Source organism: Eurytemora carolleeae, unplaced genomic scaffold, assembly GCF_000591075.1.
Source record: "Eurytemora carolleeae unplaced genomic scaffold, Eaff_2.0 scaffold154, whole genome shotgun sequence".
NCBI classification, from domain to species: domain Eukaryota; kingdom Metazoa; phylum Arthropoda; class Copepoda; order Calanoida; family Temoridae; genus Eurytemora; species Eurytemora carolleeae.
The window spans coordinates 121,941-194,029 of record NW_019396344.1 but is presented as its reverse complement, the minus strand read 5'-3'; the positions used below and the strand labels follow the sequence as shown (position 1 = coordinate 194,029).

Sequence of the window (72,089 nt, the reverse complement as noted above, 5' to 3'; positions counted from 1 at the left end):
CACATCCTCTGTTTATCTGGTTCTATAGCAAATGTACCTTACAGTATCCAAGTATCCTCTATATGTGGTTCTATGAGCATGTACCCAAAGTATCCCTGTACCCTCTGTATCTGATTCTATGAACGTGTACTCCAAATTATCCTTGTATCCTCTGTTTCTGGTTCTATGAGCATGTACCCGAAGTATCCCTGTACCCTCTGTATGTAATTCTATGAGCGTGTACTCCAAAGTATCCCTGCATCCTCTGTATCTGGTTCTATGAGCATGTCCACCGAAGTATCCCTGTATCCTCTGTATCTGGTTCTATGATCATTGACCATGTATCCCTTAGTATCCCTGTATCCTCTGTATCTGGTTCTATGAGCATTGACCATGTATCCCTTAGTATCCCTGTACCCTCTGTATCTAATTCTATGAGCATGTACCCCGAAGTATCCCTGTATCCCCTGTATCTAGTTCTATGAGCATGTACTCCAAAGTATCCCTGTATCCTCTGTATCTAGTTCTATGAGCATGTACCCCGAAGTATACCTGTATCCTCTGTATCTAGTTCTATGAACATGTTCACCGAAGTATCCCTGTATCCTCTGTATCTAGTTCTATGAGCATGTACTCCGAAGGATCCCTGTATCCTCTGTATCTAGTTCTATGAGCATGTACTCCAAAGTATCCCTGTATCCTCTGTATCTAGCTCTATGAGCATGCACCCTGAAGTATCCCTGTATCCTCTGTATCTGGTTCTATGAGTATGTCCACCGAAGTATCCTTGTATCCTCTGTATCTAGCTCTATGAGTGGAACTTGTTCTCCGTAAATTCAGTTCGTTAGAGACCAGAGACAGAGAAGGGTATCAGGATTGTTAGATAGATAGATAAATACAGTTCTTACTATAATAGATATACAGCGCTCATGCAGACTTTATCTATTGTCCGAGATACAGTGATACCCAATAAATATAAAACATTTACAATGGCCTTTGAATCTTACTTCGGGCGACAGGGGGGAATAACCCATTTTCTCATTTAATTACCGAATATACCGCTTTATTTAGTAGAGTGTTTTTAAATGTGATTTGGAATCCACTTTTAAGCACTCTGCGCATTGAACACTTTCAGCTGAACAACTATTTGAAAAAATAGATGTTTGTATGGATATTTCTAAACTAGCTAGGTAGGCTTCTAGTTTTCCATTCAATGATCTAACTTTTAAAACTATTCCCAAAATGTCTGTTTTGTTTAAAGGGATTGTACGTTAAACGTAATTTTAAGTAACCCTGTCAAATTCACAACGGTTCACAGACAAGATATTTTTCTTATAAGTTTGCTTTTATTAAATTTATTATTTCCTTTGTAGTTTTACTACAAAAGTGAAAAAAAGGCTAAATTGTTAGAATTCAACAGTTTTCGAGTTAGAAACACGACGTTATCTTTTATGTTATTGAGTAGATTAAGGAGTTAAATTGTTATTATGAAACTATTGTGTACTTTATCATTCTTCCTCACTTCATCGTAAATTTTATAATGAACGTGCTATGAAATAATCATCGTGCTATAAAGTTAAATTAGCTGTTCATTATAGCACGTGTGCTTTAAAGTTTTCATTGGTTCCCGGATTTTCTCCAAAAAATTTAGGATATTTCCAAAATATCTTTTTTTGCAATTGAAATGAAAATAAAATTGAAATCAACATTATATTTTTTTACTTCTGCTTTGTTTTAAAGCTTTTTGATCTAGAAATAGCCATTGAAATAAGACAAGTACACAAATTAAAAATATACCTATAACAATATTATTTTGGCACGACGTTTTTGGACAGAAATTTTATAACACTGCGAACCAAAATAACAGTGTCATAAATAGTTAAAAAAAGGGTAGCATTGAAAATTTTTTTAAATGGAATTAATGTCACTTTAGACAAAAACTCTTTTCTTTTAATTTTTTATAATGATAAATTGAACATTAAATTAGATAAATAGGTTTTTTTGGTGTAACATCCAGCTTAAAGAGGTAGCCCTCATCATATCTAAGTTTTATTATATGAACCATAATCAGATTTTGAACCTACAATAGGTCCTTTTTTCAAAAACCGTTCCAAAAATTCATCAAAAAGTAAATAAAATCAATTTAAATGCAAGTTTAAGACTTTTCGCATACCATACCACTTGCTGAACGACGACTGAACCGATCAAACCACATTTTTTTTGGGACCTCACATGATCTCTGGGAAGGTTCTTGGATGGTTAAAATTGAAAAACTGTTCTTAAAAAAATTTTAATTTTGCGAAACCTACGAGAAAAAAATCGTTAAAAGAGCAACACTAAAAATTTAATTTAAAATTTAAGATGAGCGCCCTTGGAAGTATTGCCTTCTTTTCCGTCATGCTTAATTGGACTCACTGTACTTTTTGAATGCTCCAAGTGTGTTATTCTTATAAGTTTAGGTTTATTTTATATCAACAGGAGTGTTAGGAAAAGTTATAAACTTGTCAAATCAAAACTTTTAATTTCTAAAACTTTGTACTTCTTCTAAATTAAATTACTTGTATGATTTTAATGGTTTTCTTTGTGTTTTCTTCAATTAAATAACTTAATATATTTCCTAAGTTTAATTAAAAATAAGTTCTAAAAGTTTTGAGTTTTGGTATTATTTTCTTAAATTGACAATGTTCGTCTCACTGAATAACTCCCAACAGACGGAAGATCTGTATGCCACTAATACACTGTTTATTTAATATTAGCGTTGGATATATATACTATATAGGTTTTCCAATGTTAATCGTTACTTCATAATAATTACATCAAATATCATAATCCATGAGTTTCCAATGGTTTGTGCTGGTTTTACAGAAGATTTAGTAAAGTAGATTTAGCCCTGGAAGGATAATGTATGTACTATGTTTGATGTAAATCTTTGGTAAATAATCTCCGATAGTTAAATTTTTTTCAAATATTTCTGCAACGACCGCTATGTGTAAGGGAAGTTAAAATTAGCAAATTTAGTTGTCAACTTTGACTTTAATTAAACAATTCTTATACAAAAAGTTTTCACGAAAATTAAAAAATTCTCAATATTTTATCAAAATGTTTAAATTTCGCGAAAACGGTTTTTTGAAAATTTTTGTGAAGCAAAAAATACGATTTTGAACGAAAGGTTGAGCGATTTTTTGCTAATAAATTGTATTGAAAATTTTCGCGAAAATGATTGAACGGAAATTCGGAAACCCTTTTCGAAATTAATGGTATTTTAGCAAAGTCGAGAGACGGTTCAACCAAATATTTAAATAGTTAATTTAGGATTTGTAAACTTCATGTCAGCACTACAGATTAAAAGTTAAATTAGAAAATTCAATCCAAAAAATAATAAAGAGTGTAGTTTATTAAGAAACATAAAAAAATAAAAAGTAAGATAGTATATATTCTCCAATAAAAAGCTTCCCGTGTAGAAAATGGTGAATAATTTAGTTTCCTGGCTAATAGATGTATTTAGATAAATGTATCTACTCAGTTTCTTTATATCTAATTAACCGACCAGAATATGTCCAATCAGTCAGGAAAAATAGATAGGAGGGTTTACTTATATCTGCATATAAAGTTTTTTTTGTCTGTCAGTTTGTTTGTTTGTGTCCATTAGATGTTAAAACGGCAGCATGCACCATGTCGTGCGCCAATTTTGCTGGCATCTCACGTGATCCTAAAGAAAAATTATAAAGATAAAATGGCAGCTTGTAAAATGTTTGTGACTAGAAGAGGGGCACGGAGCGCCCGAAAAACTCTGTTATAATTAAAATAATAAAATGGCAGCTTGTAAAGCAACAATTAAGCGATGTTTTGTGACGGAGCACCCGAAAAACTTTGTTATCATAAAAGATATTATACAGTATCCACGACACTTTTTTTCATTTTGAGAACAAGATAATCAAATTTTTATCAGAAAACGATCATGATGCGTTTAGAAAACGACATCTGTTAAAGATATTTTGTAGACACCCCCCTAAAAATGAGGAAAAACTCGCAAGTTGAAGTCCAAATTTTCACCCCCCTCCCCCCCCCCCCGCTGGTAAATTTCATGATAAGCTTTTTCAGTTGTTTGTCTTCGATAAATATCGACAGTTAGCTGTTAGTTTTATGATAAAAAACTAGAAAACAAATTTTTCTGGTAAATAAAAATGCCAATTTACAACTCTGAAAATTATTTATAAAATGCGCTAAATGTTTTGGTATTTTGGGATTTACTTGTGAAATCAAAAAGAGAGAAATGAATACATTTATTATTCATTAACAAATTATTTACATTAATATGTATTACGTATTAGTTGGGTTTCAAATAAAATACACATTTGTGACAGATATTTTACAGTTTAAACACCAGCACTTCGGAGATGTCGAAAAAAAATTAAATGTCGTTTTCTAAACCTACTGTTTTCGTATATTTTATGCTTATTTTTACAATAATAGTTTAAAATCCATAAAAAAAAATTGTTAAGACTTCATTTTTCCATTCTTTTGATGTCTCAGAGGATCTGGGTTAAACTATATCAAACATTTTGGAACGCATTATAAGCCCCCCCCCCCCCGGCTTCCCCCTTCTGTTTTTCTTGTAAATTATGAATATTACCTAAAGCAAGTCTTTCTTTGAAAATTGTTGTTGGTCATGATACTCTTTTTTTTGAAGGCTTACATTATTTTGGAAACTTTATTACAGTGGTAGGCGATTATATCAATACAATGAAGACGATTTCGATTTGAATTAATACAACATTTTTAAATTTAGTATAAGCTAAAACCGAAAAATTATTAATTAAACCGTTGATAGTAATATCACTTCTTTGGGATTCGAAATTTCACATATCTAGCTCTTAGAATGTGTTATTTTTTAGAGGTTTATCATTCTCTCTTGAATCTACACTTTTCTCTGTTTACAATTTACATAAACTTTATTAAGGTTAAAATCTAATCAGGGATCTTTTCAATATAAACTTATTAAAAAGATCGCTTGATGATTCAATAAAACCTTATTAATCCTATAAAGGCTGGGGGTCTGAATTTATGTTTAGAAAACGGCCTTAGAGAATAGGTATAGGGTTGAAATGCATGGTTATAGCCCGAATACTCAAGGCCAGCTCATAGAAAAATAATTAGACAGATCTTTACTAGCTTGGGTGCAAGGGAGGTTTGAAAAAATCCCTAAGAAAGGGTCAAAAAAGTAAAAAAATAGTTTTTTTTGTCGTAAACAAATCTCGAAAGTGTGACGCATGTTTCTACATGCATTTTCAAGGGCTTCTTAAAAATATAGTTTTTATGGGCTATTTTAGATTTTTTTTCATAGACCAGACTTTTTTCCGACCTGAACCCTACCTCATTAACAAAAATCCTTTTAATTAATATTCATTAAAAGTCAAAAAATTTCACGGCGATAGTATCAAAAATGAGAGTAATAGGACAAAAAACCTACAGAGGGGGGGGGGCGCCAAACACCCCCCCCCCCCCAGCCTGTTTAGGGTTAATATAATTATTTCAATTATGCATACAGTGTACAGGGTACAATGAGTGCGATGTTAATTGTACAGAAAAAATAAGATTTTACAGATGCACATATCAATTCTGAGAACAGTTTTAGTTCTTGGTTATGTTCGAACTTGCGAGATCAAATATCAGCTTTCTAATTTAGATATTTGACTCCTAATTTTTAAGAAATAAATCTCTTTAATGTGAGACAGAAAATTCGATACGTTTTATTTTGATTGTTTTCAGAAGTGGAATACAACATTGATTATTAACGTTTATTAATAGCCAATATTTAATATGATATTAACAAAACCAACCAGGGGGGGGAGGTTCTATACAGATTTTTCAAGAAGAATCGTTTCAAACATAAAAAAAATTTAAAAACAATGGCCGATTTCCTGAATATTTTTATCAGGCAGGAAAGCAATGATTTTGATTAAATAAATCTGAAAAACATTGTTTTCTTGTTTTTGTTTTTCCAAATAATCGGTTTTCCCATGATTTGATTATTGAAAATAGATTATGTTAAATATACTCTTCTAAACAATTTTAACATTTGATTGTTGCTTTTTAATCTGCCATCTTTTTCTTTGTAATTGCAATTAAACACCAAAATTCGCGGATTTTTCTGGTAACTTTGATAGATTTATCACAATAATTATCTTTGCTTTCCTAATTTCATGAAATTTTTACAAGCTTTTCAATTTTGTTTAACAATATGTAGGAAGAAAAGGGGGCATTTTTAGGGTAATGTTTGCGAGGTGACATTATTATTTTATTGCATGCAAATATAACACACAAACGCATTGTTACGATTGCAATGCAGTTATTGCGTGCAAATTTAACACACAAACATATTGTTGCGATTGCAATGCAGTTTTTGCGACTGGTTGTCTAATGTTTATTCTTGAACCCTGGTTTAGAAAGCTTTTGCATGGAATTGTAACACAAAGATAATTAAGTTAACTTTATAGTTCTGTAAATAAATAAAAGATAATTATCCCTCCTAATATTGACTGTACTGTGTAAATAATGACAATTGAACCAAAATTGTTTCTAATTTCCAAACTTGTCTTATTTGAAAAACTTGTATATTTTCTAAAGAAAGCAGGGTAGCTGGCAAACCATAACATAAAGGAACAATACAATGCTCTTCCTGCCACATTCTCCAATCTCTTTGCAATTTTAGACACAAAATAAGAGATACACTGACAAAAGTTGGACATTTAAAGGGAATATTCATAGAAATAGAGCGGAACTGTAATTACATTTATTTGTATTTGATATTTATCGACACTGTTTCTTAATTGATCGATAGTTATATTACTATCAAATAACCGCAACAAAACCTAAAAACCAGGCGAAAATTTAAGTAAAAGAACTAATTATCAAAACAGAGGCCAAATTTAAAGAATTTGAGACGTGGATCAAATATGGCTGGTTCGACTTAAAATCGTATTAAGAGTTTTGAGATTTGAGTCGGCGCTCAATTGGAACCGGTTTTTGGCGTTTCAGCGACAAGGTTTAAATTCCTTTATATTGGACCTAAGAAAAATACACGAAATTAAGGATATCAGTAATTAAACAGAAGAAAAGAAGTAAACCAAAAGAACAAAAGCTAAAACAAGTTATTATGAAATACAGTTTTATAACGTTTGTAACGTCCGGTGGAATTTGTTTAACGCTTGAAAAAAAAGTAATAAAAAAATCTATTTTTATTCGGAGTGAAAGAAATTTAGGGAACAAATCTTAATCGAATCCCAAATATCGGATTTAGAGGGGGNTATTTATATCAAAGATATTGTATATTTATATCAAAGATATTAGATATTTATATCAAAGATATGGTATACTTATATCAAAGATATTAGATATTTATATCAAAGATACTGTATACAGTGAGAACCAAAAAACTCTGGAATAGTTTAGAATTAAGATAAGGCTATAAATAGTCCAATGAACATGAGGCACAGCAATTGAGCAATGTAAAAAGACCCATATCACTTAATAAGTGATTTAATAAGTTATTAGCAAAGCTATTTGCATTGTAACAACATTAAATGCACTTCAGTATTGATTAAATATCGTCTTCCCATTCTACAGTTTTCTGGTAATCACTGTATTTACTTCAAAGATAATCCTTCTTCATTTTTTATCATAATGTTTTTCTGGAACATCTACATTTAGAATTTAATTATGCATTTTAATATTTTAAACTATTTTTGTAAATTAATTGGTTTAAAATTGGTTGAACAGAAAATGAATGAAAACAAATTTATGTCTAACCTTTTAACCATCTTTAAATATATCTTTAGATCATTAACATTTTTAATATAGATGAGCGGTGAGACCAATTAGGGTATTTAGATTCTAGATACATTTTTTTCAACTTTTCAAAAAGTTTAAGGATTAGCAAATTTGTTCCTTGTTATCTCTTAGTAACTTCCTTTTAATTTTGCAAAGATCTGTTCGGATTTACACCGACATATATCGTTTTATTTTGCAAAGATCTGCTCGGATTTACACCGACATTTATCGTTTAATTTTGCAAAGATCTGTACGGATTTACTCCGACATATATGGTTTAATTTTGCAAAGATCTGCTCGGATTTACACCGACATATATCGTTTAATTTTGCAAAGATCTGTTCGGATTTACACCGACATATATTGTTTAATTTTGCAAAGTTCTGCTCGGATTTACACCGACATGTATCCTTTAATTTTGCAAAGATCTGCTCGGATTTACACCGACATATATCGTTTAATTTTGCAAAGATCATCTCGGATTTACACCGACATATATCGTTTCGGGCTATAAATCACCAATTTTTTACATAGAAATTAAAATAAAATGATTTTAAAAAAAATCTATTTTTTTCCGCCATAAGTTTCATATTTGCCAGAAGAAAACCAAGTTTCACGTGTCATAACTCGCGTTGATTATTCTGAGAAAACTGAAGTTTAAGTTGCAGGAAATTGAGAGAAATTTGGAATGAAGTAAATAAATTGAATTTGGTTGAACTTACAGAAGAACTAATCAAGGATTTGAAATCTTAGAATAATGATTGTTCAGATNTATAGTTGGGAAAACAACCCCCCCCCAGAAAAGGCTAAATCAATTAAGTTCACTGAACCCATAGATTAATAACAGAAGTCCAAACGCGTTGAATTACTAGACAGAGAGAGAGCTTAACTGCTTTTGGGTTTCTGCCTCAGGGTTATTGTGAACGAAAAACCCCTAAATCTAATGGGTTTAATAAAAAATTTCTTCGAAATCAAAATTCGATCGCTCATTAGAAAAAATCCTTAACAAAATTGTTTTTTTTTCGAAATCAACAAAAAAAAATTTTTTTTTCATACATATTTGTCTTTTTGAATTAAAATATTGGATGAAGAGGTTCCCTAGTACATTTACACCGACATATATCGTTTAATTTTGCAAAGATCTGCTCGGATTTACACCGACATATATCTTTTAATTTTGCAAAGATCTTTATATCTTCCTTGATGTAAATGAAATGTTTTAGGTTTTGGAATAAATAAAAAGAGGCTCGGCACCTTTTGGCAATTCTAGGAGGCTCGGTACAAATCTATGAGGCTCAGGCGGCCTAGATATCACTCCTTCAGGGTTAAGATATGGAGACATAATTCACATGTTCTACATTATCACATATATAATTCCTTAACCCTATTCCTNTTTGATTGAAATAAAAATAGTTCACTCTTTGAAACGTAAAGTAAAATAGTTTTCAATCAAAATTAAAGTTAGCAGTACATTCCTGTTAATTATTTATGACAAACTTTCAGCAAGTTCATTGTATTTCAGTCAATTATTCTTCAGATACATACTTAACCCTAAAAGAATTGGAGGGGGGGGGGGCGCTAGACACCCCCCTATATTTCTTTTTGTCCTATCACTCTTATTTTTAACACAATCACCTTTAATCTTTAGGAATAGTAATTTAATGGATTTCTTTGGTAAACAGATTTTTTGTTTAACGCATAGGATACAGGAATTTAAAAAGGCCAGTTCATGGTAAATAAAAATCTAAAAAAGAGAATAACTTTCTTAAATTATAGCTACAGATCTAAAAACTTCAGTTTAATTTTTCTGATTTCTGCTGGCCTTGAAATATTGTTCTGGGAACATGCATTGAACCCATATATATAACTTAACTCCAAGGCCTTTTTCTAGGGCGGGGGGATGCCGCCAGGCTATTCATAAATATAGGGTTAAATACACGTCATAAGTTTTGAACAAAACTGGGTTTCCATGTGGTCCATGGAATTATGAAGTGGTCCACAATGTCAAAAGGTAGTTCACGAGACCATTAATGGATCCTTATTATCATAAAATTATGGACTGTCGGTAAAGATGGGCATACTTTTTTTTTGAGTGAACGAAATGTTTGAGAACGAACGGAATCTTTTGTTGAAAAGGGTGTCGAACAAAAAGGATCGTCAAGAGAAATGAAAAAAATATAATTTCTTAAAAAAGAAATGAAAAAACGAACGATTTAAAAACATTCGAAAATATTAAAAAACGATCGTTTTGTTTCTGAACGAACGAATTTTCCAAAAGATTTTTTGAAACAAATCTATCGTATTTTTAGTGAGCGATCTATTTTTGAAACAACATTAAAAAAACGATAGATTTTTACTGACTCATCTATTTTTTCGAATAAATTGGATAGCCAGGATAATGAAGTGGATAGTCAGGATAATTAAGTTGATATTCAGGATGATAAAGTGGAAAGTCGGGATTATAAAGTGGATAGTCAGGATAATAAAGTTGATAGTCAGGATAATAAAGTGGAAAGTCGGGATTATAAAGTGGATAGTTGGGAAAACAAAGTGGATAATCAAGATAATAAAGTGGATAGTAGAGAAAACAAAGTGGATAATCAAGATAATAAAGCGGATAGTTGGGAAAAAAAGGTGGATAATCAAGATAATAAAGTGGATAGTTGGGAAAACAAAGTGGATAATCAAGATAATAAAGTTTATAATTGGGAAAACAAAGTGGATAATCAAGATAATAAAGTGGATTACACCTTTAATGTTCCTTTTCCCCTCTCTTAGCTAGATCTAAGAAAGATTATTCTTTATTAAAGACACAGAATTCTTATAATTTAGTTGGGACTGGTAATGCAATTATTGTAGACACAATCATTGGCTTGGAAACACATCGATTCATTGCATTTAATAAGGAACTTTTTGCTTAATGTTTGCAAATGTTTACTTAATCTTAAACAATATTCTAGGGACATAGAAAAAGGGCATATTTGAGAATTTTTAGACTTTGCAGGCATTGTCAATGTTAAGCTATGTAACCAAGGTAGGAATTTACGCTTGCAATGTTAAGCTATGTAACAAGCAGGAATTTACGCTTGCAATGTTAAGCTATGTAGCCAAGGTAGGAATTTACGCTTACAATGTTAAGCTAAGTAGCCAAGGTAGGAATTTACGCTTCCAATATTAAGCTAAATAGCCAAGGCAGGAGTTTACGCTTGCAATGTTAAGCTATGTAGCCAAGGCAGGAAGTATGTACTGGCAACAGTAGTTGTGTAGCCAGGGCCAAGATTTTATCTGATAAATAAGCATGACTTTGCAACAGCAGTTGTGTAGCCAGGGTCAAGATTTTCTCTGACATAGCAGCATGACCTTGTAACAGCAGTTGTGTAGCTAGGGCCAAGATATTCTCTGACATAGCAGCATGACATTGTAACAGCAGTTGTGTAGCCAGGGCCAAGATATTTAACAAAACAGCATGAACTTGCAACAGCAGTTGTGTAGTTATAGCCAAGATTTTATCTGACAAAGCAGAATGACCTTGCAACAGTAGTTGTGTAGCCAGGGCCAAGATTTTATCTGACAAAGCAGCATGACCTTGCAACAGCAGTTGTGAAGCCAGGGCTAAGATTTTATCTGACAAAGCAGCATTACCTTGCAACATCAGATGATAAGTCAGGGCCAAGATTTTATCTGACAAAGCAGCATGAACTTGCAACAGCAGTTGTGTAGTTATGGCCAAGATTTTATCTGACAAAGCAGCATGACCTTGCAACCGCAGTTGTCCAGCCAGAGCCAAGATTTTCTCTAACAAAGCAGCATGACCTTGTAACTGCAGTTGTCTAGCCAGAGCCAAGATTTTCTCTAACAAAGCAGCATGACCTTGTAACTGCAGTTGTCTAGCCAGAGCCAAGATTTTCTCTAACAAAGCAGCATGACCTTGTAACTGCAGTTGTCTAGCCAGAGCCAAGATTTTCTCTAACAAAGCAGCATTACCTTGCAACCGCAGTTGTCCAGCCAGAGCCAAGATTTTATCTGCCAAAGGAGTCAATTGACGTGCTGTGTTACCTAGATAAATGTTTTTTTATGAAAAAGCGGCCGGCCTGGAACTTACAACGTTATGCGGTAATTGTGAACCCAATTCATAAAGATTTCTCTTTCCGAGAAAATTGACACTGGCAACAAAGCGAAAGCCCAAAATAAGCCTAGAAAAATATTACTTATTTTCAGAAAAAAATGTGATTATATATATATATATATGTATATTCATAGAGCTGGAGGTTTGTGTGGAGGGTGTTTATTCAATTTTGTTTCTTGAATGTCAGATTTTACCGTGACAGTGATTTATTTTCATGAAAAAGTGAAGAATACGCTTTCATCTAAGTGAATAATTTGATGGATTTCGAGGACTTACTTTCATGAGAGGAGTACACAACTTCAAGGAATTGTTTAGATATCAATATCAAAGATATTAGATATTTATGTCAAAGAAATTGTATATTTATATCAAAGATATTGTATATTTATATCAAAGATATTAGATATTTATATCAAAGATATTGTATATTTATATCAAAGATATTGTATATTTATATCAAAGATATTAGATATTTATATCAAAGATATTGTATATTTATATCAAAGATATTAGATATTTATATCAACGATATTAGATGTTTATATCAAAGATATTGGATATTTATATCAAAGATATTAGATATTTATATCAAAGATATTGTATATTTATATCAAAGATATTAGATATTTATATCAAAGATATGGTATACTTATATCAAAGATATTAGATATTTATATCAAAGATACTGTATACAGTGAGAACCAAAAAACTCTGGAATAGTTTAGAATTAAGATAAGGCTATAAATAGTCCAATGAACATGAGGCACAGCAATTGAGCAATGTAAAAAGACCCATATCACTTAATAAGTGATTTAATAAGTTATTAGCAAAGCTATTTGCATTGTAACAACATTAAATGCACTTCAGTATTGATTAAATATCGTCTTCCCATTCTACAGTTTTCTGGTAATCACTGTATTTACTTCAAAGATATATATATATTTATATTGGAGATAGTATATACTTTTGTCAAAGATATTGGATATTTTTAATCAAAAAAATTATATATCCATAGTAAAGAAAATAAATTATATTAAATCAATATTTTGGCCAAATTAAAAGTTATAAGAAAATGATTAATGACTTTCATGGAGCATTCTTTTTAAAAGTTAATAATGCATAATTTACAAAAATATTTAGACAATCACACGAACTAGGAATGATTACTTTATAGTGAATAAATCTGGTATGATTATACAATGCTCTAAACCATGAGTGATAAATACTAATGACTAAGTCTGGTATGAATAAAGTGCACTACACTATGAGCGATAAAATACTAGTGACTAAGTCTGGTATGAATAAAGTGCACTACAGCATGAGCGATAAATACTAGTGACTAAGTCTGGTATGAATAAAGTGCACTACAGCATGAGTGATAAATACTAGTGACAAAGCCTGGTATGAATAAAGTGCACTACACTATGAGTGATAAATACTAGTGACTAAGCCTGGAATGAATAAAGTGCACTACACTATGAGTGATGAATTCTCCTATATTTGCGCTCAATTAAAAATAAATCCTCCATCTTTTATTCTCACCCAACTACAAGGACAAGGGTAAGTAATATTTTACATTCTAAAATATAATTTAATCGTTTCATGATCAAAGACCCAACTTGAAACCAGTTTATATTTTACCTTCTTTAAATTGTAAAAAAGTAAAACTTTATACATCATAGACGAGCTTTATATTTAGAATAAAATACTCGTTTTACAATACTCATAATACGTGCTTTTTGTAAAGGAATTGAGTCTTTGTCACAAACTCAAATTTTCTAATCCTTGTATCTGTGTAACCTGATGGTGTAAACCTTGATATTTCAAACTTAGATTTTTAGATTAGATTAGATTATTAGATTTGATAGCGTGAAATATCTATATGGTTTACGACATTGGGTTGCAAAGATTTAGAAATTAGAAAATCAGAGTTTGTGGCAAAGACTCAATTCCTTAGTTTGTAAATTTTAAATTTAAAGCATTCATTATTTTGTATCATGGGGGGGGGGGAGGATTATTTGAAAATCGCTGAGGAGAGTTTCCGCCCTTACTTTTCAACACTTTTTTTACTCATGAAAAGACGATGTTTAATTAAATTTTTGAATTTTTTTGTACAGGTTGACCTGTAAAACATGAATATCTAAAAATATTTGGTAATTCATAATTATTTAATGATCTTCAAAACTTCACTTTTCATGTTTTAGGTATTTAGATCTTTAAAAGAAGATTCCAAAAATATATTTAAATTTTTTCTAGCAAAAAAATTGACAATTTTATAGATTCAAAACTAAATTACAGGGTGTTCTTATAGTTTTTTCTCCGAATTCAAAATCTTGCTTTTTTGGGTTTTTTTAAATTGAAAATTTAATAAATACCCCAATTTGAAGTTACGTCAAATATAAAATATGTTTTGAAAACAGGGAATCCTAAGGAAAGCGCAGGAAAAGACAGGACAACATTTAGTTTAAGAAAAAAAGGCACTTAAAAAAAATCTCACCCGGTCAAAATTGACCTTTTCGTCACTAATGGTTTAACAGTATTAGATAAAGGAATTAAATCTTTGCCACAAACTCTGATTTTCTAATTTCAATATCGTTGCAACCCAATGTCGTAGACCTTTAATATTTCAAACTATGAATGCAATTAGATCAAATAAAGTAAGTTTGAAATACCAAAGGTTTGCATTACAAGGTTGCAAAGATATAGGTTTTACAAAAACTGAATTTGTGGCAAAGACTTAATTCCTTTATTCAAAAAAACGGAAAGATCCTAAACAGCATAAACTTGAAAATATGGAAAGATCCTAAACAACATAAACTTGAATAAATGAAAGATCCTAACAGCATAAACTTGAATAAATGAAAGATCCTAAACAGCATAAACTTGAATAAATGAAAGATCCTAAACAGCATAAACTTGAATAAATGGAAAGATCCATAAAAGCATAAACTTGAATTAATGGAAAGATACTAAACAGCATAAACTTGAAAAATGGAAAGATCCTAAACAGCATAAGCTTGAATAAATGAAAGATCCAAAACAGCATAAACTTGAATAAATGGAAAGATCCTAAACAGCATAAACTTAAATAAATGGAAAGATCCTAAACAGCATAAACTTGAATAAATGGAAAATCCTGAACAGCATAAACTTAAATAAATGGATAGATCCTAAACAGCATAAACTTGAATAAATGGAAAGATCCTAAACAGCATAAACTTAAATAAATGGAAAGATCCTAAACAGCATAAACTTGAATATATGGAAGATCCTAAACAGCATAAACTTGAATAAATGGAAGATCCTAAACAGCATAAACTTGATAAAATGGAAAGATCCTAAACAGCATAAACTTAAATAAATGGAAAGATCCTAAACTGCATGAACTTAAATAAATGGAAAGATCCATAAAAGCATAAATTTGAAAAAATGGAAAGATCCTAAACAGCATAAACTTAAATAAATGGAAAGATCCTAAACAGCATAAACTTGAATAATGGAAGATCCTAAACTGCATAAACTTGAATTAATGGAAGATCCTAAACAGCATAAACTTGAATAATGGAAGATCCTAAACAGCATAAACTTGAAAAAATGGAAAGATCTTAAACAACATAAACTTAAATAAATGGAAAGATCCTAAACAGCATAAACTTGAATAAAGAACATCTTTTTTCTTTATTCAGTTACTAAACAATTCTTCTTTGAACTAATATCTTTAAACAAGATGTAGGTTGTATAAAACACAAATTGAAACATTTATAATTGCAAAAGGAAGGTTTAAACGTTCTACAAAGGGAGAGAGGTAACGATGTTGAAAAAAAGAGAAAAAAAAATTATGATTTATTACAGGTATTTTGAACGCATATTTCAAAAGCCAATCTTTTGTTGAAAAATGGATGAAATATAATGTAAGGATATTTTGTGTGACTATTAACTCACAATCAATCATGAATAATGAAGGGTTCCCTAAAGGCATTTGGTATAAACCTTTGATATTTAAATCTGACGGTTTCATAGTTTGAAATATCAACAACATCGAGTTGCGATAAAGATATAAAATTCAAGTTTCTGGCAAGCACCTAGTTCCGTTTTCATGAACACTCCATTTACATTTATTAATATTTTAAGGAATGGACCCCCTGGGACACTACAACTTAGTTCAAGAACCTGCAGGTAAAGTACATGTTTTGTAATCACTGTTTGTCTGTCTGTTTGTTTGTCCGATCATAACTAATGAACCCATGGACCGATTTGTCTCAAATTTTGATTGGGGAAATAGGTAGAGCTAAGGGAATTCTCTTAGCTTGGTTTAAAGATTCTAAGTTACTGCAAAAAGTTCTAAACTGCAAAAAATCAGATCTTTGCAAAAAAAAAAAGGCAATCAGAGCGGTTAATAATAGTACTTTCAAGGCACATTCAAATTCATTATTTTCAAAACTGAAAGTTCTTAATCTTGATGATACATACAAACTTTGTGTTCTGACATTTATGCATAGATACATTAATGATAACCTTCCCTCTTCCTTCCAAAATATGTTTAAGTCTTTAGCTGAACCGAATAGAACAAAGTCATATAAATTAGAACGGGTTTTAAACAAAAATCTAGAAAGCTTTCCGTCTGCAATGTTTCCTAAATTGTGGAATGAAATTGAAAGAGTAATCAATAATTATCTTGAGAATTATGAGAGGGTTAAATGCGAAAACCCTAGCTGTATATCGTGTGAAGAAATTTTATTTTTAAAAAAATGAAACTTTATTAGCTTATTTCTGTTTTATTTAACTACCATCATTAACACCCTGTATTTTAATTTATCTCTACATAACAATCCCTCTGATCTCACCCGGCCACAGATCACCTGACAATATCCTTCCTTCCAATCAACTCCTTACCTATCCAAAAACATATCTTGATATGTATAACCAATTATATTCAGTATCGTTAATTAACTTAGGGCCAACCACTCAAAACAACCAACCCTGGTTAGGCGGGTCAAAACTGCATAGTAAATTGTGATTGCTTATTTGTAATATCTCATGCTTTGTAGTTGAATAAATATATGAATGAATGAAAAAGTTGAGTGGGTCAACATTATTAGCGAAAATTTAGTTTCCCGGTAAAATCGTCCTAGTGCGTGCAGGTAAACGGCGGTGGTAATTATTAGTAAACTATGCAACACTGGGTTCCCAAGCTAGTATATGTATATAAAGTTGTTATCTTCGTTTGTCCGTTTGTTTGTATGTCCTATCATAACCCATGAACCCTCTAACCGATTTGCCTCAAAGCTTTATGAGAGAACTCGTGAGAACCACGGCAATGTTCTTATCTTGGTCTTGAGATTCTAAATTGAGTAGGTTTAAATCGTAAGTTACGACCAAGCGCTGATAAATGTAAAATGCCGCATGTGCAACGTTGGGTTCTTAAGCTAGTGCAAAACTAATTGTGCAAGTGCGGTACGTACTTGTACCAAAAACTACAGTACAATATAATATCAAATTAGTAAAATTTAGTGGTATCTATTTCATAGAAAACTATTAAAAAACGTTTGATATATTTCATTAACAAAAGTTGCGGCATCAATTTCATTAAAAATCATAAAATATGAGGTTCTTATTTCTCAAAAATTAGTAAATATTTGTATCAAATCTATGTCTATTTGTAATGTTTACCGTACAGCTTTTTCATCTGTATATAGCTTTTTATATAAATACATCGATATGATGATGAATTATATCTTATATTGAAAGGATGAAAGAGTGCGAAGGATATTGAAAAAGAACTTGAAGTAAAAGGGGAGATCAACTTCATTTATCAAACACGGGGGTGCAAGAACCAATAAAATGATAAAAAAGGACTTTTCATAAAAGGTCGGATAAATTTTCACATTTTACTTCAAAACCCTGGAAGCACTCCAAAACCCTGGGAGCACTCCAAAACCCTGGGAGCACTCCAAAACCCTGGGAGCACTTCAAAACCCTGGGAGCACTTCAAAACCCTGGGAGCACTCCAAAACCCTGGGAGCACTTCAAAACCCTGGGAGCACTTCAAAACCCTGGGAGCACTTCAAAACCCTGGGAGCACTTCAAAACCCTGGGAGCACTCTAAAACCCTGGGAGCAGCCACTCCTCCCTCATTCCACTAATCTACATATATTTTGGGTTTAATGGGAATGATATATACTTTGGAGAAAAAAACTCAGCGGGAGCGGTTGAACCAGCGGTTGAGATCTAGCCTAGACTCTACGCAGTTCAGAATAAGAAATTAAGAAGAAATTTACAATTTGCTCACTAAATCGCANAAGGTGCTGAAAATTCTTGGAACCGGTTTTTAAAAGAAAACGTTTTTCATTAAAAACTGTTTTCTAGCGTGTTAAAGCATCCCAGAGGTTTAAAGAAAAAAGTTTCTGAAAAATCCTGAACCTAGCGGTTGAAAGCAAAAAAGTTGCCGAAAAATTTTAAAACCAGTGGTGGAAAGAGTTCTCTGTCATAAAAAATTATTTTCCATGGTGGTTAAAAGCAACCCAGTGCAAGAAGTTAAAAGGAAAAAAGTTGCTGAAAAATCTTTAGCCCAGCGGTTGAAAGCAAAAAAGTGTGTTTAACTACTAAAAAGTTTTAAAAAGTGAATAAAAATGTGAATGAAAAAAGCACGAATTTATTGATTGAACAAATTTTAAATTTGAGAAAAAAAGGCGCATTTCTTATTCTGAACTGCGTAGAGTCTAGGCTAGATCTCAACCGCTGGTTCAACCGCTCCCGCTGAGTTTTTTTCTCCAAAGTATATATCATTCGTTTAATGGTACATTTTAATCTAAAAGAAAATTTCCGGAGAATAAAATGCACACTGCAGAGAAGAAGGGTCTATGACAATGTCTCAGACCTCAGATGTTCCAAACTATAAATTCTTTTAGGTCAAATAATCTAGGTTTGAAACGTTTAAAAGGTTGCAAAAACATATTGATAAGTATAGGAATTGAGTCGTAGCCTCTATCGGGGTTCCCTATATCTTTGCAACCGGACGGTGAAACCTTTGATATTTTTAAAAGATTTGATCTAACAAAATTTACCGTTTGAAATATCTAAAGTCTGCGAAATTGAATTGCAAGGATATAAGGATTATAAAATTACTGTTTTTGGCAAGGACTCAACTTCTTTGATTTCTTTCCTTTTCCATGAACTTGATAACCTGTAAATTTATGCTTATCTCTCTAGTGATTTCCATGAACTTGATTACCTCTAGATTTAAGCTTATCTCCCTAGGGTTTTCCATGAACTTGATTACCTATAGATTTGAGCTTATCTCCGTAGGGTTTTCCATGAACTTGATAACTTCTAGATTTAAGCTTATCTCACTAGGGTTTTCCATGAACTTAATTACCTCTAGATTTAAGCTTATTTCCCTAGGGTTTACTTGATCCATTGAAAATCTATCTAAACGAGAAATATATCAGCCAAAACTGCAATGATTTTCTGATTTTCTAATCCCTATATCTTTGTAACCCAATATCAAATGAAATGAAAATAAAATTGAAATCAACATTATATTTTTAACTTCTGCTTTGTTTCAAAGCTTACTTGATCTAGAAACAGCCATTGAAATAAGACAAGTAAATAAACGTTTCATTAAATTACACTATTGTATTGGCACGACGTGCTATAAAGTTTCTGGACTTAAATCTTCTCTATATCTCGATGATTATCGCCTTTTAAGATTATATTTTGTCTGTAGCTAAAGCTCGGGCCAAATAAAATCTAAAAAGATTGAACCTTCTCGATAAAGAGAAAATTTCTGTCTAAAAACTTTATAACACTGCAAACCAAAATAACAGTGTTATAAATAGTTATTATATATTAGTTATGTATAGAATTTCTTGGACCTTTTATATCTCTAATTTGGAAACTGACCGTGTGTACAAGTTTGCAAAATCTTTGAAACTTTGTGCAGTAAATCCACGAAACTTTTTACGCTGTACAACTTTAGCAAACACAAATCTTTCATCGGGTTTCTCATCGGTATTTTATTTGTGAAAACTTACGAATCCTTGAGGAATTAGGTTTTGTCTCATACAATTTTTCAATTGAGCGATTGATATTTTGTGGGAGCTAGGTACTTATTATTGAACAGGAGATTTAAACCTTATCCCTATACCTTTGCCACCCATCAAAAGTCAAAGCTTGAAAATCTAAGGTTTACATCATCAGGTTGTTTAGGATAAATTGCGATTAGAAAATAATAGTTTGTGTCGATTGTTAGACATCTTGAATAAAGATAATTTAGTTTTATTTACTAAAAATACGATGTTTTTTTATTCTTGCAAACTAATGTCGCAAATCTCTGATATTATAAATGAAAATCAAATATCAATTATTCCTTAATGTGTTGTATATCCCAAACCATTATCTCTATTTTAAAACAATTAAAACCCCCCTTCCCCTTATTCTATACTCTAATTTTCCCTGGTTGCAATTGATCTTTTCTGTAATTATTGATGCAATGATGCGAACGAAACTAAAAAGTCATTTGACATTCTAAAACTAGAGTTTAAAATCTGTTTATCAAAAATTGGATCACAACCTCTCCTTAAATTAGTTTTATTCATTCTATGTGAAAAATATTTCAAAATATACATTTTTTTAAGTTTTCTTAAGCGCAATTTTTTGCTTGTCTGTTTGGGTGTATATTTGTTTGTATCTAATAAACGTCAAAAGGCTGAACTGATTGGGCCTACCTCTCGTGACCCCAGGGAAGGTTTATGGATGATCAAATTTCCAAAAATTTGCCTTAATCGAAATTCGATTTCTATTAAATTTTTGAAAATTTAGAAAATATATGAAATTTTTTAAATCTGAGAACTTTTTTTTACAATGTAAACATGCAGCAAAGCGTGTGAACATGATATTCTGTAAACTTGCAGTAAATTGCACGTCAGAAATAAAAAGTTTTAAACTTAGACATAATAAAATTATTCATTGAAACTGCGTTTTAATAGAATACTTAACATGATTAGCTTAAATCATGCGACTTACTTAAATTACGCTTTAAAATATGGACGGAGAAAGATTAACTGCGTTATATCTATTCTCTTAAATCCTTTAAATATCTACCTTAAACTTTAACTGCGCGATAAATACGAATATGATGGTCTAAATCATGTGATATCAATAAAATCGTAGGAATTGAATTATATCAATTCCTGTAAACCTTGCAACCTAAGCTATTGAATAAAGTTAGTTTGCAAGTTGATTTAGCATTGAATCTATAGTAAGCTTGAAAATAGAGCTTTTGGTTCTCGTTGAATTATACGAGTTGAGAAATTGCCTGGTAGCAATTTCATTGGACTGTGTTTCCTTTAGAACTAGGGAGTTAAGCCTGGTTGAGAAATAGCCTGTGTAGTAATTTCATTGGAGTGTGTCCTTTAGAACCAGGGAGTTAAGCCTGGTTGAGAAATTGCCTGTGTAGTAATTTCGTTCACCGTTGGACTGTGTGTCCTTTAAAACCAGGGAGTTAAGCCTGGTTGAGAAATTGCCTGTGTAGTAATTTCGTTGGACTGTGTGTCCTTTAGAACCAGGGAGTTAAGCCTGGTTGAGAAATTGCATGTGTGTCTTCTAGAACTGGGGACTTAATCCTGGTTGAGATTTGGACTGTGAGTCCTTTAGAACCGTGGAGTTAAGCCTGATTGATCTTGGTAACGAGTAGACCTGAAAAGATACGTCTCGAGTAAATTGTTATGGAGTAGGTATTTGCTATATACAAAGAGAAAATGTTTGCAATTAAAATAGAAGATGGGCGCGAAGAGCTCTAAAAGCCTTGTACTATTGAAAAAGTAGATAATAAAATAAGACAAAATCAACCTAGCAATAATTGAGTTATCTTCAAACAATCTTCAGTTAAGAGTTTTTTATTGGATTATATTTTCTCTTTTTATTTTATTTACAGTTTTTTAGTCAAATTCGATTCATCTTTTAAAAATTAAGATAAACAGTTTAAATAGATGAGATTTAAGTTTAAAATTATAAAAAGAGATCATTTAGGTTTTTGCAACACGAACTTTAAAACAAAAGTGAATTAAGAAATTTTTGTTTCCATTAATAACCAAATAGATTATAAAGTACAATAGGTGGTGAGCGGGGGAAGGCAGGCGGCCATGCGCCATCACTATTTCCCCTTCCGCGCCACATATTAGCTTTTTTCTCTTCCTGCAGCCATGAGCCACCACTATTTCCCCTTCCGTACCACCACATTTGACTCTTCCGGGCAAAACTACTTTTTTAAATGGTATATTTAGGGATTAAAAATCCAGCAACATACCTCCCATTAGATGCTATGTTTTCCAAGATTAGATAAAAAAGTGCAAAAAAAGAAAATAAAGAACGCAAATTTTCACTTTTTCACTGAAAGATAAGCACTTTATAATGACTATTATTAATAATTTTCTCGGACACAGAAAACTGTTGACACTTGTGAGTTGTGACGTAAGAATACAGCTTACCGAGAGTGTACAAATTCTACGTTGCCATCTATTGTACTTGTATTTAATATATTTGATAGAAACCACCAGCACTGTAACAAACACAGATTTATATTCTATTCAGCGTGAGCGAAACCCAAAATTGAAAAAAAATTTAAGAGTTAAATCAATTTCTCTGAAAGTGGATGATTTATTTGGTGTACCGTCCTGTTTTGCCGTCTCTGGTCAATCTGCATACAGTAAGCTGCCTAGCTACAGTACTGTATCGGAGTTTTCAGAGGCGAAAAGAATCTAAAAAAGTTCTGTATTGATTTTGAATTGGTTTTAAATATAATTACATATAGTTGACAGAAGGAGAAAATCAAGTTCATGCGACATTACTGGTACAATTTTGTGACCTCACATCTCCTCTAGTTTTACGCTCAAATATTCAAGAAAAGAATAGATTTTGTTAAATATAAGTTCACTAAAATATGAATTATGTATAATCTACTATTTCTTAATTTTGTCATATTTCCCATCATGATTCCCTTCGATTGCAAGTTGTTTCTTTTGTTTATTTTTTGTCCAGCTTTTAGTTTACCTTTTGTGGTCCAGCTTCATAGTTTACCTTTTATGGTCCAGCTTCATAGTTTACCTTTTGTGGTCCAGCTTCTTAATTTACCTTTTGTGGTCCAGCTTCACAGTTTACCTATTGTGGTCCAGCTTCATAGTTTACCTTTTGTGGTCCAGCTTCATAGTTTACCTTTTGTGGTCCAGCTTCATAGTTTACCTTTTGTGGTCCAGCTTCATAGTTTACCTTTTGTGGTCCAGCTTCTTAGTTTACCTTTTGTGACCAGCTTCTTAGTTTACCTTTTGTGGTCCAGCTTCTTAGTTTACCTTTTGTGGTCCAGCTTCTTAGTTTACCTTTTGTGGCCCAGCTTCTTAATTTACTTTTGTGGCCGAGCTTCTTAATTTACTTTTGTGGTCTAGCTTCTTTATTTACCTTTTGTGGTCCAGCTTCTTGATTTACTTTTGTGGTCCATTTTCTTAATTTACCTTCTGTGGTTCAGCTTCTTAATTTACCTTTTGTGTTCCAGCTTCTTAATTTACCTTTTGTGGTCCAGCTTCTTAGTTTAAATTTTTGTGGACCAGCTTCTTAGTTTACCTTTTGTGATCCAGCTTCTTAGTTTACTTTTTGCGGTCCAGATTCTTAGTTTACCTTTTGTGGTCTAGCTTCATAGTTTACCTTTTGTGGTCCAGCTTCTTAGTTTACCTTTTGTGGCCCAGCTTCTTAATTTACTTTTGTGGCCCAGCTTCTTAATTTACTTTTGTGGCCCAGCTTCTTAATTTACTTTTGTGGTCCAACATCTTAATTTATCTTTAGTGGCCCAGCTTCTTAATTTACTTTTGTGGTCCAGTTTCTTAATTTACCTTTTGTGGTCCAGCTTCTTGGTTTACTTTTTGTGGTCCAGCTTCTTAGTTTACTTTTTGTGGTCCAGCCAAAGCTTCTTAGTTTACCATTGAAAGAATGTATTCAAGGCCAGCATCTTTTGTGGATAACTATGTAGAATGTAGATACATAAGTAAATTTACCAGCCATGTACTTGTCAAAACAGGTATAGAGCAATCTCAACCAAACTTAGAAAAAATACAGCTAGTCACTTCAGGATATATATTTCGAAAAAAATATTATCATTATCAGTCCTGAAACAATAAATATGAACAAAAAGAAAAAAAAACAAAAAACTAAGTTCAATAATTTTCAAAATGATAACCAAGAAACAAAAAACAAATTTTAGATGTATTTGCCAAGGATATGTTGATGACGCAAATTTAGCTCCGTGGTCGAGAAAATGAAAAAGAATCGTTTTTATTCCTGGAATTTCCCTCTTAAATTAATATAAATCTAGAGAAGGCAAATAATAGAAAAGCATTGCAAAACACTAACAAGAATAGAACATTAAATCTCACTAAAGTAAAAATTTGTCGTTGTCAGCAATTTTGTAAACTCTCAAAAATACAAAAATTTCAATTTCATTGATTTTACTATTGTTGATAATTCCAAAAGTTAGACCTATTGTAATGTGATTGTGAATCCCGGGATAAAGCATTTTCAACTTTTGAACAACATATTGACACTATTGAATCCCTGATATTTTCATTGCAATGTTATATTTCAACCCTGGGGATGCAATCTAATTGATTTGTGAAATTTTCTAACAAGACATTGCGGATTTATGACTCCGAAATTATAAATAAGATTTTATTTCTGACTAGAAATTCAAGGCGCTTCGCGCCCTTCTTTCTAGCCTTAGAGGGCGCTTCGCGCCCATCTTCTAAATTAGTTGTGAACATGTTCTCTTTGTGTACATTGTAAAACAAAACAAAAATAATTCGCGGATTTTCACAAAAAATTTCGCGGATTTTCAAAATTTTAAAAAATTTAATGACGATCGAATTTTGATGGAGACAAATATTTGAAATTTTGATTTTTCATAAACCTTCCCTGGGGTCCCTAGATGTCTCACAAAAAATTTGGGCCCGATCGGTTCAGCCGTTTTGACGTTTATTGGATACAAACAGACAAACAGACAGACAGACAAGCCAAATTTATATATAGAAGTCAAAATTATGGTTAAAAAAACTAAATAGATTTACAGCTTTTCAAACCTTAAAAAAGGTTGATTTTTGTAATAGATAAAAAAATATATTACACTTCCGAGGCTTCCCAAGACCTTGTTGGGTTCTAAAGCATCACGAGCGTGATGAAGAGATAAATAGTTAGATCTCAATCCACTACGGATTATTTAATTCCTCTTTATTTAAGGGATCAAGCAATTATCCCTAAATTGGATATCGAGATCAATCATGGAAGATTAATGTTCTGGCCTCGAAAATAATAAACATAATTTCGCTAGAATAACAAATGTTCCAACGCCAAAGTTGTAAACAAGTTACGTCGGTTATTCCCTTTAAGATTAGTTTAAACATTAAGGAAAAAAGGAACTAAGTCGTTGTCTCTGAAATCTTCTATTCTATATATCTCTGCAACCTGATGATGTTACTACCTGTGATATTACAAACTTCGATTATTTGATCTAACAGAATGCATAGTTTAATATTTTAAGGTCTACTCATCGCATGGGCTGCAAAGATAAAGGAATTAAACAAATCAAGGTTTGTTGCAAAGTTGCAATTTCATTTAGAACTGGAGGATTGAACAAACAGGATGAGACTTTAAGAGACGACTGTACGGGATTTGTTTAGTTTCTTTTCTTACATTTAGGGTTCCTTGTTAACTTAAACTGGCTCATTTCTATTTATTTCTATTCGGTCGTCTTTCCAGTGTTATCCTTTGTGAGTAACCCTGTATTATGATCAGCATTAAACGATGATTAGGTTTATTTTTCTTTTTTTCTTGTTTTCCGGCGGCAGGTATCCGATAAGGCTCACTAATTGATCAATAACATAATATAATAGACGTTTAGGTTAATTGCTTCTACTTCATTAACTATTTAGACTAGAGAGATAAATTTTTCTATTATTCAGGGAAATCAAGAAAACAGTTATTTTTTTTCACAACTGAATTTAGTCTTTTTACTTTTACTACGGTTTTCGAATGAGTGATCAAAATATGACTTTAATTATTACGCTATACAGACAGGATACATTTTGGTATAGTTTAAAGTGTCTGATACAGACAGGATACATTTTGGTGTAGTTTAAAGTGTCTGATACAGACAGGATACAGTAGTTTAACGTGTCAAGCTCTCATACATTTAATTTACCAATGAAGTATTGTTGAAATGTTTGCATTTTAACTTATTGAAGATATTAAACCAACTCTTGCTATAAAAGGAAGAATTTGGTAGTCAAATTTGCATCAAATTATTTATTTCAAAAATTTAGGCTATTTTTACTGCAAAAGTTCAATATAATTTTATAAAGAAATTAATAATTCTGTTTGTTCAGTATTCCCGTGTGTCAAGCTATCAATAATATCCTGATAAAGACAGATTGTATTTTTCATCTTGATCTTACAGACTGCTTACTAACTCAGGTAAACACATTTAACCTTAAACAAAGTTCTTGAACAGGGGAGGGGGAGGGGGGGGGATTGAGGGGCCAACCCATTTTGTTTTCTTTGAGTATAACACAAAAAGCCTTCAAAAGATCAAATTTTACATACTATTGGCTTTACACAGAAAAAAAACTATTCCTTTGGTAGATAAGAATGTTTTATAATTCTATGTAGATATCATTTGCCTGAGTCCTTGAGCAAACTATAGCATTTGTTTATAAATAAACCAGTTCTAGAAGGAAAAAAACAAAAGAAATTATAATCAAATTTTTCCATTTTTTGTATATTTCAAATATTTTATAAAGCGGGAAAAAAGGTTTAATTGTTTAGTTTATTGTTGCAAGTGACGGTGACAAGTGGAAAGAGGAAAATTTTGGGAAATTTATTAAACATTTTCAAATTAATAATTAGATTGTTTTTATAAAACTTGTTTGCTCCAGATTTTAAAATAAAAATGACAGCATATATAAATATATATAAATATATATATATTTATTTTTCTTTATTTTAATGTTACTAGATCAGTACATTTTTGTGTTACAGTATTATTGATCTTTTTTTCTATGTTTTTATGATTCTTGATCATCATATTTTTCTTTGTTTTAGAATTCTTGAACAATATTTTTTTTCTTTATTTCAGGATTCTTAATCTTGATCTTTACTATTCTTTGGTTTATGATTCTTTATTTCTTTATTTTTAGGATTCATGATCTTTAATTTCATTTGTTTTAAGATTATTGATCAATTTGTTTTAAAAGATTCTTTATATATAATTTTCTTTAGGATTCTTGATCTCTTATTTTCTTTGCGCATAGAATTCTTGATTTCTATTTTTTTTGTTTTTAGAATTCTTGATCTTTCTTTGTTTCAAGATATTTGATATTTGTTTTCTTTATTTCAAGATCCTTTCTTTGTTACAGAAATTTTAAACTTTAATTATCTTTGTTTAAGGATTGTTTGTTGCTTCTTCTGTCTGGATTATACAGAAATGTTTCTGTCCACACACTTTCATTAAAAGGTGATAAATAATACTTTAAGTAAACAGTGCTCAGTTGACTACGGTTTACAGAGGTGGTAATAAACTGTAGAATGGGAACATTGTAATGATTTTAGCTGTCAGTGAGAACCAGAAAACTAAAGAATATGAAGACGATATTAAAGCAATACTTAAGTGCATTGATATTGTAACAAAGCAAATAGATTTATTAATCATATTCCGACTTGATGGGGGGGGGGCCATGGGACCACCCCCCTGAAGTTTTTTTTTTAATATAAATCAAAAAGCATTGGTCTGTGGCTGTTCAATTTTTTTGACTTTTTTAGCTAATACAAGCCCCTCACTTTAGACTCGAAGCTGGGTTTTTATACCTACTGCGTGAATCCTCAGGCAAACTGCCTGAATGCCTTATTTTACCTTTACCCGACTAAATCTATATTTTTAGACTTACTTCCGGTTATTGGATTTGACTTTGTTTAGCTCTTTGGAAAGCCTTAAATATAAAACGAAGCAGTTGCTCAACTTTTGCCAAGACATTTTGTACAGATTTTTGCACATTTGCCATTAAAGAGAATTTGAACATTTATATTTTATTATATTTCGTGCACTTTTTGTATTTGAACTTTTTTGCTAAATAACTTAATATTGCAATAAATATTTTAAATTTTGCAAATTTGCAATTTTTTTGTGCAGATTACTAGTGTTGAGCTCAAGGGCTTTCAAAAAAAGCATCAAATGTTATAGATTTGCATCACCAGACTTTCTTATTAAGTGAAATGGATCTGTTTACATTGTGGTTCATGTTTATGGGACTATTTCAAGTCATAACTTGTGTCTAAAATTCGACTTCCTATTCCAGAGTTTTCTGGTTATCACTGTAGTCTAGAAATGGAAGATTTAAACAAAGCATCATTAAGTAAGATTTGTTTAAAAAACTCATCTTAAACTTTAGAAGATTATTAACTTTTATTAATATTATTTACTTAAAGTAACATAAGATTTAATGTCGTCTTCCTTTTCCACAGTTTATTTAGTCCCACTTCAGTTTATTCATTCTAAACGAGGTAAACAAAATTAGGAATATAATAGAAATAATATTCAAAATCAATCAAAAAATTCGTGAAAAAAAACGTTGTTTAGGACATTTAATATTCAAACTGAAATTATTGAGGACCTTTTTTTATAAAAATTAAGCAATTAAACCCTTTTCTAACAACACCTTTTTAGTATTGAATACATTTCCCTTCGTCTTAACTATGCAAAAGAAATATTACAATGTTAATAACTTACTTGTACGTTTATAGTTAAATATTCATAAAGTTGAGACGGTGGGAGGGGGGGGGAGGTGTAAAATAAAACTTTTACACTGAGTATTTATTTAAACAGTATTTCATGACGTTTAATTCATGAAACGACAGCTTAATTAAGCAATGTTTAACATTTTTTTTTAATTAAACAAAATTTGGTTTTTATAAAGTTCTTTAATTGACAACCTGTAAGTTGGGTAAATCATGTCATTTAGATGAGCTGTAAATTTGATAATCTAAAATTTTCGAGGTTCAAAAATTTGAATTTAATTTCTAAAGTATAAGAGTTTAATTATCAATAAAGGAAACTTGTAAATATTTTATCATTTTTGCAGATAAAATTTTACACTGAGCAGATAGAAAAATAGATGATTCTAAACTTAAATTAAATATTTGCAAATATTTTTATCATTTCTCTTAAAATAAGCATATTAAATTTAACAAATTTGAAATTCAAAAATTATTAAGAATATTCAGATTAGGAGATTCGTAACAATAAAAAATTAATTCTCATTTTTAATATTTTAACTGTTCATTATAAAAAGAAAAGAATTTTTTAACTACTAGTCGTCGAGAAACTGTACACAAGTTTTTTAGCACAGACATAATTGTCATTTAAATGTTAATTTTAGGTAATAATCTGTGCGGGATATCTGTTGCTGAACTAGGGAATCTTCTAAGTGAAAATAAGACTATTAAAAGGTAGTTTGAGATTTTAATTCATTCAAATTCGGTTTATTCTTTTATCACCTTTTTCACATTTCTTAAAATTTGTTTCCTTTTTCATTAAAACTAATAATCTAAAGTTTTTAGTAGATTGTTCCTTGCATTGAATCATATGTTTAGATTATCCTTTGAATTGAATTCATGGAATTGTATGTTTAGATTATCCCTTGAATAGAATTATATGTTTAGATTATCCGTTGAATGGACTCATATGTTTAGAAAAACTCTTGAATGGAATCATATGTTTAGATTATCCATTAAATGGCACAATTTGTTAAGATTATCTTTTGAATGGCATTATATGTTTAAATTATCTCTTGAATGGCTCTATATGTTTAGATTGTCCCTTGAATGGAACTATATGTTTAGATTATCCCTTGAATGGCTCTATATGTTTAGATTATCCCTTAAATGGAACTATATGTTAGGATAAACTATTAAATGGAATTATATGTTTAGATTATCTCTTGAATGGAATTATATCTTTAGATTATCCCTTGAATGGCTCTATATGTTTAGATTATCCCTGGAATGGAATCATATGTTTAGATTATCCCTTAAATGGCACAATTTGTTAAGATTATCTTTTGAATGGCACTATATGTTTAAATTATCCCTTGAATGGAATTATATGTTTAGATTATCTCTTGAATGGAATCATATGTCTAGATAAACTCTTGGAAGGAATTAAATGCTTAGATGATCTCTTTAATGGAATTATCTATTTAGATTATCCCTTTAATGAAATTATATGTTTAGATTATCTCTTGAATGGAATTGTATTACAGCAGATATTAACTCATTTCAAACCTTCTCTTCAGGTAGTTTAAATACACTAAAAAATACTAGAATAGACACTTAAAATATACTGTAATAATACAACAAACAAAAAAACACTAGGAACACAATGCATAGACACGAAAAGTACAAAAAATTCAATTATTATTGAAAAATCTAATAACAGATATTTTAGAGCTCTCATTTCAAAGATCAGGTCAACAGATGTTTTTTTCCGAAAATCAAAATTTTGTTTACTAATCCTCTGAAATGAGTGCAGAGGCGTATTCATGGGTCTGTGAAGTTTTGGTTTTAGGGGGTTTGAGTCGCAACGGAAACTGAGCCCCCCTCCACCCGAAAAATGTTATTACCCCCTTGAACAATTTCCTAAATACGCCCCTTGTGAAATGTTAGAAAATTGCTTAGGTCAAAAGATTCATTATTTTGAATGTGAAATAACATATTTCTAATTGAAATCGAAAAAAAAATCAGTTTGGTAGATTACGAAGAAAAATTAATATTTTGTTGATATAGTAAATATGCAGTAACTATTTTAACATTGACTCTTTCGGTGAGTATTTTCTTTTTGTACAAACAATATGAAACAAAAACAATTAAAGTTCCCGGTATTTCAAAATTTTACAAAATATTGGAGACAAACTTTTGAAATTCTACGCATCCCCTTACCTGGGGTCAATTGAGGTCCCACAAAAAAATTTGCTAAAGATTTAGCCGTTTGGACGCTAAAGAGATAAGCAGAGTAAATAAATAGATGAATATACATGGACAAAAATATTTTCTAAAACTTCAGGGCTAAATAAATTTGCCCTTTTTATTATTTTCTGCACCTCGAAACTTCACAATTTTGAAACAAAGGGGAAATTTCCAAGAAAAACATTAATTAGAAAAGACAAAAAGCTAAAATTTGTTACCAAAATAAAATTCCTTTTGATTTAAAAAGATAAAATTATGCTTAAAATCTCACGAAATATATCGTCAATAATTCTGTAAAATTTTGAAAAATTTAATCAAACATTCAGAGACAGAAATGCAGTTTATTCAGTTTGGTTGTGGTATTTATATTTTCAACACTTTGCTTTAACAATCTTAAACATGAAAACCAAAAAGCTTTCTTTCTCTGGTTCATTTTATGGAAATTTGGTCTTGTTGAATAAAGTAATCGGAAGGAGGCTGAACGGGAGGGGAGTGGGGGGGGGTAAATTTTTTATGCCATGTGTGGCCTCTTTTTAATCTATGGTGAACATATCCTGAAACCCATATATTCCCAGCTGAGCTAGGGTAAAATTTTTACTATTTTTTTTATGGGTTTAAAAGTAAAATATTACCCCAGCTGACTACACCTTTCAATAATCGCGCATTTTTTGCTATGAAGTTACCACATTCTTTTGAATGATCATCTTCCAGCATTAATATTTGGGAAAGTCTTGAATCCTCTCCAAAAAGAAAAGTTTTTGGTTCAAATACTTTATACCTCGCCTCCCTTCAACCGGTAGGGTTATAAATAGTTAATAATCACATGTCACACCAACATGGCTTTGAGTTCTCACCAACTTTTTTCCATTTTTTCATTTTCGTTTAGTTTCAATAAAAAAGACAAAACAAGATTTTGCTTTTTGTTTTAAATTTATTTTTGACTGAATATCCGATTTAGAGCGAAAACACAAAGTCATAAAAATGACTTTTGTTATTTTCGTTACTTTTCACAAGTCAGCACTAGCAGGGAGGGGGTGTAATTTCAAAAAGAGTTGAGCATGGACCTCTCATCGTTTTAAAAAAGACAAAGCTTTTAAAAGGTACCGTTGTGAATCAGATACTCCTTCCCCTCAAAAAACTGTAAATTATAATAATATAAATTGAATCTTAAAAAGGTAAAACTAAAAAAGTTCCTTGTTCAAATAATTATGACTTTTAATTGTCAACATTTTTCTAAAACTAGCTGTTATCATGTTAATCCTTTGTAAGCCTATATAGTTAGGTTTGCATTCAATTTCATAGAATATTCAACAAGTTTGGGAAAGGAATTAGATGTATTCAACTTTATAACATTCTTCATCCTTCAAATATAGAATAGCCTGTAGGTTAACTCACTTCATTTTCAAATATGCTATTCTTGTCTGGTGTGTGTTTTTTTGAAACCATTAAATGTAATTATTCCAAGCAATTAAATATTAAATTAGTTACCACACTCCTCAAATTTTATAGTTTTACTTTATTTATTCATTTTTGTTTACAAAAGACCAATCAGGAAGAATGGTAAAATTGTCTAAAAACAGATTCAATATATATCTATCTTTTTAAACTTTAAAAAATCATACTCGAACCTCTAAACTTTTTTTTTCTTTGTACATTTTTATATATAATTTATAATCATCAACGTCATTTTTAGTGAACTTTAAAGGGCACAATTATATAAAATACATTATTTTGTCTGTATCAGAAAATGCAGTCGCAAATTTTGAGAAATCTTTGTATGGATTTCTACACCAAACACAAGACAAAGAAAGCCAAATACAAATAAATAGTTTCCATATAGAAATCGTGTATGACACTTTAAAAAAGGGTCGTCTAAAATGTTGCTTAACGTTCTTAGATATTTTTTACTCTATGGTCTCACTAATAATATTTCTATACTTTATTGATCTTGTCAATTTAATGATATATACACCCTCATATATGTATGCATAAGATATAATAAGTATATGATAATGACCATTGGATGTCTACACTCTCTACAGTCTACAGACTAAAATATATTAAGAGGAGTGTTGTAATGAATAAGCTCTATACTGCAAAGCCAACATTTAGGCCTTACATATAGGGGGGACGGGAAGGGAGGGGGGCGTTGTGTTTTTTAAGTCCTTTAGGAACTGGAGTTGTATATTCAAGTTAACCCTCAATTTAAAGCAGGGGATGTCTTATTAAAAACGTTAACTCAAATATCATATTTTCATTGATGTGGAAGATTCTCTTTTTTAACTTAAAAATGATTTAATTCTGACAATTTCCTCTTTTGTTTCTGGAGTAGAAATCCGAAAGTAACATCTTAAAAAAAATCACATTTGCAAATAATCTTTTATTAAAAACTTAACAAAAAAATTTGGACACATTTCAAATGAGTAGATATACTGTAGTTTAACATAAATAAAAAAATAAATGAAGCATTATCTATTTTTTTATATTTAGGATTGGGTGTTAACAGTGGACTAGAATACTTGGATTTAAGAAACAACCAACTTTCTCACGTGGTAATAAAAACGTAAACATAACTTAAATCATGACAACCACAAATCGTAATTGATATACAATATATTCCTTTTCCTTTATGAAATACACATATATACTCACAAAAAAGGTATATAATAAAACAAAAAATGTATGTTACACAAAAGGTAAATTTTGATAATCCACAAAAGGTATTTACTTTTAACTCTACAAATAGGTACCCCCTTTCCCAGTCCTATACCGTTAAAGAAAAGTTATATAATTACACACAAAAGGCCAATAACTAAAACAAATACTAAAACTCCTTATCAGCATTATAGACGAAACTAGGAGATTTTTAACAAGTAGGATTAGGGTAGGGGGAATTTGCTTAAAATGAAATTTTAGAATTTTAAAGTTTCCTTAAAGATTATGGCATTTTTATCGTTTGTGGCTTTTTTGTCCTGTGAATATAAATTTAAATGCTGAAAACTATTTATTGGTTGAAGAATTCAATTTATCAATAACTTTCAATATTCTACTTTAGGCTGTATCTTTTCTGGTAAAAGCTTTGGAAACGAACTCCTCTCTCAAGTATCTTGGTAAATATAAAAATCAAAATGCAAAATAATAAATTCCTATCAATTCCTGGCGTTTCATGCCTCCTGTTATATCAAGGTTGTCTGAATCTTGTTTTTATAGTTAATGAAAATAAATTTTGTCAGATATTTAATTCTAAACATTTTTTGATTTTTTTGATAGAGTTTCTTAATATAAAACAATAATAATTATAGTAAACAAAAACTATTATTTTAAGCAGTTAATAGTTTTGTTGTTTTTACTGTAAGAAGATCGAGCTTCATGCGTTTTTATGGATTTATTTTTATTTTTAATTATTTTAATCCGAAATTTTAGAGAATAACAACATGATATTTTATTTTTAGATAATTAATTAATATTAGTAACCGAAAAACATTCACTTTATGATATTTTAAATATTCACATCAAGCTATACTATACACTCAATTGGAATAGAATTTAAAAAGTTTTTTCCCCAGACATAGTTTTTATCATTCTTTTTACTTCTAATAAGTTTAGCTTAGAAAAATAGCATGAATATGCAAAACATTAATTTATCAATAAGTTTATACAATAGTACATTATAATCCCTCTTCTCAGTGATTTATATTTCATGGTATAAATGCCCTTTAAAAAGGAATATAATTTTTAAAGTAAAAAAAGTAAAAAGTAAAGAGTAAAAGAAATACAAAAAAGAGAAGAAAAAAATTATAAGAAAAAAATTGAATTTTTTTAAGAAGATTAATATAGCGCAAAAAGTTTTTTGTTAACTCCGAAAAGTTTTGATTGGGTGACCCCACAATGTGTACAGAGTAGAATGTACATAAAGACTTATATTGGGTAATCTCTGATGGCTGTAACTCCATACAGAGTAAACACAGGGTAAACTAACTAGAACAATTGGAAAGGAAAATTGGGAGGGGATGGTTAGGATGTAGAGGGAGGGAGGATTTATGGCTTCGGGGGATCGCTTCTCGGCACTTAACTTAGAGTTTGGTCGTTTATTTATCTACAAAAATAAAAATAAAAAATTAGGCCTCAAATCTTCCTTCCTTCCTTCAAATCTTTACCTCAAGGAGATAATTAAAATGCTTAGATAGTTGGTTTATCAAATCAAAATATTTAATTAAATAATAAATATTTTAGATTTACGTTGGAACAATATTGGTGCAGTCGGAGGAAACTGTATCCTGGAGGCTCTTAACACAAACAGGTAAATATAAGAGGAAACTGTACCCTGGAGGCTCTTAACACAAACAGGTAAATATAGGAGGAAACTGTATCCTGGAGGCTCTTAGCACAAACAGGTAAATATAGGAGGAAACTGTATCCTGGAGGCTCTTAACACAAACAGGTAAATATAGGAGGAAAACGTCCCTTTCCATTTAAGATAGGTTAATTTTCAAAAATAATACATGTCAATATTTCGTTACCGACAAAAGCAATACATCTTCCCTGGGGTCATATGAGTATACTGCGTTTTGGAGTTTATTAATTTTAAAGCTTTTCTGTTTGTTTGTATCCAGTATGTTAATATATATGTAGATATATGAAGAATTTATCAACAACTATGATCTAATGTTTCATTCATATATTAATAAGAAGAATGTTTTCTCATCCATCCTTTTATACAAAATGACTTTCCCTAAAATATTGAACCAGAGACGGCTCAATTTTTTTTAACATTTCGTCAAATTATCAAAGATGTTGTTTTGAGTTCTTGTTCTGATTCTGATTACAAAGGAATTGAGTCTTTGCCACAAACTCTGATTTTATAATCACTATATCTTTAGAATCCAATTTCGTAAACCTTTGATATTTCAAACTTATATTATTTGATCTAACAGAATTCATAGTTTGAAATATCTAAGGTCTACGACATTGGAATCCAAAGATATAGGATTTAGAAAAGCAGAGTTTGTGGCAAAGACTCAATTCCTTTGTGAACAAATATTGAATGTTTTAAATCTTTCACAAGAAAAAAATTCAATGTATTCGACCATATTTTAAAATAAAGATATATAAATTTTTTTTTATTTAAATTAAATATCGCAAATAATTCGAGTATGAATTATCTTACTTAATTTAATAAAAATTAAAACTATTGTTAATCCTATAGAATTCCTATAAGAGAATAATTACATTGTTCACTGAGAAATGGAATAGGACTGCGATAGTGTTTTTAAGTGACCCTCCATGTAAAAATGGTGCATGCCGGATTCACATATACCTTTTAAACTTTTATCTTTACAATCATATGGAAGAAATTTAAAGGTCTGTTTTGGCGTGCGTTGGACATGCCATCTTATAATAAAAGGGTAGTTTGAAACTAAGTCTACAGACCCATTAAACAAATTTATTCTAGGAGTTTGCTAAAGATTGAACTTCAAGGTACACATGTTCCAAAGGAGACGTGTAATCTTATAGGTGAGTTAAGATCAACCATTTTCTCATGAATTTCTCACTCGGACTTGCCGGACTACATTTGTTGCATAAAACGTGTGACTAAACATTGTGTAGCCTGACTGGACAGTACGATAACACGGATTTACAGTATGTGTTGTACCGGCACGGATTTTGCAACTTTTAGACTTGGGTGTTCTATTATGAATGTCTAATCCCTATATCTTATATAACTTTTGTATTTCCAGGTATTACACCAAATAGTCTATATAAAACATTTCAATATAAAATAATAAAGATAAATTTTAAAATAAAATAATATAAGATATTTCTTCAGATTGCAAAGATACATATAGCGATTAGAAAAATAGTGTTTGCGTGGCCTACTTACGCTACCAGAAAGGCCAAAAGTGCTACGACTACGATAGGCTATTGGATACTTATCACATCAGAGAACAAGTGAATTGCAAAATCGGCATTTGCCAAAAATTGCTCAAGAAAAATTGACTCTAACAAAATTGGCTATACCAAAACTGACTCCAACAAGACTGACTCTAATAAAACTGACTCTATCAAGGTTGACTTTAGCAAAAATGCCAGTAGAAAAAATTTCTTTAGCAAAGTTGACTCCAATGACTCTGATGTAATTGACTATGGCAAAAATGACCCTCGCAAAATTGACTCTAGAAAAACCGCTAGTAGCGCGCAAAAGCAGCAAAAACATGCTGGTGGCAAAAATGACTGTGTAAAATATGTTTCAGCCCTGTTTTGTTAAGATGTTAATTTTAGTTCCTCATTGTTTTTCCCCAACCAACTCGCTTCAGAAACTAAATTTTTCTCCCAAACTAAGAAAGATTATATATATATATATTTAGAATTTGTAATTGTACATTCTAGTTTATCTAAAATTCCTAATTATTTATCCCCTGGGCCCAGGAGTAAATGTGTATTTTACATATTGAACTTCCCAGTAACATTAACAACATAAATAAAATAAATTAATAGAGGAGACGTGTTTCTTTAACTTCTCACAGTGGGGCTGAAGACTTTTTGTTGTACCAACCCGGGGACTATTATTGTACCAACCCGGGGACTATTATTGTACCCAACCCGGAGACTATTATTGTACCCAACCCGGGGACTAGTATTTTCAGAAACTACATGTCTCTACGAAACTAATTAGCTATAAAATCAAATTCTCATGTGGGGATTTTTTAAATAAATTTTGTTTTTAGAATTGGTAACAGCATATAAATCTACTGCTGGACAATTCCATTATAGTCAAAAATCATTGTTTTTGGCAGGCTTTCCATTATTCAAAGCCTTAGAAAAATACAGATATTGAAATAAAAAGTAAAGTGTTGTTCAAGGGTTAACGATAATGTTTTCAAAATTTTTAAAATCTCTAAAATGTTTGAAAACACTTTTTACTCTTAATGCCAGATTTTATTTTTGGCAGGAAATTTCATTTTTTGACTATCATTAAATAACTAGTAAAAAAGTGAATTTTTCTTGAAACATTTAACAATTTTAAAGCTTTGTAATGGAAAATCTACACGCAAAATGATGGAACATTTATCATAATTTTTTCAGGTTTCCTCTGAAATTTCCATTTTTAACTCAAAATCCTGCCTGGTTTTATTTGAAAAGTATTCTAATTTGAGGAGGTTAAGATAAAATGCCCGATTAGATTACTGATCTGAACTCTATAACTGATCCAAGAAGTAAAACTGAAAATAATGCAAACAAATTCTCTTAAAATTTGCATTTCTCTTTGCCAATTCTTGCCTGAACTGAAGAATGAATGTATCCTCAACAAACCAAAAATTTTAATATTTTTGCAAATTTCACTTTTTTGATTAAAGTATCCTAAACCGATGTTAATTAGCCAAAAGCATTAAAAATCAAATTTCCCACCAAAAATATGATCTTGCATTTTCTGTAAACAGGGTTTCCAAAAACTTTCAGAATTTTAAAAGTTTTGGAAACATCATCGTAAACCGCTCAATAATGAACATGAATAATGAACATGAATAATGAACATGAATAATGAACATGAATAATGAACATGAATAATGAACATGAATAATGAACATGAATAATGAATATGAATAATGAATATGAATAATGAACATGAATAATGAACATAAATAATGAACATGAATAATGAACATGAATAATGAACATGAATAATGAACATGAATAATGAACATGAATAATGAACATGAACCGCTCAATAATGCCTGAATTTGCATTTTAAGTTTTGGTTCATAAAAGGCCTTAAATAATGAAAAGCATGCCAAAGACGAGGAATTTCGATAATTTTGGAATTCTCCAACAATGTGCCACGTGTGGCTTAATTCGCTACCAATTCTAAAATTCGATTTATTTCAAAAATCCCGATAGGAGAATTTGGTTTTACAGCTAATTGGTTTCGTAGAGACATGTTGTTACAGAAAACAATAGCCCCCGCGAGTTGGGTACAAGAAGGTCTTCATTTCCTTTAGCCCACTGTGTACTCTTGCACAATAAAACAAAAAAGTTTAATCTTATTTTATTAAAATATCATGTTACACTTGACCTAAAATATTTTGTAAACACAACTTTGTAGACTGTTCTTCCATCTAGCTGAGAGAACATTTCATTTAATCGACTACCTCAGCAAACATTTATCGCTTCTAAAAACTTTAAATTTTAGAATGAAGTCCCAAACATATTTGGACGTTTTTTAATTCTTTTATGAAACTTGATGCGATAAATATTAAAGATTTTTTGACACCAGTTCTTTTGAACCTGTCACTTCAAAGTGTCGTTCAAACAATTTGTATTTTATTGAAAAACTAAAAAATATTAAATAAAACGAGGTTTTTGAAAATCTTTTGAAAATCTCTTTTATCGACTTCTCTCAGATCGAATTTGTGAAATATTTTGCTGAATGCAAGTGCACAAAATGTTGCCTAGGTCCATCCATGGATTGTTTTCCCTTTTTTGAAAAAAGATCGTTGTAAGACAACATTCATAAACAGTTACTAATCCTACTGAGGAAAAAATTGAAATTACATGTAAAAAGCAAAGTTTTAAACAAAAACTATAGTTTTTAAAGAAAACTCTCATATCGTTTTATCGTTTTTTTAAAAATTCCCAAAAACGGTTTGTTCCTTGTGACCAATCGATTTTTTATTAAAAGCAATAGTTTTTTTAGTGTTTGTTTAGAAAAGATCGATAACTCTGGCATTACGCAAGACAAAATTCGTTTAATCTGCTGCAAAACTTGTGAAAACGTATTAAAATTGGAAACCCCCGTCAGAATATGAGAAACTTATGATTTAGAATCTAGTCTGCAGTCTAATATGGAGAAGGTTCACCTTGGGCCGGATTTAGGATTAATAAAGGAAAAGACTGGGAGAGAAAGGATCAAAGAGAAGGTAAATACCATCATATTTAACCCTAATTTGCTGGTGTAGGGGGGGGAACCATAATCTTAACCTTAATTTGCTGGGTAGGGGGGGATCATCTTTGACCATAATTTGCTGGGTTAGTGGGGGGGAGGATACCATCATCTTTAACCCTAACTTGCTGGCAAAGGAGGGGGTAGTTTAAGACATGATACTTAGTTTAGAAAACCGAATTGCATATAGGGTTGAATTGCATATAGGGTTGAATTGCATATAGGGTTGAATGCAATTTTTTATATTTCGATAATTTGTTTGGCAATATTATTGAATATTCTCCTATCTTTTCACATTTCTCTCAAAATTGAGTTTTTCCATAAATGTAAATTTTCAAACCTTATATCTTTGCAACCTAATCATACATGTCTTTTATATTTAATACTCAGATTATTATTATCTAATCCTTTCATATTTCAAATTCAGATTATTAAATATTATCAGATTATCTAATAAAAAAAAAGTTTTAAATTTAAAAGTGCTTCAAAATTAAGTAGCAAATATATAGGATTAAAATAGCAGAGTCTGTGGTGAGAACTCAGTTTCTTCCTGGCTTGTGGGAGAAGGGGGGGATCATTAAACAGTTGTCCAGCCTTTTTATGGTTAAACTAAATATTTCTGTTTCTATTTCCCTGTAGTATAGAGTATTGAAACATGATTCAAGATAAAAGACAAGTTTTTTAAATTCTTATGAACCGAGAAGAGTTTAGAATAAATTTCTCAACATAAAACCTATCAAAATAAATTAGAATGAACTCAAGTGGTGATATAGAAACAAGTATATAAACAAAGATGTCTATCTATATACTAGAACGACGTTAGTTTATCAAAACCATAGTTTAAGTTACACAAAAAGCTGCAATGTCCTTTTATAGAAAAACGATAAAAAAAGAACAATACTGAAAAGTTAAAGGAATTGAGTCTTTACCACAAACTCTGATTTTCTATTTCCTATATCATTAGAACCCAATATAGATTAGTTTATGTAACTTAACTTATAATTTGAAATATATAATGTTTACGACATTGGGTAGCAAAGATATTGCGATTAGAAAATTATAAGTTGTAGCAAAGAATCAATTCATTGAAATGATAAAAACCATTTATTAAAGAAATAAACAGGATTCGTTTCACTCAAGATGTACACACAAATCGGCCGAAGGAGCATTCGACACATAATTTTTCGAATTTAGTTGACAAAAAATTGTCATTCATCAAAATTTGAATTCATCTTCAGTTGATATTTTGTTAAATGAAAATTTTATAATTTACGCTAAAAATGATTTTGCAGATTCCATTTAATTTCCAGATAATTTTGAAATGTAACATGTTTGAGTCTCTTCTCTTCCATTAATCCAATATCCTGGCCTTCTGCATATTTCAATTCAGTTTAATATATTCTATTTTTCTCCAGGAGCTGAGTACTGAAATGTTACGCAGCAAAGGTGCACCAGAAATCGAAGACGACCTGAACGGAAACACGCGGTTTAGAACAACGGATTTGGCGAATCACAAAATAGAGAGAGATCATAGAACAATAAACGGTGAACATAGAACTTCTTGTAGAACATCTGATAGAGAGGAGAGAACGTCCAGTAGAACATCGGACAGGGGAAATGAGCATAGAATTCCAAATAACGAGATTAGAATTACAAACAGAGAACAAAGAAGAACGGAAAGATGGTGTAGGAGAAGAAAGGTTGGATACAGAAAAGATGAAAGAGAAACTAGAAGTATGGACCGGGAAGCAAAACATGATTATGATTCAAATAGAATTAGCAGAAGCATGGAGTTCGAGTGTGAAGAAGAATTGAGGCCAAGTATCCAGGTACTGAATATTATTTTAAGGTTGTACAGTTTTCACTTTTTTAAACACAACTTTGATTGATTCATCAACATTGAAAAAAAAAATTTCGTTTTCAAATGATCGCGTATCGTTTTACAATTTCAAAAAGAATTCAATTGTTTTCATAATATTAAACGACTTGTTTTTAAAAAGGGTGTGGATCAAAGTATGAAAAAATTTTAAAATTCCTAATAGATGGGAAAAAGATGGCCATTCCTTGGAATAGTTGTATATTAGCTCAGTACACATCAAAGATACAGAACAGGGTTGCAACTTAATAACCTAAATTTCTTATTGGATTTTAGCCCTGAATGTTAAATTAATAAGACTAAAATTTAAATTTGCACCATCGCGAAGCATCGTCTCCATAAGTCTCATTTTTCGTGGAGTATTCTGTACCGAGTATGTATAGGTATCGTGGAAGTACTCTGTACCTAGTATATAGGTATCGTGGAGTACTCTGTACCTAGTATATAGGTATCGCGGAGTACACTGTACCCAGTATATTTGTATCGCGGAGTACCCTGTACCCAGTTCATAGGTATCGTGGAGTACCCTGTACCCAGTATATAGGTATCGTGGAGTACTCTGTACCCAGTATACAGTTATCAAGGAGTACCATGTACCCAGTATATAGGTATCGTGGAGTACCCTGTACCTAGTATATAGGTATCGTGGAGTACTCTGTACCCAGTATATAGGTATCGTGGAGTACCCTGTACCCAGTATATAGGTATCGTGGAGTACTCTGTACCCAGTATATTGGTATCGTGGAGTACCCTGTACCCAGTATATAGGTATCGTGGAGTACCCTGTACCCAGTATATATGTATCGTGGAGTACCCTGTACCTAGTATATAGGTATCGTGGAGTACTCTGTACCCAGTATATAGGTATCGTGGAGTACCCTGTACCCAGTATAAAGGTATCGTGGCGTATCCTGTACCCAGTATATAGGTATCGTGGAGTACTCTGTACCCAGTATATAGGTATTGTGGAGTACTCTATACCCAGTATATAGGTATCGTGGAGTACTCTGTACCTAATATATAGGTATCGTGGAGTAATCTGTACCCAGTATATAGGTATCGTGGAGTACTCTGTACCCAGTATATAGGTATTGTGGAGTACTCTATATCCAGTATATAGGTATCGTGGAGTACTCTGCACCCAGTATATAGGTATCGTGGAGTACTCTGTACCCAGTATATAGGTATCGTGGAGTACTCTGTACCCAGTATATAGGTATTGTGGAGTACTCTATACCCAGTATATAGGTATCGTTGAGTACTCTGCACCCAGTATATAGGTATCGTGGAGTACCCTGTACTCAGTATATAGGTATCCTGGGGTACTCTGTACCTAGTATATAGGTATCGTGGAGTACTCTGTACCCAGTATATTGGTATCGTGGAGTACCCTGTACCCAGTATATAGGTATCTTGGAGTACTCTGTACCTAGTATATAGGTATCGTGGAGTACCCTGTATCTAGTATATAGGTATCGTGGAGTACTCTGTACACAGTATATTGGTATCGTGGAGTACCCTGTACCCAGTATATTGGTATCGTGGAGTACCCTGTACCCAGTATATAGGTATCGTGGAGTACCCTGTACCCAGTAAATAGGTATCGTGAAGTACCATGTACCCAGTATATGTATCGTGGAGTACCCTGTACCCAGTATATTGGTATCGTGGAGTACCCTGTACCCAGTACATAGGTATCGTGGAATACTCTGTACCTAGTATACATTTATCGTGGAGTACTCTTTACCCATTTTATAGGTATCGTGGAGTACTATGTACCCAGTATATAGGTATCGTGGAGTACCCTGTACCCAGTATATAGGTATCGTGGAGTACCCTGTACCCAGTATAAAGGTATCGTGGATTACTCTGTACCCAGTATATAGGTATCGTGGAGTACTCTGTACCCAGTATATAGGTATCGTGGAGTACCCTGTACCCAGTATATAGGTATCGTGGAGTACTCTATACCCAGTATATAGGTATCGTGGAGTACTCTGTACACAGTATATAGGTATCGTGGAGTACTCTGTACACAGTATGTAGGTATCGCGGAGTACTCTGTACCCAGTATATAGGTAAAGGAAGGAAAACTGACCACTGAGTCTATACTGAAAGAGAATTTTACATATGATTTGCATTTAATGTCTTTAGATTGAAAGTGAAATCTAAGATTTTGATTTTATTTAGGGGAAAAGGGTTTTTGGGTAAGAGAAACGAAGAGGGGGAGGGGGTTATGAAAAAGTTTTTTTATTGGAGGGGGAGGGAGCTCCAGAAATTCTTGAATCAAACACTTGACACATTGAGAAATCTTTGCCTTGAAGTGAGAGGAGGCACTTTAACTGAAATTCAAATTGAATGTTAAGAATTTAACAAGGGTACAATCGTCAATATAACAATTGGTTTGCTTTTGCTTTTATAGCTTTATAGCATTATTTAGATCTGATGTATTGATAATTAAAAAAAAACTAGACAAAGTAAAATTTAATGTTTTATATTTGAAAGATAGTTTTAACTGTACCTAAATGTATCCGTGCAACAGTTTTGTGCAGTTTTATCTTCAAACATGAAAATCTGCAAAAAATCAGAAGTGCCAGATATCAGATTAGAGACCTACAAACACATACCTAATATATCCAAGTAGCTTGGGATGTATATCTGTGGCTATAACAATTACACACAAAAAGTTTTTTCTCTCAGAAAGAAAGCACAAAAAGTACATGTTCTAGGACTTTGAACTGAGTCGTCTTTCAAGAAGTGTTGAGGAGAAAAGTTGTGATATTCTCAAATTATCTGCAGCTCTAGAAATAATTCAGGTCAACTTATTTCAAATTAAACTCCTATCACGATTGGGGGTTTTTTTCTCAATAACTCAAAAACCTCTTTCACTACAGAGCTCAAACTTCATAGTTTAGGACAGATTTAGCAACAACTTTTGTTTTGATTGCATATGGTAGGGTAGAGGACGGTAGACAAAGATAGACAAAGATAGACAAAAATGGGCCAAAAGGTCATGTGATAGGGTTAAAAACAATTTTTTGTATACAAACTGTTCTCAAGAAGAAACTGTAAGCGTAATTTTAAGAGTGAAAAAGTAATCATTTTTTCCCGACAAATTTTGTACAGTGTATATTTGAGAAATGTAGGCCCAATCTTTTCAGCTGTTTCGGAATCTCCATGATAGCTTTAAAACTTTGAATGATCAAGGATAGCAGACTAATTCCTTAACCCTATAAAGGCTGGGAGGTCTTAATCTATATATAGACAAAGGTATAGGGTTGAAATGCATGTTCAGAGCCCAATTTTTAACTTTAATGGTCTGCTAGGGAGGGATAAAAAATGCCAAAAAAGGGGTAGGAAAAAATATTTTTGTTTTATTTTATAGACTAATATAAAAATGTGACACATGTTTTTATTCACTACATCCATTTTGCAAGGGCTTTTAATAATATAGTTTTAGACTGTAATATAGTCACAAAAAGGTTATGGGCTATTTTAGGTTTTTTTTAACATGGACCGGACTTTTTTTCACCCTGTACCCTGCACTATAAATTAAAAAAATTTTACACAAAATCCTAAAAATAAAAAAATTTCACATTATTAGTGTCAAAAATGTGAATTCTACGGTAAAACAACGCCCCCCCCCCCCCNCTTGTAGCAGGGTTGCTGACAGTTGTTTACAAGCCAACCTATTTGCTTGTAGCAGGGTTGCTGACAGTTGTTTACAAGCCAACCTATTTGCTTGTAGCAGGGTTGCTGACAGTTGTTTACAAGCCAACCTATTTGCTTGTAGCAGGGTTGCTGACAGTTGTTTACAAGCCAACCTATTTGCTTGTAGCAGGGTTGCTGACAGTTGTTTACAAGCCAACCTATTTGCTTGTAGCAGGGTTGCTGACAGTTGTTTACAAGCCAACCTATTTGCTTGTAGCAGGGTTGCTGACAGTTGTTTACAAGCCAACCTATTTGCTTGTAGCAGGGTTGCTGACAGTTGTTTACAAGCCAACCTATTTGCTTGTAGCAGGGTTGCTGACAGTTGTTTACAAGCCAACCTATTTGCTTGTAGCAGGGTTGCTGACAGTTGTTTACAAGCCAACCTATTTGCTTGTAGCAGGGTTGCTGACAGTTGTTTACAAGCCAACCTATTTGCTTGTAGCAGGGTTGCTGACAGTTGTTTACAAGCCAACCTATTTGCTTGTAGCAGGGTTGCTGACAGTTGTTTACAAGCCAACCTATTTTCTTGTAGCAGGGTTGCTGACAGTTGTTTACAAGCCAACCTATTTGCTTATAGCAGGGTTGCTGACAGTTGTTTACAAGCCAACCTATTTGCTTTGACTATGATAGACTTAAAACGGTTTATAAATAAATGACAGGAGGAGATAATGGCCTAACCTACTGTATGATAATCTGATATACAGTACGCTGCACGTTTTCGGTGTAGTTCATTGCCTTACATTGGTGAAGGATTAGCATACGCTTGTGCTCTTTGCAATATAACCTCGTTGGTTCTACAGGGGCGGATTAAAGGGGGGGGGCGGGGGACATTCGACCCCCCTGACAGATTCATGGAGGGGCGTAGCCCCCCTGAATTTGGAATTTTTTGTTCCTATTTTCAGAATAGCTTCTCAATAGCATGCTAAAGGGAAAGAAACCCAAGTGCAAAACAGGAAAACTATCTGTCTTAATAAACCATAATGTGTGAAAAGTTAAAAATCTAGTTTTTTAGTCTTTAGTAATTAATTTTGACCCTTTTTGAGTCTTTTAAGTCAAAATAATTTTCGATTGCGCCGCGATTTTTTGGTCCTAATTATGACATTTTTTGTTCCTAAAATATCTTGCCCCCCCCCCTCACTTAAATCTTGTATCCCCCCCTGTGGTTCTATAAAGCCGAGTTAGACGGCGATATACAGGATACATCCCATTCCAATGAGATTCAATGTTCCGAACATACAGGGTTACCCTCAAAGGATGAGACTGTAAAGACGACCTAAACATTTATAAATATGATGATTTTTATTTGATCGAGTTTCAGGGAATAATGAATATAAATCTCGTACAGTCGTCTCTGAAGTCTCATCCTTTATGGGTAACCCTGTACGTAGCTCTAGTTAGTTTTGTGTGAGCACCCTTTGGCTTTTCTTTACGGTTTAAAAAGCTGGAGATTAAAACTTCCAAAGAATTTTATTCTGGCAAAGTTGCAGAACTGAAGAGTTTTCTGCAAATATGCAAATAAATCTGAAATATCTGTAACAAAATGTCAATATTTATATTTTAATAAATTATATAAATTCAAATGTTATCCTAGATTGTGCTTACATAACAACAGTGAACATTCCGAAGAATCCTTTTCTAATATTTAAACCTTTTGTATTTTCAGGAAACTTTATTGATCAATAATATTTAAACAATTTTTCTACCTTTAACACATATTTGTAACATAAGATATTAAAGAAAATTCAATTTATAAGTTACATAAATAGAATATTCATGAGCTGTTCCACATCGTTGTATCTTCAAACGGAATTAATTTAAGTTTAGAAAAGTAAGGGGTCAATATATTCCTGGCCTGGGTTGGCTGGGAATACAGATTTTCAATAAATTTTAATAATTTGAAAATGTTTATTCTAAATCTTAAACTTTTAACCAAGCAAAGTTTTATCTTCAAAACTGAAAATATGTTTGAATATAATTTAACTTTTCAGCGTACAATCCCTAAACTTAAAAAAAAGTCATTAATAGATTAGAATATTCCGAATTCCGATACTTTTTGTATGGCAACCCTTCAATCCTTTGAAAAGTAAATATACTAGGCTTTTAGGGAGCTTCGCGCCCATCTTCTATTTAAATTGTGAACATGTTCTTTTTGTTTACATTTTAAAACAAAGAAGAAGAAAAAATTGAGGATTTAAAAAAAATCGCGGATTTTCAAGAATTTAAATATTTACAAAGTTAAAAACCTTTAAAACACATTTTTTTATTTTTATCATTCGTAAACCTTCCATGTGGTTACGTGATGTCCCACAAAAAATTTGGGCCCGATCGGTTCAGCCGTTTTGGCGTTTATTGGATACAAACAAACAGACAGACAAACAAACAGACAGATAAGCCAAATTTGTATATAGATAATTAGTCCTTTATCTAATTTATATTGAATTTATTTTTTCTCTAGGTTTTATATATTTCTTTATACCCTAATTTTATTGGAAAACCCAACTGATGGTGATCTAAAAGTATATATGCGTATTGCGTAAATCGATTGTTTTAGTAAAAATCAAAGACAACGTTAATTCAGTAAACCTTTAAAATTCTTCGTGTCGTCTTTTCAATAACAATTACAGAAAATCTACAGAAAATGTTTGTGAACAATGAGACATTACAGAAATAAATAACTGAATAAGATTACTTATTTTAGATGATAAGAATTAATTTTTATTTTCTTAACCTGTTCCTAAACATCTAATTGATTAACTGTAAAATTGCTGTTCCATTTTTTTGCGGTCGTCATTGAATAATCTAGATAAACGATTCTCAAAATCATCTTTTTAAAACGGACAATCTATGAGAATTTAAAAGATTGCATTAGCGCTCTCTTACTGAAGACAGACGCATGGAAAAAACGTCTCATAGGTCTCAAATGAATCATAAAATTTCTCTAAAATACTTAAAACTCAGCTAAACTTTCATATCTAGCCACTAGCCAGGCACTCCATTTTAATAGACTCTATTTGAAATGGCAGATTGAATCTGATTTTTGAAACAGTCCTGCACTGAAAACTCAGTTTTTTTGAGGTTCTATAGACCGACTTTTAGGCAGCAAAGAAAGTTGTATAGCATTCTTTATAGCAGGGTTGCTGACAGTTGTTTACAAGCCAACCTATTCTTGTAGCAGGGTTGCTGACAGTTGTTTACAAGCNAATCTCGTACAGTCGTCTCTGAAGTCTCATCCTTTATGGGTAACCCTGTACGTAGCTCTAGTTAGTTTTGTGTGAGCACCCTTTGGCTTTTCTTTACGGTTTAAAAAGCTGGAGATTAAAACTTCCAAAGAATTTTATTCTGGCAAAGTTGCAGAACTGAAGAGTTTTCTGCAAATATGCAAATAAATCTGAAATATCTGTAACAAAATGTCAATATTTATATTTCAATAAATTATATAAATTCAAATGTTATCCTAGATATAACATTTTTTTATGAAAAAGAATTTCATTATCAAAGAAAAGGAATGCTTTTTTTTGTAACTTCAAAAATATATTTAAATTAATGTTTTTAATAGAAATACAAAATGCAATTTGAATAATCAAAACTATTTTAATTTAGATTTCTTTAAATTGCCACAATTCACAACAATGGCATTTAACGTTATTTAATATATGTTTAAAACTAAATTAAACTTGATATCATAAAAAATGTTAAACTCAATTTTTGTTTTTAGTGAATTAAACAAATATTTATATGTTATTAACTTATCGTTATAAACAAAAATTTGAAGTGTGCTTGAACTCCAAAATGAACGAGTACAACAACTAAAAGAAAGAAATTGAGTTTTTGCTGCAAACTCTAATTTTCTAAATTCAATATTTTTGCAACCTGATGATTTAAACATTTGATATTTCAAACTTAAATCTTTTTATCTAATCCATAGTTTGAAATATCAAAGATCTACAACAATAGGTTACAAAGATATAGGGTTTAAAAAACTAAGTTTGTGACAAAGACTCAATTCCTTTTCCTTTACCAAATGGAAAAATCTATTTTCATCTTCTCACATTAGAGATTCTAATGAAATTAAGTTTCATTCCCTTGAGCTGAAAATGGTTCCCGTAATTTGCACAGGATAACCCAGTCAGAGATGAGCACGTTCGTATTTTTTTCATTTCGTTTGTTCATCATTCGTGATAGTGAACGGCCCATTTTATTCTTTTTTTTCAATTGTTCAAAAAAATTGATTTCGTTGGTTCTTAAAATTAGACGTAAAGTAAAGTAAAAAAAGATTGTTTATTTTTGAATTTTTTCGTTCGAATTTAAAAAACGATGTTTCTTTCAGTTTTCTGAACGATCCAAGTCGTTCGTTTTTTTTCTTCTGAACGACACGAAAAATTTCGCTCGTTCAGAAAAACTATCCCCATCTCTAAGCACATTAGAATAAGATTTCGATGCAAAGACATAAGAAAAAGACAAGTTTATGATAATTCCTCCAGGCATTCAAAATAATGGTAACAAATTTCAAACTCAACTTTTCCTATTTCTTATAGAATGGTCTTCAATATGGGATCAATATCTTACACACCCCCCCTTTTAGTTTTTTGCTATACCACTTCTTTATTAAAAGCTTTCAACTTTTTGGGGTTTTACAAAAGTTCGCTTTCTTTTTCTAAATGATTTGAGATACAGTCAATTTTTCTGTTTCTATTATAGGGGTAAAAAAGATAAAAATATAAATTTAGAAATAATTTTGTAAATTTTTAAAATATATATTTTTTTTAATGCAGAGGGTCCAGAATACGTTAATAAATAAGCTACGGATATAAAATCTTCATATTTGCGTGTACAGAAATTTAATATGTGTAATATTTGAACATAAAAATATAACATATTTTACGTTTTTTCTAGCAAACGTTTTATAAATTTTAGAACCATGGCTGGCATAATTGAATAACTGTAATAATAACATTTTTTCAAAATTAACAGAGCTTAAAACACTAGACTGACCAATAGGCATTGCACATACTTTGACCAATTTCCGCGGAGAAGGGGGGGGGGGCGGGGCTTAGCCCCCAAACACAAAGATTTTGGACCTGTGCATTTACGAGGAAAAGAATTCCCCGTCGAATTTTTGTAAACACTATATGTACTGCCAATTTACAATTATTAAAGTGGCAGACCTGATGTGTGAAGCAACAAAAATGTGTTTTAAATATGATATTAATACGTTTTTTATGCTTCAGAAAAATAATTCGAATTTGTTTTGATTTTATTTTTTGAAAATTGATACAAAATATTTTTGTTTTTAGGCTGAACTGAAGGAAGAGAGAGAAAAGGTTCGAAAGCTTGAGTTACAAGAGAATGCAAGGTAAACAAATATATATTTAAAGGGACTGTGTATTAAAATGTTAATCCAGAAAGGGACCGTCAACGTAATTTTTTATTGACCCACAATTCGTGGTGTAGAAATATTTATTAAAATGTTGTTGATTGACCCACAATGTATAAAGCGGAGTCTGTCCGATTTTTATCGATACCATTACACCTTTCCCTGATCAGCAATCAGAAGTTTATGTCGGTTTCTTATACGTGAAAATATAGTAATTTTCTTTAATAACTTTGCGGAAGAATTAAGTCACTTATCAAATTAACAATTATCAATTTTTAGAGGTAAAAAAAAACTAAATTATTTTTACCTCGCTTGAATAACGTCAACTGTTACTTACTTAAATCAAGATGAGAGTAACAAAACAAAGAAATAAAAACATAGATTACGGGCAAATTATGTCTCAGAATTAAGACAAATTTTCAGGTAAGTCATCAAATGTGTGAAGAGTCCCTTTCAACTCTAAATAGTTTCTTTTATCTGTCCCATTTTATTAGCATAGAGGGAAGTGTTTCTACACATTTACATATTTATGTTTACACTTTATTTTCTTTAACTTTGTAAAATTGTACACACACAAAAGTAGAAAACTTTAACACAAAAAGAAAAAAAGTAAAAACCATCATAAATAAAAAATCGGAATTTCCATTTTTTTCAATCTTGTGCACTTTACCGTTATCGTTATTTGAAGTGCCTGACTCACTTTTAAACTGCTGCTATAGAAAATTGCTGGGAATTTGAGAACCTTAGTTTGATCGATTAATCTGAATATCCTAAATAAAAGCTATAAAGTAGAAATTCATGACAGAAATTAATTTGTTTGCAAACTATAAAGTAGAAATTCATGACAGAAATTAATTTGTTTGCAAGCTATTAAGTAGAAATTTATGACAGAGATTAATTTGTTTGCAAGCTATAAAGTAGAATTATTCATGACAGAAATTAATTTGTTTGCAAACTATAAAGTAGAAATTCATTACAGAGATTAATTTGTTTGCAAACTATAAAATAGAAATTCATGACAGAAATTAATTTGTTTGCAAACTATAAAGTAGAAATTCATGACAGAGATTAATTTTTTGCAAGCTGTAAAGTGGAAATTCATGACAGAGATTAATTTGTTTGCAAGCTATAAAGTAGAAATTCATGACAGAAATTAATTTGTTTGCAAGCTATAAAGTAGAAATTCATGACAGAAATTAATTTGTTTGCAAACTATAAAGTAGAAATTCATGACAGAAATTAATTTGTTTGCAAACTATAAAGTAGAAATTCATGACAGAAATTAATTTGTTTGCAAACTATAAAATAGAAATTCATGACAGAGATTAATTTGTTTGCAAGCTAAAAAGCAGAAATTCATTACAGAGATTAATTTGTTTGTAAGCTATAAAGTAGAAATTCATGATGTTGAATTTTACAGAAATCCAAGTTAAACTGAAATGAAGAGTATAAATGAAGAGTATAAATGAAGAGTATAAATGAAGAGTATAAATGAAGAGTATAAATGAAGAGTATAAATGAAGAGTATAAATGAAGAGTATAAATGAAGAGTATAAATGAAGAGTATAAATGAAGAGTATAAATGAAGAGTATAAATGAAGAGTATAAATGAAGAGTATAAATGAAGAGTATAAATGAAGAGTATAAATGAAGAGTATAAATGAAGAGTATAAATGAAGAGTATAAATGAAGAGTATAAATGAAGAGTATAAATGAAGAGTATAAATGAAGAGTATAAATGAAGAGTATAAATGAAGAGTATAAATGAAGAGTATAAATGAAGAGTATAAATGAAGAGTATAAATGAAGAGTATAAATGAAGAGTATAAATGAAGAGTATAAATGAAGAGTATAAATGAAGAGTATAAATGAAGAGTATAAATGAAGAGTATAAATGAAGAGTATAAATGAAGAGTATAAATGAAGAGTATAAATGAAGAGTATAAATGAAGAGTATAAATGAAGAGTATAAATGAAGAGTATAAATGAAGAGTATAAATGAAGAGTATAAATGAAGAGTATAAATGAAGAGAATAAATGAAGAGTATAAATGAAGAGTATAAATGAAATGAAGAGTATAAATGAAAACGAGATGATTTTTGAATTGTTTTTACAAACTGCAGATTCAACGTGCCCTGCATTTAAATGTCTGATATTTGTATATAGTACGCATACTTAACCCTATGAAGGCTGGGGGGTCTGAATCTTTGTATAGCCTGGGGGGGCGTTTGGCGCCCCCCCCCCCTAGAAAAAGGCCTTAGAGAATAGGTATAGGGCTGAAATGCATGTTCATAGCCCAATGTTTCAAGACTAGCTCATAGAAAAAAGTTAGATCGATTAGTTTGGGTGCTAGGAAGGGTTGAAAATGTCAAAAAAGAAAAAAAAAACATTTTTTTGTTTTAAATAAATCCCAAAGTGTGACACATGCTTCTACATCCATTTTTCAGAGGCTTATTAAAAATATAGTTTTTAGATCTACAGCTTTAGTCACAAAAAAGTTATGGGTTATTTTAGATTTTTTTTCACAGACCAGATATTTCCGCCCTATACCCTACCCTATAATTAAAAAAATTTAACAAAAAATCCTTTAAATTACTATTCATTAAAAGTAAAAAAAAAATCAAGGTCATAGTGTCAAAAATGAGTGTGCTAGTACAAAAAAAACTACAAGGGGGGCGCAAAATGTTAGACACAAGAAAGATTGATAGAAAAAGATAAAAAGTTTTTAGCAGGAAATACAAAACTTTAAAAATGTACTTTAAAAAATATCTTTCCTTTGAAAAAAATGATTTCCACATTAGCATTATAAAGATATTTTCTGTGTACAACTCAAAATCTACTTTGTTATATGATCTTAAATACCTGAGTTCTTCGTGATATCATATTCTGATTAATTAAACTTTAACTTTTCGTGAATAAACTTTTGTTTGTTAAATGTCGTGACTTGAGTTGAAAATGGTTTGATTTATAAAGTTCGAAGAAGAATCGATTATATCTGATTAAATTAAACATTAAACAGGGGACTGTACACGTCATTTTAGGTCACCATTTATCCATAGAGTTACATGTCTGATTCACCCCGGACTAACCAGAGTGAGAAGCATTCGGTTTATTTTATTTGAAATCAAACGTGTTTTGGTCTATAATTCAACCATCTATAAACTTACAGATTTGTTCATTAAAAAGGTATATGCCGACAAAAAAGTATTGAAGAAAAAAGGCTAAACCATTATATATAATGGGTGAAATTGTGATCGAAAGTCACAGCTTTATGGAATATTGACAGAACCGTTAAATCCACGTGCGTTTAAACTTTGGTTAAATCCGTTTTTATATTTAAAAATTAATTATCCACTTTACACTGTTTAAAATAAGTAAATCTACGATTGCCTTGATCAAATATAGGCAAAGGCGTACACAGGAATTTACAGGGCGGGGGCTTACATTTTCTTTACTTTCAAGGGGGGGGGGGCTTGAGACCCATCGGAAACCATAGATTTTACTGAATCATAGTGGGCTAGCTCCCATACCCTTCCCCCCTCTCCCGCTGTACACCTCTGAACACAAATGATATTAGGTATACCATATTAATACTAGCGCAGCACACTTTAACCGAATGAAAGTGATCAGAACATCTAGACGATGAGTTAAAAACTTGTTTAAATTCTATCAGAGCTTTCGATAGGTTTAAATGATAGGCTTTTTCTAACAGCTAACTTAATGTTTTAACAAGGTGTATCAGTTTTCAAGAAAATGTTAAAAATGAAAACTCAATATTCCTTAATTTTGAATTCAAATCATATGCAATTCAATTATTTTGATTACTTCACTTTACTATCAATGTCCAAACCCGGACCCGTAAACTATCAATGCCAAACCAATGGGCGCAATCTTGTCAGATATCGATGTCAACATGGACATTAGCTTGTACTATCAATGCCAAACCAATGGGCACAATCTCGTCAGCTATCGATGTCAACAAGGACGCAATAGTAAACTATCATTGCCAAACCAATGGGCATGATCTCGTCAGCTGTCAACATGGACACTAGGTATGTTCAGGTTAACAAATATGGGTATTTATTACATATATATATATATGTATATGAATATCCAAGTTTACAGTGAATTGTATTTAGGAATGAGCTTGTTTATAATCTGAGATCTGAGTTAGTGGATCAAGAGAATAATGTATCCAGGATACTTAGGGACAAACATTTTCATACAACACATTGAAGAACATAAATTTGGCTTTGAATTCTGCTATTAACAGTTTTGAATAGAAAAAATGACTTTAAAATGCAACAAAAATGGCTTTTGTACTGTAAAACTTGATTAGATATTATTTAGACAATATTACCTAGGACAATATGATCTACTGTAGAAGTAAACATACAAATTTTCCATAATAGCTTAAAAATCAATTTATTAAGTACACCGCAAACTTGTTTATGTTCTCTTGGCTAAATAAAACAGTAAATTAAGTGTCCGTCGTCTTCCTGATTCTCTAAGTATTATGAACATTTTTGCTCAGAGACAGAGAATCCTTGCTCCGGGATGAGTGGAGGGATCAGGTATCCAGGATGAGAGATGAGTGGAGGGAGGATGAGGAGAGGATCAGAGAAGACTGGATTAGAGAAGAAAATAAGATAAAACGAATATGTGAAGAAAGGGGATTACAGATAGCTCAGGTAAAAATAGCTTAGACAGATAATTTGAAATAATGATCGAATCTTAGACTATAGATATAAATATAATAGACCGCTATATAGTTAGCACTATCAGTATCGATAGTCTGAGAATCAAATCTATGAATTAAAAGATTGTAAATTTACTTTTGATTCACTCTTCAGCTTTAAAATGTATGTTAGATTCATAATTGTATACTTCATTCTAGAATTAATTATTAATACTTTACTTTTGGACTTCTAAACAAGAAATGATAAATAAAATGAAATAAATAAAATAAACTTTATTTAGATGTAAATTTTAAAAGCACTAACCAGAATATTTTGTAACTAAGTTAGTGGAAAACTAATGAAGAATAAGTTTTGTAGGAATTATCTCCTTGAATGCAACTTTCTTTTTATCAATGATTTTTTTCTTCAAGTGGTAGAAGAAGAAACTTTGATTGGATTGTCGATAAAGGATTTTTCTAACATTATTACATTTCTTGGAATTGAAATTTTTTTTTACCTTTTATGAAAAATGTCATTATTTGAATTCAAATAAGAAAGGGAATCTGAATTTTGCAGTGGTGGAACAGAAAATATCTTTTTCTTCAAAATATTACCACTTGGGAATTTTTCCTTGGCTAAAATCCCGCCCCCCCCCCTCCCCCCTCCTTTATAAAAGTAGAGATTAATATTTCCAGGTTAGGAGCAAACTGTCCATCACTAAACCAAACCAAACCGCAAAATGTAATCTCATTAAATGCGCAATCTTCTTTTCAATTCTTATCCTCGGAAAGAGATTTCCAAAGAAGAGACAGAAAATAAACAAATTAGTTAAATTATTTGATTTCATTTTATTTAGTTTAGAATACAGGGCTTCGCCCCCATCTTTCTTGCTTTTTAATGTTACTTTAATTTAAAAAAAAAATCCTTTAAACATTACAGAAAATAACCATGTAGGATTTCGTGGATAATTTTACATGGTGAATTTCTAAAAACTTTAAAAATCGAAAACGTTTTTTTTGCTGCCGCCAATAAACCTTTCCTTGGGTAATATGAAATCTTTATAAAAACTGGGCCTGATCGGTTCAACTGTTTTGACGTTTATTTGGATACAAACAAGCAAATAAGCAGATTAGCCAAATATATAGATATAATCTTGATGTAAGGTACTTTCCCAAAGGCGTTTTCCCAAGTGGCAACTTCTAAAATCTGTCCTAGCAGCAGCACTTGACCAATAAACTGTTTTAGCCACAGCGCTCGGCCCCCAATCCCATCATAGCCTCAAGTTGCTATTTGGAAAATTGTTACTTGGGGTGTGCCATTGTTAAAATGCCTTTGGGAGTATACATCATAATCTTTAATATACAGTTCTCAGGACTCAGTTATACTTTACAAACGAATTTATGGTTGTTTTGGTTTTCTAAAATAGTTATCAACATAAAAACACTCATAAAATTGAAAGTCGTTCCTCCACTCTCAAATTTATTGACCAATCCCTTTAAAATTTCAGCTGCGGAGTCAGCTGAGTGCAGAGATGGAGAAGAGAGTGAAATGCACTGAGATGGTGGTGAAGGAGAGGGAGCAGATGGAGGATAGGAGGGACCAGATGGATAAAGAGAAGAAGAAGATGGAAGAGGAGAAGAAGGAGATGGATGAGGAGAAGAAGGAGATGGAAGAAGAAAGAGAAGAGATTCAGAAGGAGAGAGAGGAAATGATAAACAAGTTGACTTTTATGGAGGAAGATCAAGAAAAGTACAGGTCAACAAATATTTGTTATTCCAAAAAAATATCTTTTCAGAGGAATTTATTTGAAAATGATGGCAGAGATGCAAATATTTTGACATTTTTATATTTATTGTTCTCCATTTTCTTCTTGTTCGTACATCTTCCATCAAATTTCAGCTAATTTTCAAAAAAAAAAAACCTCTACCAACGGATCACTTAAACTGACTTTCACAATCCCTTTTATCTACAGAGATTGATATAAGAAAAAACTATTTTCTTGTATCCTGTATTAAAGGAAAGAAAAGATTTACATGATTATTCACTTTATTCACGGGAAACTTCGAATTAACTTCTTGACAATAGAAACCTTTAGGGATAGATCTAGGAAAATACAGGGTGTCCCATTATAGATCAAGGAAAATACAGGGTGTACCATTATTGATCTAGGAAGATACAGAGTGTCCCATTATAGATCTAGGAAAATGCAGGGTGTCCCATTATAGATCTAGGAAAATACAGGGTGTCCCATTATAGATCTAGGAAAATACAGGGTGTCCCATTATAGATCTAGGAAAATACAGGGTGAACAGATGTCAATGCCCGATTCACAACGGTACCGTTGACAACTTTGTTTGATCAAGTATAACTTAGATATCAATGTTTATAAGTTTATGGGAGGGGAAGGAGGTTGGCAGGAAATAAACTTCTAGTTGTTAATTAAGTTTAGAACGTTTTATAAGAGTTAACAACACTTAGCACAAACATAAAGCTTGAAAGTTTTAACCATTTAAAAGTTTATTTAAAAACTAAATTTAAAAGCTTTTTAAATCAATTATTTATCGAACATTATTATGCTATACTTGCAGATCTCAGTATCTGTTCACCTGAAAATTGATTTTTTTAAATCTTTAGATTTGATTTTTAAACCAATTTATATTTTATTTAGGATTCAATGTGAGACAGAGCTAGAAGGATTACTGAAAGAGGTGAAACTAAAATTTAAAAAAGAAAAATGACACGAACTTAGAATTTAAAATCGTACGTACTTCTTTAAAGTGTTTTCATAAAATCTTGACATAGCCTCCCAGGTTCCTCCTAAATATGAATATGAATTTTGGAGGGGGGGGGGGGGTGAAGTTGAATTCTAAAGACTATGCTAAAATATTTTAAGTAAACTGTAAGATAAATTGTGTTGATGCTAGATTTAATTAAAAAGATAAAATAGAAGAAAGCATAAATCATTCATGTCCAACAGTAGGTGTGCTTGGATAACAGAGATAAATTATAAAAAGACAATTATATAAAACAGAGATAAATTATAAAAAGACAATTATATAAAACAGAGATAAATTAAAAAAAGACAATTATATAAAACATAGATAAATTATAAAAAGACAATTATATAAAACAGAGATAAATTATAAAAAGACAATTATGTAAAACAGAGATAAATCATAAAAGACAATTATATAAAACAGACAAATCTCGCAAATCTGTTTAGCATGTGAATAAAAGAGAGATTTTTTTGTCTCAAAATTCTGACCTTTGACCCTCGATAATTAACACACCTTTTGTCTATTCGGTCTATATTAGAATTTTTTACACAGACCGGACATTTTATCGCCCTGTACCCTACCCTACCCTATGCATAAAAATTTACAAAAATCCTTTAATCCCCCAGCCTGTTTAGGGTTAATAAACAGCAAAAACTGATTATTTTTAAATCGGTAAATAACGGAAATAGCCATTTTTGATAACAAATTTGTATGCATTTTCATGCTTTTTTACGTGTTTTGATGTTTTTAATTTTGTCTAAATGTTTACATGAAATAGATAGCTGGCACAATTAACGACTTCAAAAATATCTGCCGTTAACCCCGTTAAAAATATTAAGATAGTTTACAAAAAATTAGTTTAAACTTAATTTCAAGTTTTAAATTACATTAACCAACGCGACGGTTTGAAAAAAGTCAGAACGTGTCCAGCCCTACTTCAAAGACAGCTTTATACTTTGTTCAGTCATTTTTATCCTTAAGTCTCTTAGCTTTAGACAGTTGGTTAAATTTTGTTTACAATTTCCTGAAATATAAAATCAAAAAACGATTGTGATCTTCATACAAAGAAACGTTCTGATCGTACTCTATGTGTAGTACTTAGAAACGTTCTGATCGTACTCTATGTATACTTAGAAACGTTCTGATCGTACTCTATGTAAAGTACTTAGAAACGTTCTTATCGTACTATATGTGGATTACTTAGAAACATTCTTATCGTACTCTATGTGTAGTACTTAGACATGTTCTGATCGTACTCTATGTAAAGTACTTAGACACGTTCTGATCGTAGTATATGTAAAGTACTTAGAAACGTTCTGATCGTACTATATGTAAAGTACTTAGACACGTTCTGATCGTACTATATGTGTAGTACTTAGAAACGTTCTGATCATACTCTATGTAAAGTACTTAGAAACGTTCTTATCGTACTATATGTAAAGTACTTAGAAACGTTCTTATCGTACTATATATGGATTACTAAGAAACGTTCTGATCGTACTCTATGTGTAGTACTTAGAAACGTTCTGATCGTACTATATGTAAAGTACTTAGAAACGTTCTGATCGCACTATATGTAAAGTACTAAGAAACGTTCTGATTGTACTCTATTTGTAGTACTTAGAAACGTTCTGATCGTATATATGTAAAGTACTTAGACACGTTCTGATCGTACTCTATGTAAAGTACTTAGAAACGTTCTGATCGTACTATATGTAAAGTACTTAGACACGTTCTGATCGTACTATATGTAAAGTACTTAGACACGTTCTGATCGTACTCTATGTAAAGTACTTAGAAACGTTCTGATCGTACTATATGTGGAGTACTAAGAAACGTTCTGATCGTACTATATGTAAATTACTTAGACACGTTCTGATCGTACTATATGTAAAGTACTTAGAAACGTTCTGATCGTACTCTATGTAAAGTACTTAGAAACGTTCTTATCGTACTTTATATCGTATTTTGCATAATTTAATAGGATCGTAAGATGGTAAGAGTAAATTCAAATATTATTTCCCCAATCTTGATCAAACCTTAAACTTTTTTCAACCAACAAATTTTCCTTCTCTTTTTTCTGGTAAATTCCGCAAGTTTTGTTTAAGTTAGGGTTACCAACAACGAATGAGAATATAAAGACGACCCAAAACTTTAAAAATGATTTGAAGCTTAATTTTTGGTTTTTCATTCTATTTGATATTTTTATTGTTTACTAAATGATAAAGCACAGAAATAAGCCAGTTTTGGCATACAAGGAGCTCTAAATGTAAGAAAACTGACTGAATAAATTCCGTACAATCTTCTACGAAGTCTCATCTTTTATGGGTAATCCTGTATGTGATATGTTGTAGTCGATTTTAATGTACTCCTTTTTACGATCAATGCTTGTATAATTGAGTGTTTGTTAAATTATCAAAGTTTATATTTCATTAAAATACATTTTTAATTCATTTTGGAATGAAAAGAGTGACTAATAAATTGATATATCGTGTTCAGACTTCGTCGATTTTAAAATATTTGGTTTAGATTTTGACAATTTTGATTTGACATTTAAGATTGGCAGGACTGGATCTATATTGCATGATTTCGCTTCTCAGTGAAAACAGGGATTAAATTATATTTATAAACTCGGAAAATATGGAATAAAACTGGAGATAAAGGGATTGGTCATCTATTTGAAAATATCCTTGATGTCCTAGTTATTGGATTGAGGTCCCGGCTCTTCATGGCTCATAGCCAAAACCCAAAATCAGAACTTATTATTTCCAGATACTCTCAACTACTTTCCTAGGATGATCATCCTAAGTTTTACATGTCTCATAGTCATACTTCATATGGAATAAATAAACTGAGAAAACCCAAAATTCTAAACATAAAAATGAAAAAAACTAATGAATAAAATGAGCCAGTGCTATGCCATGAAGCAACCAGAAACTCAATTTTTATCAAATGTTCCATTGTTTCCAGATAGGTAAAAAAAGCATCATGACTGGTTAAAACACATCCATTTTTACAAATTGCATTAGTTTGTCTGTTTCAATAGTCCAAGAAAGTGCCTCTGTTAACCCTATTTGGCCTAGGGGGGGGGGGTCATTTAACGCCCTTCTATCGTTCTTTTGCGATAACTCAAAAAGCATACGAACTACGAAGCTCAAATTTTCTGGCTTATCTTTCTATCACATACCCTCACTTAAAGCTAAAAGCTGGGCTTTAATACCTACTGCCTGAGTCCTCAGGTAACTGCCTAAATGCTTTGTATGACCTATAACAGACTAATTCTATATCTAGACCTACTTCCAGTCATTGGATTTCAATATTTTATAGCTCTTTATAAAGCCTATAACAAAAGCAAGCAGATTGCAAAATTTTGCAACGAAATTTTGCACAGATTTTTGCACAGATGCCTGCAAAGGGGATTTTCACATTTTCAGTTTTTTTATTACACATTAAGGTTTCAGATTTTTTTTTTTATGTTTTTGCACATTTGAATTCGCTCGGTCAAGGGTTTTCAAGATATATAATTTATTGCAATTTTTTAAGAAAAAATTTGCACATTTTTTGCTTAATAACTAGGTTTCGCAGTAAATATTTAGATTTTTGAAAATTTGCCATTTTTTTTCTAGATTATTGAAGTAGTGCCCAAAGGCTTTCCAAAAACATATCAAATGTTATAGATTTCTTTAACAATAAGAAAAAGGGGGGGATCAATTTGACCCCCACCCCCCACCCGGGCAGCTAGTCAGTATTCCAGACATCAGGCTAAAGAGGGTGAAAAGGGGCACTGGACCCTATCGGAAAACGCAAAAAAAAAAATTTTATTAAAGTCTTTACTATTGTAAATTACAAGCGAAAGGGCCCTGTATTGCCCGTGGAAAAAATTAGAAAAAATATTGTTGAAAAAAATATTGAAAAATTAAAAAAATTTCGACCAGCCATTTTCATATATTTAGAACCGTGCTTACATCATTGAGTCATTTTTTTATATTCAGAATGTGTGCTTGAATATTTTTCCTGATTTTCTGTTTTGTATATAAGCATACACACGATTATTGTTGGACCAACTAAAGTTGATCTAAATATACATAACATTCGTCAGGGGCGAATATTTTTCCATTTGGCTCTTCTTATCAGATGCTTCGTGCTAACTGACTCCTACTAGGAAGCTCCGGGAATAGATGGCCGACCATCTGATGTAAATATAGTGTGTGTGCAACCATGCTTTGTAATTTCACTCAATCTTACCTTTTTAAAACTGAATTCTTTATAAGTCTATAATTCTTTATTCTCAAATTTAGAATAGTTAAATGCACTATGTTATTATTTATTTTTGAAATATTTTTTATTAGATTCCTTGTTTTCTTGATAATTTTTTTAATGTAAAATATAAACAAAAAATTGCGCGGATTTTATACTATTTTTTTTCGTGCATTCTCAAAATTTTGCAAAAATCGAAAACTTTTGGACAACAATTTTTTGTAATTTTGAGCCCAATCTGTTCAGCTGTTTTGACGTTTATTGGATTCACCGGACAGACAGACAGACAAACACACAAGCAAAGCATTTATGTTATAGACTATCATTAATATTATTAATATTAATGCATTTCAACCTTTATCTCGATTAGGTTAGAGAGAAAGAAGCCATGGTCAGTACTTTAAGAGCAACTGCCAGGTAATATAAAGAGGCTGTTCATTTATTTCTGAACCTGGGGAAAATGTTAGAAATTATCTAAGTCAGAATTATGAGTAAAGAAATCTCATGACAATGTTGTTTCTTGAATCACAGAAGTTTGCCGATTTTGTACCCTACTAAATATTTGAAAACCCCCCAGCATGACAATTTTAAACACATGAGCTACAATTTCATTTATTTCATGTTTGAAAGGTTGATCGAGTATGTACGATTTCAAAAGCATTTCAATATTTTTTCTCTTATTCGAAAAAACATAACATCAAAGTTGTTTACCCATGTCGTCTTCAACTTTCTTCTTCTTCAAAAATTACATCATTAGAATTTTATAATAGTATGTATATATAAAAAATAACCTTTGAATCCAATCTTTCGAAGCTTTGCACTATGAATCGCTCAATTATTATTATTAAATCGATTTAGGGACCTAGAAGAAAATTGTATAGACTGGAGAACAAGATACGATGAATTAGAACAGAAATATGAATATATCCAGGTATATGTTTACTAAAGGAACAGAAATATAAGTATATCCAGGTATATGTTTACTAAAGGAACAGAAATATGATATAGTTTAGCACTGGAGGAACAGAAATATTAGTTTATCCAGGTTTAGTTTAGCACTGGAGGAACAGAAATATGTATTTTACTGAGTTATTTTACTTCAAGGTTTTGCCATTTTATTATTTCTAATTCGGATTCACAGTAAGTTTATTATGATTTAATTTGAATAGCCACCAAAAAAATTGGCATTTAGAGTATTCATATTTACCCAATTTTCTCACTCAAAGCAAACACCTACTGGAAATTAAATTGTGTGGCCCCCCTGGGGGGGCCGTACGCCCCTGTGTATAAGAATACCCCTATTTCATGATTAAAAATTGTCTAGGTGAACTGGGAAAAGAACTGTCAGGAATCCACCGGAACTAGCTCTGCAGAAACTACTCCTATTCAAGACGAAAAGAAAAAATTACAAAAAGAAAAAGAAAGTTTACGAAAGGAAAAAGACATGCTTCTCGGTGAAAAGAAAATTATAACAAAGGAAAAAAGAGCTTTACAAAAAGAGCGGGAAAATTTTAAAAAAGAAATAAAACTAGTTCAGGAGGAAAATAAGAAGAAGATGAAAAATGACCAGGAACCGAATTTAATGAATTTTAACTCACTTCCGCCGGTTCAAATTTGAATCACCTATTCAAATCCCCACTAAATCTTTAACTGAATAAAGGCTACAGGGGTCTGAATCTATGCATAGCCTTGGAATATACGTACAGAGTTGAAGTGCATAATGTTCATAACCCAAATTTTCGAGGCGAGCTCATTGAAAAAATAGACCGTTAATATTTGTGATTAGTAATAATAATAATAATGATAATGATAATAATAATAATAATAATAATAATAATAATAATAATAATAATAATAAAAATAAAAATAATAATGATAATAATAATAATAGAAATATTAATAATGATAATTATGACAAAATCTGCTCCAGTTGGATGAGACGAGAGCTGAGATGCTGAATATCCAGGAGGTGCTGGATACCCAGGAGAATCAGCTCAGGGAGCAGACGGCCAAGTACTCCCTCCTCCTAGTGAAGTTGAGGGAGGAGGAGGAGGAGGGGAGGAGGTTAAAGGAGAAGGTGAGGAAAAAGGATGAGTTGATAAGAAGAAAGGAGCAGGATTGGAAGAGGATGGAGGATAGTTTAAGAGTTCAAGTTGATGAGATGAACTTGACCTTGAAGGAACTTCAGAGCCTGGTTCAGGAGAAAGAGAACATAATCAAAGATATAAAGTAAGAAATATTTTTAAATTTGTTTTTTTTTCAAAATTCTCATAATATTTATTTATAGAATTGAGGAGAGCACACGAGCAAAATCTTTATATCAAGCGTTGAGCAGCTACGTGACCGAAACCAGCTCCTGTATTCAACCCATCCTTGACTCCAGTCAGTCGAGGGAGCCGGAGAGGCAAGAGATTCCGTCCCAACATAAACACGTTAAAATCCCCCAGACAGCCTATTCCATGCATGCAGTGCCCAACGGAAAAGAAACTAACGGAAAAGCAACCAACGGAAAAGCAACCAACGGAAAAGCAACCAACAGAAAAGAAACCAACGAAAAGGAAATTACAGGAAAAGAAACTACTGGAAAAGAAACCAATGGAAACGATCCGAACATAATCGATGAAATTAACATCAACGGTCATCCTAGCCCAGGCTTAACAGATGAGAAGTCCAGCAGTGATACTACTACTCTGAGTGAAGAAACTACTGAGAATGAACCTGGAACAGAAAGTGCTGCTGGAACCAGTCTGATCAAACATCCTTCTGAAGATGCTACCAGAGCTGTCAGTACTGATCTAGATCTGGAGAATGGAAATCTTAATCTTGATAGTGACGGAGTTCACATCTAGCACTTTTTTATGGATTTTTATGAAATATTCTGTTTTATCGAAGGTTACAAAAGATTGACCCCTAATCTAATCAAATCAGTTAATCTATGAAAAGAAAAAGAAAACCTAATTAAAAATTCTCAGAACGCTTTTGAGTAAAATCAAATCAATAAACTAAAATTAACGAAGTGAATTAAATGATTATATAAAGATTAGATTTTCCTGATAAATTCCACTTAAGAAGACGATACTAAACGATTCACAAGATTAAAACCAAGAAATCTTTTTTAAAGGATATCCAATCTTCTTTTTGAAAATCAAAGACCTTTGGCAATCGTATTTTGAAGAGAGATGGTTTGATATCCGATAAAATTGGCTCATTTTAGTCTATTTTCGATAAAACGTTTATTTCTATAGACATCATTAATGACATTAAAGGTTTTGATATTTTTAATTGTTTCTGAGAAACGCTCAAATCAGCGATAACCTCATTAAATTAGTTTGTTTTTAATAATGTTTTTGGCCCCTTAAACTTTTATGATGGGGGGAAAATTGCGAAAATTGAATTTTTTATCGCAAAATCCAGTTTTATAGTAAAAATGTTTGCAAAAAAAAATTTATCCAAAAAATGACAAATTATACATTTTTGAAAAGCCCTTGACCATGCCATTTCAAATATGCAAAAATGTTTGCAAAATTTTAAATAACCTGATTTTTAATCAAGAAAAACTAAAAATGTGCAAATTTCCTTTGACAGGTTGTTTGCAAAAAATTTGCAATTTTTTTTTCGCAAAACTTGTGCAATCCGTTTCCTTATGTCATAGGTTTTCCAAAAAGCTAAATTTTATCAAAATCTGATAAGTGAAAGTGGGTCAAAACAAAGATTTAGTTTGTTACAGGCAAAAGCAGTCATTCAGGCAGTGTGCCTGAGGACTCAGGCAGTTAGTATTAAAGCCTGGTTTTAGGCCTAAAGGGAGGGCTTTGGGTATGTAAGAAAAGTCAGAAAATTTCAACAGCCTCAGACTAATACTTTTTGAGTTATGTAAAAAAAACTACAGGGGGGGGGGCAAATTGACCCCCCCCCCAGCGGGAATAGGGTTAAAGTTAGAGGTTTAATTTTTTTTAATGAGCTTGCCTTTAAAAGTTGGAGTATGGACATATATCACACTCCTCTGTCTCAACTCTAATGACAAAATCAAGGGGAGGTGGGGAACACAAAAATATCCCAATCGAGATAGGGTTAAGAATATGTCTAAGAAATAATGAATTTCAGAAGGAGGAATGTAATCTTATAGTCGGTAGACAATTATATTAATAAAGTGAAGACAGATTTTTTCTTTAAGTTTTGATTGTTAACAAGCTTGTTTCGAATTGCAAGTTTACATGTAATTAAAGAGAAGGTTTTTTTTAATTGACAGCTTCTCTTGACTTATTTGTTTATGTGTAATATGCTCTTCAAGACCTTGATATTAATCAAAGTTCGTCTTCATTGTATTGATATAATTGCCTACCACTGTATTATTTTTAATGATGATGTTATCATAATGTTCAAAAGAGTTTTTCAGTTTAAACAAGAAATGCACAATTCGCTTTTACAGAGAAACATACCGCAAAAGAAAAGAAAATTTTTAAGAAACAAAAATATTGATATATAACTCATACTTGATCAGACAAAAGCTTTCAAGGGTACCGTTGTAAATCGGGTATTGCAATCTTTCAACGGAGGGTTACTTGAAATTACACTTATAGTCCCTTTGAAATAAACATTTCATCTAAGCTGTTACTCTTGAAGACTATATTTGTATAGATTAAAAAATAGTTAGATATATACAGTATACATCTACACGTCCGAAATGTATAATTTTAGTTGTACCTTTTTTTTGTTAATCTAAATTGAAAAAGAAACTATAAAAAATTGAAACTCTTTTTTAAATCCTAAATGTGACCCCCCCCCCCAGGACCCGTGGTCTTTTTTTAATAGATCAAAAAGTATTGCTTAAATTTTCTAACTATTTCTTCAGCACTAAAAAAGTGTCCACCCACTTGATTCAAGCCACATAAAACCGAGCTTTTATACCAACTGCCCGAATCTAAGGCATACTGCATAAATGCCTACTTTTCAAAAATAACCTAAATATGTTATGCATTTCCTGTTGTTTTAATATGAAAATGTTCGTTTACTGGAGAGCTATTAAAACTGTTAAGGATAAATGTTATTTCATCAGAGGCCGAATTTAAAGATTTGAAACTGCTTCGTTGAACGGCCGATGGTGATAACCGGTTCAAATTGAGCACCGGGTCAAATCTAGAAAAACTTATTAAATTTTCCAGCTGAACCAATAATATTTGAATCCAGTTCAAATTCTTTAAATTCGACCCCAGGATCTCAAATCTGAGATAGTTTTTTTGTGAATATTAAATGTGTCTTTGTATCTTTCTTATATCACTAATTAAGATTAGATTTCCTTTTAATTGTACTTGACACATTGACTGAAATGTACCGCATTTATGATTTGCATTCATGTGTATGTAGACAATACAGTGAATATTTATTGTAAATACACTGTACATTTGTTGTACATACATTGTACATTTAAATTGTACATACACTTTACATTTATTGCACATACACTGTACATTTATTGTACATAAACTGATTTATTGTACATACACTGTACATTTGTTGTAAATACACCGTACAGTATTGTGCATACTGCATACGCCATACACTGTTTATTCAGTTTACCATTGACATAAACTGTTTCATTTAACATTTATTGTACATACACACACTGTACATTCAGTTTACAGTTTACATACACTTTACACAGTGTACACAATTCGTAGATTTAAGGTCCAGACCACTATAAATTCAATCAATACTTATAAATTTATCTTGAAGTTATCTTTATAAATAATAAATTCTTTATCGCATTTTTAATTTATTGAAATAAGGGCAAAACGAGATTATTTGTCCTAAAAAGTTTAAATCATAATTTCATAAAACAGATTTTAAATCTGTAATAAGGTAATGTGACAAAAATTGTATGTCTTTTGAAATTGGAATTTTCTTCCATATACTTTTTGATTAGAATTTAATTAAAATCTTAAACGTCGATACATTGTTTTCAACCGAGGATTTTTTTATTATTTCGTGGGTTTTCTTAAAATCGGAAAGAAATGAAAATTAAATTATTATGAACTAGCCTGGGAACCCAGCGTTGCCCAATGCCCAGTTTACTCATAGGATTACTCCCGCCCTTTACCCGCACTTGGTGCAGGTACATTTTCCCGATAAAAGTCGTCTCACTCAACTTCGATTCTCAAATTAAAGCTATAGCACATTCCCGTAGCTCTCCCGATTTCCCCAATACAAATTTGAGGCAAATCGGTCCCAGGGTTCCTGAGTTATGATCAGGAAAACAAACAAAGAGACACCCAAACAGAGATTACAACTTTATATTTATAGATGATTTATTAATTTAGTTTTTCAGACATTGCGACGTTTGTCGATTACGCCAAATATTTATCAATTAAAGTATTTATTTTTTATATTTGTTTAAACCATGAATTAATAATAGAATTTTATTAACCTTTAGATTTGCGACGTTTCTTCTTAACCAAACTTTGTAATTTTCATATTTATATAAAAAATGATTATACAATATATTAATATCATAAAAAACGTAAAATGTTTATATTTGTCTATTTATCATTTTGTTTAAAAAATTAATATTTAAGAAGTTATTTTTTTTATTTGTTTGTAACCCTAAACTTATTTATTTATTTATTGTTCTTTAATCTTTTGATATTGTGACGTTTCTTTTTTTTAAATTTACAATTAAAAAATATCTATTTTTATCATTTTGTTTAAGAGATGAGTTTACAAATTAAATATATTTTAAGCCTGGTTCTCTGGATTTTACTGACCACTAGAGTTCTCAGACAACGCAGCTAGAGACAAGCTTTTTAAAGTTTCATATCCTCATAGCAAGGGCTATTATAAAACACCTCTAAAAGTAATGTTTGTCTTTTCAAGATACTCTCTCAATGTCACAGCTGAAGGTCAAATAGTTTAAATTTTTTAAAGCGTAACATCGACCTTTAGGAACTTTTCGATTGAGATAGCAAGATTTTAAAGGAAAGGGAGGTCAGTTTCAATATATATTTCTTACATCAGAATATGAATAAACTTCGTTTCATGTTCAAAATAGAACAAAATATATTAAGAGCTATTTCTCCAACTTTTATAAACAATTCCTCGAAACCATTAAAACTTAAACTATTTTTATTATATTTTAAAATTTCTCTCATATTCCATCCACTAGTTTTTTCCTTTCTTTAAAATGTTCAGTGTAATTGTATCAATTCAAATGAAGTAAACATTTTTCATATTGTTTAAATCATGTAGAGAAAAGATATGATATAACTCTGTCTGAATGCCCTCACATAATTCATGTTCTCAAATTTCAATGATTTAGTTAAAATACAAACTTTATATTTTAACTAATATGAGTCAAGAATACAATTCTTAGAATTTACGAATTGCAAGAAATCATATTTATGCATTTAGAATTCATCAGATACTGCCCCTAGGAGTCAGCTCCTTAGGGGATGGAGTCTCAGACCCATAGTTGATGAGCAGATTATATTCTTCATCATTGCGAGCAGTATCAGTATCTCGAGCTATTATACCACTCATAGAGTTGGTGCTAGACACATTATGGAGGTTGCTGTAGATAACCTTGGGGAACGGAGATTCAGGGTTTGGTTTGGAGATGATGACGTCAGGGATGAAGTTCTGGGGTTTAACCCGGCAGCAGGGGAATATGATGAGAGCCTTCATAACAGCCCGGTCCCATGGGACCATGGAGTGGAAGGGGAGGGGCAGGAACTCCCAGGATTGAAGGAAAACAGGAAGAATCTTTGGTTTACTGTTTTGGAGAATATTGATGGTTACTGAAAAAATGATGATGGAGATAGTGGGAACTAGGAAGAGATAAAGGGGGATAGGACCAGCTAGGGAGAGAAGAAACATAAAGGTTGGAAGGATAAAGAACATGAAGGAAAGGTAGAAAACGGCAAACCATCTGTACTGTGCTGTAACACTACCAAGCACCCTGGCTATAGCTACCGGCCACCGCATGAAGGGGATCGGATAGAAAATGATAATCCCGGTCAGGTTGAACAGAAGATGGACAAAGGCGATCTGGTTTGCTGCTCTGACATTGGTTCCACCAGCAGCAAAACTGGCTAGGAGTGAGGTAGTGGTTGTGCCAAGGTTGGATCCCAGGGTCATAGGATATGCTCTCTCTAGGCTAACTACTCCGACACCAGCCAGAGGGGTTAGTGTAGAGGTAAATACAGAGCTAGATTGAACTAGGATTGTCATGATAGCGCCTAGAACCATTGCTAGATATCCTGTCAGCCAACCCAAACCTTTGATTGGAATGTCAGAGTTAATCACATTTTGTATTATTTCCTTAACCTTAGGACCAAGAAGAGAGTTGAGAGTTTTTACCATAAGGAGGAGACAAGTGCAGAGCATAAACAAGGATATTGTAAGAAGCAGAACTCCAATCACAAGGTTTCCGACATTTTCTCCGTCCGGACCTAGATATGCGAACAGGTAACCACAAGGAACTGTTATCCCTTCATCTTTGCATCCTGTTTTCAGTATTGTAGAGTTGTCATATTTAGGATCATTTACTGCCCAGCCCTGGAGAACATCTTTATCAAGTTGGATTATACCCTGAGTAAAGGGTTTAGTCAAAGCTTTCAAGAAGTCAGGACTTTTACCCTTCTCCTCCGACGTTGTAGTTACATTTGCGTTGATATCTCCGTGCATATGATTAACTAGGAACCCGGTTGTTTTCTCCAGGTAGCCTGTGGTAACCTCTACAATCAACAAGACAAACGCGCTCAGCCAGTTGAACATGTCGTGCACGTTAGCGCAGGCAAACGCGCGTCTAAATTGTTCTCTTTCTCCGGCCTGGGTCAGAGCAACGAGGATGTTAGTTACTGATGTTCCTATGTTTGCACCCATTATCATTGGAATAGCTTCTTTTACAGGGGCTCCTTAAACAAAGGCAACAATTATAAACTTAAACAGAATTTAAGAAGCTGATTACTTGCCTCAAACATGTATTTGATGATTCATATATCTTTGCAACTTAATGGTGTAAACTTCTGATATTTCAAACTTTGCATATTTCATTGTCGGAAATAGTAAAGATCTTCAACATCAGGATGCAATGATTTAAGAATTACAATATCAGAGTTTGAATAAATTTTCTAAGAATCTCTTATTCAAGACTTATCATTTATTTGCTCGCTCGAAGACACTATAAACGTAATTTCATCTGAAATATAATAAATTCCATTGCGGTTTCTTTACAAATGTGACTTGCGCATTGCTACTGCAGAAAAGCATCTAGGACTTACCAAAATTAAACACTTTTAACCAAGAAACCCCTTAAACATTGTTATTCAGTTGCGGTTTCTCTACAAAGGTGACTTGCGCATTGCTACTGCAGTAAAGCATCTAGGACTTACCAAAATTAAACACTTTTAACCAAGAAACCCCTTAAACATTGTTATTCAGAAAAAGGTTTGAAGGTTACCGTTCTGTATCAAGGCTTTGCCATCTTCATTTGAAAATTCA

General features: G+C 31.6%; 3 protein-coding genes across 4 annotated transcripts in view; 2 read left to right on the top strand and 1 right to left on the bottom strand.

The window, feature by feature from the left end:
- Positions 1 to 16,068: 16,068 nt before the first annotated feature.
- LOC111701358 (leucine-rich repeat-containing protein 45) lies at positions 16,069 to 64,535 on the top strand. Its single transcript, XM_023472613.1, has 15 exons — positions 16,069 to 16,111; positions 29,401 to 29,470; positions 30,254 to 30,315; positions 33,476 to 33,537; positions 34,041 to 34,095; positions 35,219 to 35,285; positions 36,438 to 36,499; positions 39,806 to 39,900; positions 41,339 to 41,752; positions 50,805 to 50,863; positions 55,419 to 55,575; positions 62,968 to 63,014; positions 63,456 to 63,528; positions 63,922 to 64,051; positions 64,528 to 64,535. The coding sequence occupies exons 1-15, from the start codon at positions 16,069 to 16,071 to the stop codon at positions 64,533 to 64,535; spliced, it is 1,404 nt and encodes a 467-aa protein (XP_023328381.1).
- Positions 64,530 to 66,032, top strand: LOC111701385 (uncharacterized). Its single transcript, XM_023472656.1, has 2 exons — positions 64,530 to 64,826; positions 64,885 to 66,032. The coding sequence occupies exons 1-2, from the start codon at positions 64,549 to 64,551 to the stop codon at positions 65,444 to 65,446; spliced, it is 840 nt and encodes a 279-aa protein (XP_023328424.1). The 5' UTR covers positions 64,530 to 64,548; the 3' UTR covers positions 65,447 to 66,032.
- A 3,874-nt stretch (positions 66,033 to 69,906) lies between these two features.
- LOC111701367 (sodium-dependent phosphate transport protein 2B) overlaps positions 69,907 to 72,089 on the bottom strand; it is an 11,395-nt gene continuing 9,212 nt past the window's right edge. For both annotated transcript variants that reach the window (XM_023472623.1, XM_023472624.1), the window contains one exon: positions 69,907 to 71,503. In XM_023472623.1, coding sequence (XP_023328391.1) covers positions 70,005 to 71,503 — 1,499 coding nt within the window. In that variant the 3' untranslated portion in view covers positions 69,907 to 70,004. The remainder of the gene's footprint in view (positions 71,504 to 72,089) is intronic.

Coding starts and splice junctions, on each gene's coding strand:
- LOC111701358 (XM_023472613.1), top strand. CDS start 16,069: ATGGACCCCCTGGGACACTACAACTTAGTTCAAGAACCTGCAG. Junction 30,316..33,475: donor ATTTCAAACCTTCTCTTCAG/GTAGTTTAAATA, acceptor TTTTATATTTAG/GATTGGGTGTTAACAGTGGA. Junction 63,529..63,921: donor AGAAATATGAATATATCCAG/GTATATGTTTAC, acceptor AAAATTGTCTAG/GTGAACTGGGAAAAGAACTG.
- LOC111701385 (XM_023472656.1), top strand. CDS start 64,549: ATGCTGAATATCCAGGAGGTGCTGGATACCCAGGAGAATCAGCTCAGG. Junction 64,827..64,884: donor AACATAATCAAAGATATAAA/GTAAGAAATATT, acceptor ATTTATTTATAG/AATTGAGGAGAGCACACGAG.